This window comes from Lepidochelys kempii, chromosome 5 (assembly GCF_965140285.1).
Source record: "Lepidochelys kempii isolate rLepKem1 chromosome 5, rLepKem1.hap1, whole genome shotgun sequence".
Lineage (NCBI taxonomy): Eukaryota > Metazoa > Chordata > Testudines > Cheloniidae > Lepidochelys > Lepidochelys kempii.
The window spans coordinates 136429899-136500616 of NC_136384.1; the positions used below are offsets into that span (position 1 = coordinate 136429899).

The 70718-nt window shown below is 51.6% G+C and overlaps 1 protein-coding gene across 4 annotated transcripts; it reads left to right on the forward strand.

The window, feature by feature from the left end:
- Positions 1-6972: 6972 nt before the first annotated feature.
- On the forward strand, positions 6973-40025 carry LOC140911917 (class I histocompatibility antigen, F10 alpha chain). Of its 4 annotated transcripts, XM_078852986.1 has the most exons (9): positions 6973-7111; positions 16663-16758; positions 20561-20824; positions 31306-31581; positions 32787-33062; positions 34723-34824; positions 35239-35271; positions 38211-38252; positions 38797-40025. In XM_078852986.1, the coding sequence occupies exons 1-9, from the start codon at positions 7048-7050 to the stop codon at positions 38799-38801; spliced, it is 1158 nt and encodes a 385-aa protein (XP_078709112.1). In that variant the 5' UTR covers positions 6973-7047; the 3' UTR covers positions 38802-40025. The 4 variants fall into 4 exon arrangements, with proteins under 4 accessions (XP_078709112.1, XP_078709113.1, XP_078709114.1 ...); XM_078852987.1 differs by lacking the exon at positions 38211-38252; XM_078852989.1 differs by lacking the exon at positions 16663-16758 and having other exon boundaries at positions 6975-7111.
- Positions 40026-70718: the final 30693 nt, after the last annotated feature.

Sequence of the window (70718 nt, forward strand, 5' to 3'; positions counted from 1 at the left end):
CGGGAGGGATGCAGTGAGGGGGATGGGAGTGAGGCGATGCAATGACGGGGGTGAGGGGGAGGTGAGACGGGAGGGATGCAGAGAGGGGGAAGGAAGTGAGGCGATGCAATGACGGGGGTGCGGGGGAGGTGAGACGGGAGGGATGCAGTGAGGGGGATGGGGGTGAGGTGATGCAATGACGGGGGTGCGAGGGAAGTGAGACGGGAGGGATGCAGTGAGGGGGATGGGAGTGAGGCGATGCAATGACGGGGGTGCGAGGGAGGTGAGATGGGAGGGATGCAGTGAGGGGGATGGGAGTGAGGCGATGCAATGACGGGGGTGCGGGGGAGGTGAGACGGGAGGGATGCAGTGAGGGGGATGGGAGTGAGGAGATGCAAAGATGGGGGTGCGGGGGAGGTGAGATGGGAGGGATGCAGTGAGGGGGATGGGAGTGAGGCGATGCAATGATGGGGATGCCGGGGAGGTGAGACGGGAGGGATGCAGAGAGGGGGATGGGAGTGAGGCGATGCAATGACGGGGATGCGGGGGAGGTGAGACAGGAGGGATGCAGTGAGGGGGATGGGGGTGCGGGGGAGGTGAGACGGGAGGGATGCAGTGAGGGGGATGGGGGTGCGGGGGAGGTGAGACGGGAGGGATGCAGTGAGGGGGATGGGAGTGAGGCGATGCAATGATGGGGGTGCGAGGGAGGTGAGACGGGAGGGATGCAGTGAGGGGGATGGGAGTGAGGCGATGCAATGACGGGGGTGTGAGGGAGGTGAGACAGGACGGATGCAGTGAGGGGGATGGGAGTGAGGCGATGCAATGACGGGGGTGCGGGGGAGGTGAGACGGGAGGGATGCAGTGAGGGGGATGGGAGTGAGGAGATGCAAAGATGCAGGTGCGGGGGAGGTGAGACGGGAGGGATGCAGTGAGGGGGATGGGAGTGAGGCGATGCAATGACGGGGGTGCGAGGGAGGTGAGATGGGAGGGATGCAGTGAGGGGGATGGGAGTGAGGCAATGCAATGACGGGGGTGCGAAGGAGGTGAGACGGGAGGCATGAAGTGAGGGGGACGGGAGTGAGGCGATGCAATGACGGGAGTGCGGGGGAGGTGAGACGGGAGGGATGCAGAGGGGGTGCGAGGGAGGTGAGACGGGAGGGATGCAGTGAGGGGGATGGGAGTGAGGCGATGCAATGACGGGGGCGCGGGGGAGGTGAGATGGGAGGGATGCAGTGGGGGATGGGAGTGAGGCGATGCAATGACGGGGGTGCGGGGGAGGTGAGATGGGAGGGATGCAGTGAGGGGGATGGGAGTGAGGCGATGCAATGACGGGGGTGCGGGGGAGGTGAGACGGGAGGGATGCAGTGAGGGGGATGGGAGTGAGGAGATGCAAAGATGGGGGTGCGGGGGAGGTGAGACGGGAGGGATGCAGTGAGGGGGATGGGGGTGCGGGGGAGGTGAGACGGGAGGGATGCAGTGAGGGGGATGGGAGTGAGGCGATGCAATGACGGGGGTGCGAGGGAGGTGAGACGGGAGGGATGCAGTGAGGGGGATGGGAGTGAGGCGATGCAATGACGGGGGTGCGAGGGAGGTGAGACGGGAGGGATGCAGTGAGGGGGATGGGAGTGAGGCGATGCAATGATGGGGGTGCGAGGGAGGTGAGACGGGAGGGATGCAGTGAGGGGGATGGGAGTGAGGCGATGCAATGACGGGGGTGCGAGGGAGGTGAGACGGGAGGGATGCAGTGAGGGGGATGGGAGTGAGGCGATGCAATGACGGGGGTGCGAGGGAGGTGAGACGGGAGGGATGCAGTGAGCGGGATGGGAGTGAGGCGATGCAAAGATGCAGGTGCGGGGGAGGTGAGACGGGAGGGATGCAGAGAGGGGGATGGGAGTGAGGCGATGCAATGACGGGGGTTCGAGGGAGGTGAGACGGGAGGGATGCAGTGAGGGGGATGGGAGTGAGACGATGCAATGACGGGGGTTCGAGGGAGGTGAGACGGGAGGGATGCAGTGAGGGGGATGGGAGTGAGGAGATACAAAGATGGGGGTGCGGGGGAGGTGAGACGGGAGGGATGCAGTGAGGGGGATGGGAGTGAGGCGATGCAATGACGGGGGTGCGAGGGAGGTGAGACGGGAGGGATGCAGTGAGGGGGATGGGAGTGAGACGATGCAATGACGGGGGTGCGGGGGAGGTGAGACGGGAGGGATGCAGTGAGGGGGATGGGAGTGAGGCGAGGCGATGCAATGCCGGGGGTGCGGGGGAGGTGAGACGGGAGGGATGCAGTGAGGGGGATGGGAGTGAGGTGATGCAATGACGAGGGCGTGGGGGAGGTGAGACGGGAGGGATGCAGTGAGCGGGATGGGAGTGAGGCGATGCAATGACGGGGGTGCGGGGGAGGTGAGACGGGAGGGATGCAGTGAGCGGGATGGGAGTGAGGCGATGCAATGACGGGGGTGCGGGGGAGGTGAGACGGGAGGGATGCAGTGAGCGGGATGGGAGTGAGACGATGCAATGACGGGGGTGCGGGAGAGGTGAGACGGGAGGGATGCAGTGAGGGGGATGGGAGTGAGGCGATGCAATGATGGGGGTGCGAGGGAGGTGAGACGGGAGGGATGCAGTGAGCGGGATGGGAGTGAGACGATGCAATGACGGGGGTTCGAGGGAGGTGAGACGGGAGGGATGCAGTGAGGGGGATGGGAGTGAGGCGATGCAATGACGGGGGTGCGGGGGAGGTGAGACGGGAGGGATGCAGTGAGGGGGATGGGAGTGAGGCGATGCAATGACGGGGGTGCGAGGGAGGTGAGACGGGAGGGATGCAGTGAGGGGGATCGGAGTGAGGCGATGCAATGACAGGGGTGCGAGAGAGGTGAGACGGGAGGGATGCAGTGAGGGGGATGGGAGTGAGACGATGCAATGACGGGGGTGCGGGGGAGGTGAGACGGGAGGGATGCAGTGAGGGGGATGGGAGTGCAGGCGATGCAATGACGGGGGTGCGGGGGAGGTGAGACGGGAGGGATGCAGTGGGGGATGGGGGTGAGACGATGCAATGACGGGGGTGTGGGGGAGGTGAGACGGGAGGGATGCAGTGAGGGGGATGGGAGTGAGACGATGCAATGACGGGGGTGCGAGGGAGGTGAGATGGGAGGGATGCAGTGAGGGGGATGGGAGTGAGGCGACGCAATGACGGGGATGCGGGGGAGGTGAGACGGGAGGGATGCAGTGAGGGGGACGGGGGTGCGGGGGAGGTGAGACGGGAGGGATGCAGTGAGGGGGATGGGAGTGAGGCGATGCAATGACGGGGGTGCGGGGGAGGTGAGACGGGAGGGATGCAGTGAGGGGGATGGGGGTGAGACGATGCAATGACGGGGGTGCGGGGGAGGTGAGACGGGAGGGATGCAGTGAGCGGGATGGGAGTGAGGCGATGCAATGACGGGGGTGCGGGGGAGGTGAGACGGGAGGGATACAGTGAGGGGGATGGGGGTGCAGGTGATGCAATGACGGGGGTGCGGGGGAGGTGAGACGGGAGGGATGCAGTGAGGGGGATGGGGGTGAGACGATGCAATGACGGGGGTGCGGGGGAGGTGAGACGGGAGGGATGCAGTGAGCGGGATGGGAGTGAGGCGATGCAATGACGGGGGTGCCGGGGAGGTGAGACGGGAGGGATGCAGTGAGGGGGATGGGAGTGAGACGATGCAATGATGGGGGTTCGAGGGAGGTGAGACGGGAGGGATGCAGTGAGGGGGATGGGAGTGAGGCGATGTAATGACGGGGGTGCGGGAGAGGTGCGCACCACGGGACCCCTCAACAGCCACCTGCTGAGTGCTTGAGTGGCGCTAATTCCTCCCCTGCCCTGACCCAGCCAATGGGACCTGTGCCTGAGGGCGGGCGGAGGGAGGGAGGGAGGGCCGCATGCCTCCCACCCCCAGCAGCCTGAAGGCTAGGAGCCGGACGTGCTCCTTGGTGCGGTGGCTCGCGGGGAGCCTGCCAGCCCAGCTGTGGTGCTGTGCGAACCGGACATTTAACTGCCCAGTCAGCCGTGCTGACTGGAGCCACCAGGATCCCTTTTGGACTGGGTGTTCCAGTCCGACCAAAACCAGGCACCCTAACTAACACCCACAGTGACTGTACTCGCAAAAGGAAACGGAGGACTTGTGGCACCCTAGAGACTAACCAATTTATTTGAGCATGAGCTTTCATGAGCTACAGCTCACTTCAGAGGCTCGTTCACCTGCACATCCACCCATGTGATCTATGCCATCATGTGCCAGCGATGCCCCTCTGCCATGTACATTGGACAAACTGGACAGTCTCTACGTAAAAGAATAAATGGACACAAATCAGATGTCAAGAATTATAACATTCAAAAACCAGTCAGAGAACACTGCAATCTCTCTGGTCACTCGATTACAGTCCTAAAAGTTGTAATTCTTCAACAAAAAAACTTCAAAAACAGACTCCAACGAGAGACTGCTGAGCCTTGGTACCTCCTCTCTCTGCAAGAGGAGGAGACATACCAAAAATAGTTCCCAGAAATGATGTAAACAGCCGAGTGACTTGCAAAAGCAGAGAACATAAAGGGGTTAGGTCATCCTCTGCCTGTGCGTAGATCAGGGGGTGGAGCCAGGACTCCTGGGTTCTCTCCCTTGCTCTGGCAGAGAAGTAGGGCCTAGTGGGTTAGAGCTGGGGGCTGGAGCCAGGACTCCTGGGTTCTAGCCCTTACTCTGGGAGGGAAGTGGGGTCGAGTGAGGTAGAGCAGGGGTCTGGAGCCAGGACTCCTGGGTTCTCTCCCTTGCTCTGGGAGAGAAGTGGGGCCTAGTGGGTTAGAGCCGGGGGTTGGAGCCAGGACTCCTGGATTCTCTCCCTTACTCTGGGAGGGAAGTGGGGTCGAGTGGGGTAGAGCAGGGGGCTGGAGCCAGGACTCCTGGGTTCTCTCCCTTGCTCTGGGAGGGAAGTGGGGTTGAGTGGGGAGAGCAGGGGGTGGAGCCAGGACTCCTGGGTTCTCTCCCTTGCTCTGGGAGGGAAGTGGGGTTGAGTGGGGAGAGCAGGGGGCTGGAGCCAGGACTCCTGGGTTCTCTCCCTTGCTCCGGGAGAGAAGTGGGGTTGAGTGGGTTAGAGCTGGGGGCTGGAGCCAGGACTCCTGGGTTCTAGCCCTTGCTCTGGGAGAGAAGTGGGGTGTACTGGGTTAGAGCAGGAGGCTGGAGCCAGGACTCCTGGGTTCTCTCCCTTGCTCCGGGAGAGAAGTGGGGTCGAGTGGGGTAGAGCAGGGGGCTGGAGCCAGGACTCCTGGGTTCTCTCCCTTGCTCTGGGAGGGAAGTGGGGTTGAGTGGGGAGAGCAGGGGGCTGGAGCCAGGACTCCTGGGTTCTCTCCCTTGCTCTGGGAGGGAAGTGGGGTCTAGTGGGGTAGAGCAGGGGGTTGGAGCCAGGACTCCTGGGTTCTCTCCCTTGCTCTGGGAGGGAAGTGGGGTTGAGTGGGGAGAGCAGGGGGCTGGAGCCAGGACTCCTGGGTTCTCTCCCTTGCTCTGGGAGGGAAGTGGGGTCTAGTGGGGTAGAGCAGGGGGTTGGAGCCAGGACTCCTGGGTTCTCTCCCTTGCTCTGGGAGGGAAGTGGGGTTGAGTGGGGTAGAGCAGGGGGCTGGAGCCAGGACTCCTGGGTTCTCTCCCTTGCTCTGGGAGGGAAGTGGGGTTGAGTGTGGAGAGCAGGGGGCTGGAGCCAGGACTCCTGGGTTCTCTCCCTTGCTCCGGGAGAGAAGTGGGGTCGAGTGGGGTAGAGCAGGGGGCTGGAGCCAGGACTCCTGGGTTCTCTCTCTTGCTCCGGGAGAAAAGTGGGGCCTAGTGGGTTAGAGCAGGGGGCTGGAGCCAGGACTCCTGGGTTCTCTCCCTTGCTCTGGGAGAGAAGTGGGGTCTAGTGGGTAGATCGGGGGCTGGAGCCAGGACTCCTGGGTTCTCTCTCTTGCTCCGGGAGAGAAGTGGGGTCGAGTGGGTAGATCGGGGGCTGGAGCCAGGACTCCTGGGTTCTCTCCCTTGCTCTGGGAGGGAAGTGGGGTCGAGTGGGGTAGAGCAGGGGGCTGGAGCCAATACTCCTGGGTTCTCTCCCTTGCTCCGGGAGAGAAGTGGGGTCTAGTGGGTAGATCGGGGGCTGGAGCCTGGACTCCTGGGTTCTCTCCCTTGCTCTGGGAGGGAAGTGGGGTCGAGTGGGGTAGAGCAGGGGGCTGGAGCCAGGACTCCTGGGTTCTCTCCCTTGCTCTGGGAGAGAAGTGGGGCCTAGTGGGTTAGAGCCGGGGGTTGGAGCCTGGACTCCTGGGTTCTCTCCCTTGCTCTGGGAGGGAAGTGGGGTTGAGTGGGGTAGAGCAGGGGGCTGGAGCCAGGACTCCTGGGTTCTCTCCCTTGCTCTGGGAGGGAAGTGGGGTCGAGTGGGTTAGAGCAGGGGGCTGGAGCCCGGACTCCTGGGTTCTCTCCCTATACTTATGGCTTCCATGGCAAATCACCGGCCTCTCTTTGTGCCTCTCTCCCGGGCCCCAGGCTGGGGGCAGGACGCTGTGGCGGGGCCGGGGGCACTGGGGGGTCACCCAGCGCCAGGGAAGGGCTCAGTTCAGGCCGTGCCGAAGTCCCTCCTGCGAGAGACAAGGTCCCAGCAGTGGCGGGGAGGTCTCAGGCCGGGGGCTGCGGGGGTCAGAGTAGAGGGGCGCACGGGGCTGGGGTGCACAGGAGCAATGGGAGGGGGGCTGAGAGCCCCTGGGCCGCGCTGTGACCCCTGTGTGATGGGCCGGCTGGCCCCAGGACCCCTCCCAGAGAGGATCCTGCAGAGCAGGGCCCGGCCACGGGCCGAGCATCACTGGGCTGGGCCGTAATTGCCGCTCCGGTCGTTACAGCCCCGGGGCCCAGTTCTCCGCGGCGCCAACCCAGCGACCGGTGACGCAGGCGGGTCTCCGCCACGCTATTGGTGGGATGTTCCCCTCTCAGCCAATCCCTGCGGACTGGAGGCTCTCACGGCCAGGAGCTGGCTCAGCGCCCGGGGAGCTCCCGGGTCCCGGCGCCGCGTCCGGCCGCGCAGCTCGGGGGGTCCGGGATGGCCCTGGCGCTGCGCCTGCTGCTGCTGCTGGGGGCCGCCGCCCTGCCGGGGGGCCGCTCCCGTGAGTGTCGGGGGGGGGCAGCCGGGCCGGGAGGGGGGAGCTGGGTGTCGGGGGGGGGGGCAGCCGGGCCGGGGGGGCGGGGAGGGGGGAGCTGGGTGTCGGGGGGGGGCAGCCGGGCCGGGGGGGGTGCGGGGAGGGGGGAGCTGGGTGTCGGGGGGGGGCAGCCGGGCCGGGGGGGGTGTCGGGGGGGGGCAGCCGGGCCGGGGGGGCGGGGAGGGGGGAGCTGGGTGTCGGGGGGGGCAGCCGGGCCGGGGGGGCAGTTCTGGGCTCTGCGTTCAGAGGTGTTGGGAGACCCCCCCGCGTCCCCCCCCCCGGCACTGAGCGGTCGCTGACAGGGATCGGTGACGTTGCTATAGTGACCGGGGGGGGTCCTGGCCCCCTTGTGCCCGGCGCTGCCGGGGGCTGTGGGGACAATGTGCCGTGGGGGGCGGAGCGCCCCTGACCCGAGCGGTGACCCCGGCATCCAACACCGACCGCCCCCAGCCGGGGGTGCGGCCCCGCTCGGACCGGCACCCATGGGTGCTGCACCCGCTGACAAGCCCCTCGCGGCCCCGTGAGGCTCCCGGGCTGCGGGGAGTCCCCGGGGCCAGGCGCTGCCCAGGCCGGGTCTGTGCCACATCTCCGGGCCGGCGGGGCTCTCAGACCCGAGCCCTGTGGGCAGAGCCGGGCTGACAGAGGGGGGTAAATTGACCCCCCGTGGCCCAGGGTTCAGTGACGGGACTCTCGGGCCGTTCACGGCTCCCAGAAGGTGCTTCAGTTTGACCCCCGGGGCCTGGACTCCTGAGCCTGGCTTGTCCTCGGCTACGTGGGGCTGAGCTGTGTCCGCCCCCCTCTCCTCGCACCCCCAGTCAGCCATGGGCCTGGGCAGCGGGTGGGTGGGTGTGGGGCCCCCTCTCTAGGGGAGGCGAGCCCCCAGCCTGCCCCTTCTGCTTGTGTCCCTCTCCCAGCGGCCGGGGCCACGAGTCCCCCTCGGCCGGAGGAGTCCGGGGCCAGCCCACGCCCTGAGTGTCCGCCTTGTCCCCCACCCCACCTGCCTGGAGCTGCCCCGGGCCAGCCAAGCAGCAACTCCCCTCCCCAGACCCCAACCGCTGAAGCCCCTCGCTCTCCTCCGGCAGAAGCATTTGCTGTGCCCCATGCAGGTTCCCGGGCAGCCGAGGAGGCTGGGTTTGCTGCTCGGCTTCCGGGAGTCCAGGGAGGTCACTGATGAACCCAGGAAGCTGAAGAGCACATCCAGCCTCCTCAGCCCCCCGGCATTGCAGGGGGGATAATAAAGCAAAAACTTCCCTCCACAATCGTGCAACTGGGGGTCTGGTGGCAGCGGCAGGGGAAGACGGGGCCTCCACTGGCCTGATCTACCCGCCACGCCTGCCCATGGCAATGGGTCTCATCTGTCCTGGAAGCACATCTTTAGAGGTGTCATCCTAGGGAAGAGATGTTAACCCCCTTTCTGTCTCTGGCTGTGTGTTGGTGCCATGGGGGGGGACACGACTTTGGAGCCCCTGGAAACGTGCATTAATCAGGTCTTAGTTTGAGCGTGAGCTCCCGTTGCAGAGAACAGAACAGGTGCTGCATTTGTGCCGTTAGGATGTCCTGTAGCTGCCGGATAAAGAGCTTCCGGATCCCATTGAGGGTGGGATGAGGAGAGGGGAAGGCACATCCTGCTTTTCCAGGCATGGATTTGAATCTTCTTTGTTCTCCATGAGGCAGGGGCAACAACTCCAACCTCCACAGAGGCTGGGCAGGGGCAGGACATCAGCTTGGAGGGGAGGGGTGGGTGGGGCAGTGACATCACAAAGGCCTTTTGCAGGAACTCAGCCCATTGGGCAAAGGTGGTGGGGAGGGGGTGACCTCACAGAGAGACCCCGACATCAGCCGGGCAGGGCCGATTGAGCTGGGTGAGGCTGTGGGGTGGGGTTGGGGTATGTTCGAAGTGGTTTAAGTGCATTGGTGCCCTCGTGTCACCTCAGTAACAGGCTTGGTTTGACGTAAACTGGATTAGGCCCCAGTGCAGCCTGGCCCTACAGGGTCAAGTCATGTCAGGGACCAGGAGGGAAAGCAGAGAAGTGGGGGTGTATGTGTCGGGTTATCCCTGCAGCAATGAGGCAGGAGGCCGTCGTGTCAGGAGGTCACACCCAGAACTGGTGTAACTCCAGTGGTGCAGAGGTTTGGCCTGGGGCCTGCAGGGCTGGGTGTGTGTGCGTGGGCAGAGGAGGACGTTGATGAGGATCAGAGAGAGTCTGGGCCAAGCTGACATTCTCACTGGCTGGTTTGGCTTTTTTAATGCGTTACATCCAGCACCAACTGCCGTGGGTGCCTGGCTGGGCCTTCGCTGAAAGAAAAATCCTCTGTGCCCATTACATTAGAGGTGACCTGACAAGGGGGAAATAGGGTGTCCATTTCTGTTGCTGCCTAAGGGATAGCAAAGGCCCGAAAGGGTTTTTTCCCCTCCTTGTTTTCTTGTAAGCATCATCTGCCCTGTTTTGCTGGAGGTCTGCTTGGAGCAGCAGAGACCTGGGGTGGGAACTCTCAGCCCTCAAATGGAGGGCCACTGGGTGTAGAATCTTTACCAAGGACAGCTTTTCTTTCTTCTGCTTGACAGGTGTTTGGTTGGGTAGGGCCTTTTCTACACTTCAAACTTGCTCTGGTTTAATTAAACTGGTGCAGATAAATCAGTGCCAACCCCTTTGTGGGCCCTCTTATTTTGGTATCACCGTGGCCTTTTTTAGATTAGCTTAAACTGATTCCCAGCAACTTAACCTGAACTGAAAAAAGCTTCTGTTACATCAGAATACAAGTGTCCACGTGGGGCTTTGTGCCAGTTTAGCTGAATCAGTTGTGTTTAGTTACACTGGTGCAACTCTCCATGTGGACAAGGCCCAACCGACGTAAGGTAAACAGAAAAAAAGCCACTCTTAGGCTAAGTCTACAGTAGATGGCGCAAAGTGCTGCCATGGGAGCTCTCCTGCGGCCGCGCTTTGAACTGTCAGTGTGGTGATCCGCGAGCGCTGTGGAGAGAGCTCTCCCAGCGCTCCTGGTAAACCAGGTTGACGAGGGGAATAGCTCCGAGCGCTGGGAGCCTGTCTACATTGGCGCTTTACAGCGCTCTAACTTGCTGTGCTCTGTGGGGGGGGCGGTAATTTTTCACACACACACACACCGCCGAGCCAGCAAGTTAGAGCGCTGTGAATTGCCAGTGTAGACAAGCCCTTAAACTGGAAAAGGAGGGTCCACAGAGCCTCTTGCACTGGTTTAACTAAACCAGTTTAACTCACACCTTAACTTAAACTGGTGTGAATTTGTGGGTAGAGAAGTCCACGGTTTGAACAATGAAGTTTAAACAGTTGGAATAAACTTTTTAGGGCTGTTTTACATGCAGGGTTTGTACTCTTTTTACACCAATCACTTAGGCTGTGTCTATGGTGCACACCTTACAGCGGCCCAGCTGTGCCGCTACGGCCATGCCGCGGCAAGGCACGCAGTGTGGCTGCTCTTTGTTGGCAGGAAAGAGCTCTCCCGCTGACAAAATAAAACCACCCCCAATGAGGGGCAATAGCTTTGTTGTTGGGAGAGCGTCTCCCTCCCACAAAGCGCTGTCCCTACCGGTGCTTTTCATCGGTAAAACTTTTGTGGGTTGGGGTGTGTGTTTTTTCACACCCACCGATGAAAGTGCAGTTGGACATAGCCTTAGTGTGGACACAGTTGTACTCAAGGCTTAAATTGTCATAGGAGTATTTCCCGGAGCCCCCAGGCCTCCCCCATGTTCAACAGCATCAGGCTGGAGTCAAGGTTTGAAATTATTTACTGGCGCTCCGCTCCTGCTGAATGTAAACCCTGGTTATACAGATTATTCCCCTACATTTACTGGTGTAAAGCATGGCTGTACCGATAGCACTGCACTTGCCGTAGGGATTTTAATTATTTTGAGGAACTAAAACTCTTTTGGTATTGAACCGATTTAACTATTTGGGTGAAAAGAAACAAACAACCAAATTCAATAGTTAAAGCCAAAGAAAAACGGTGTGGAGCTGACCTTGGCATAGGGTTGCCAACCCTCCAGGAATGTCCTGGTGTCTCCAGGAATTAAAGGATAATCTGCAATTAAAGAGTGTGTCCTGTGATGAAACCTCCAGGAATGTGTCCAACCAGAACTGACCATTACGATGAGTGTAATGTGTTCGGGGCAGGGACTGTCCCTTGCTCTGTCTGCACAGCCCCAGCCCCAGCATGGTTAAAGCTGGGCTGTGCTACCATGACGTGAAATAATAATTCCTTCCCCTCTCATGTTCTCGGGTTACACACCCGCCCCTCAAGTTCTCCAGCTCACTGTCGAGTCTTTCACGAAAAACAGGGCCAACAAGACGGGCCTTTCTAGTGGGAAAAGCAAGCCAATTTAAAAAGTAAAGCTCCCTGCTATCCTCATCCTCAGCGTTATTTATTATTGTTTTATGGCGGCACCCAGGCACCCGAGTCCTGGACCCCACCGTGCCAGGCGCTGTACAGATACAAAACAAAATATGGTCCCATTGGAGTGTAAGGCAGATGGGGGATTATAAGGAGACTGCACTGACCAGAGTGACAGGCTGTGGTTTCAGAGCACCAGTGGTCTAATGGTTATCCGGGTTTTTAGGCATCCTGCCAGAGGAGAGTGTTGAGAAGGGCGTGGAGGATAATGAGATAGTTTTGCAGACATTTACCAGGAGCTCCTCCGAGGCATGAGGGGGTAGCATGGGACACGGCACAAAGGGGCTTGTGTGAAAATTTAACAAGTGGGTGATGGAGGCTGGGATCATGTGGCGTTGAGAGTTGACATTTCGGTAGCGAATGAGAGATGACAGGTCTGTTGGGGATAGGCTATGAAGGGCCTCACAGCTGAAAATAGGCAGCTTCTATTTGATGAGAAGGAGGAGCCAGTGGAGAGAGGCAAAGAGAGAAATGACATGGTCAGATCAAGGAGCTGGGAAACGATCTTTTCAGCATCTTCTGAAGGGATCTGAGTGGGTTAAGTCTGCGTTTGTCAAGGCCAGAGAAAAGGATGTTGTAGCAGTTGAGACACGAGATGCTGAGAGCCTGAACGAGAGGTTTAGCTGTGGGGGTGGATAGGAAAGGCAGTGTCTTAAAGATGCTCTGCTGAAAGAGTCAGCAAGATTTAGACATAACCTGGATGTGAGGACCTAGAGAGAGCTCCAAGTCAAAGATGACACCCAAGTTACAGTCTTGAGTGGCAGGCAGGATGATGGCGTCGTCCACAGTGACTGACAAAGGAGGTAGAAGTGAGGTCTTGGGAGGAAGATTGGGAACTCTGGTTTAACCACATTGAGCTTGAGCTGATGACGAGAAAGCCACAAGGAGATGTCAGAGAGACAGGCCAAGATTTTAGTTTGTGCTGAAAGAGACAGATCTGAAGTGGATAGGTAGATCTGTGAGTCATCAGCATTGAGATGGTAGTTGAATTTGTGTTTGCAGATGGCTTTGGTATAAGGTGTAGAGGGAGAAGAGAAGGGACCATGACAGAACCCCACAGAAAGCTGGAGGGGGATGAGGAAGATCCTCTGACGGACATGGTGAAGGAGTGATTAGAGAGGTCAGAGTAGACCCAGGAGGGGACAGAGATAAAAAAGCCAAGGGGGACAAGGTATCAAGAAGAGCCTGGTAAATGGTGTCAGAGGCGGCTGGCAAGCCAAAGAGGGTGAGGATGGAGCACTGATTTTGAGTGTTAGTTAGGAAGAGTCATTAGAGACTTTGGCAGGAGCGATTTCCCTGAAGTGCAAGGGGTGGAAGCCGGGGTGGGGAGGGTCTTGGAGGGAATGGAGGACAGGAACTCCAGACAGTGATTGCTGAGGCACATTCAATGAGTTGAGAGATGAAAGGGAGGTGGGGCTGTAGCTGGAGAGGCAAACCGAGTCAAGGGTCTTTACAATGGAAGGTGCTGAAGTGTGTTCATATTGTGAGGGGGAAAGAGCCAGAGGAGAGTGAGAGGTTAAAGAGAAGAGTAAGGGAGGGAGGAGAGCGGGTGTGAGGGAGATCAGGAGATGGGATGGGGTCTGTGGGGTGAGTGGAGGGGTTAGGAGGAGAGCAGATGGAAAAATGTCCACATCTGCAAGGGAGAGGGAGGTAGGAATTGAAGGAAGGGAAGGAGAGGGGAGGAGGACTGTCATGTTTTATTGTCATGGATCCACGTGACTGGTGTTGTCACACATAAGAACAGCCATACTGGGTCAGACCAAAGGTCCGTTTAGCTCAGTATCCTGTCTTCCGACAGTGGCCAATGCCAGGTGCCCCAGAGGGAATGAACAGAGCATGTAATCATCAAGTCATCCATCCCCTGTTGCCCATAGGGACACCATTCCTGCCCATCCTGGCTAATAGCCATCGATGGACCTGTCCTCCCTGAATTAATCTAGTTCTCTTCTGAACCCTGTTAAACCCTGTTTAAACCCTGGGCCTTCACGACATCCTCTGGGAAGGAGTTCCACAGGTTGACACTGTGTTGTTTGAAGAAATACTTTCTTTTGTTTCAGAGTAACAGCCGTGTTAGTCTGTATTCGCAAAAAGAAAAGGAGTACTTGTGGCACCTTAGAGACTAACCAATTTATTTGAGCATGAGCTTTCCTGAGCTACAGCTCACTTCATCGGATGCATACCGTGGATCCGATGAAGTGAGCTGTAGCTCACGAAAGCTCATGCTCAAATAAATTGGTTAGTCTCTAAGGTGCCGCAAGTACTCCTTTTCTTTCTTTTGTTTGTTTTAAACCTGCTGCCTATTACTTTCATTTGGTGACCGCTAGTTCCTATGTTATAAGAAGGAGTAAATAACACTTCCTTATTTACTTTCTCCACATCAGTCATGATTTTATAGACCTTTATTATATCCTCCCTTAGTTGTCTCTTTTCCAAGCTGAAAAGTTCCAGTCTCATTAATCTCTCCTCATACAGAAGCCATTCCATATCCCTAATTATTTTTGTTGCCCTTTTCCAATTCCGATATGTCTTTTTTGAGATGGGGCGGCCACATCTGCACGCAGTATGCAAAATTTACCATGGATTTATTACTCCTATTGGAATTCTGCAGTTGTTGCATTTGGAGCCGTAGTAAAATTGCAGAATTCCAACAGGAGTAAAAATTTATGTAGAGGCAATATGATATTTTCTGTCTTATTATCTATCCCTTTCTTAATGATTCCCAACCTTCCGTTCGCTTTTTTGACTGTCGCTGCACATTGAGTGGATGTTTTCAGAGAACTATCCACAATGGCTCCAAGATCTCTTTCTTGTGTGGTAACAGCTAATTTAGACCCCGTCGTTTGATATGTATAGTTGGGATTATGTTTTCCAATGTGCATTACTTTGCAATTCCCAGCACTGATCTTCATCTGCCATTTTGTTGCCCAGTCACCCAGTTTTGAGAGATCCTTTTGTAGTTCTTTGCAGTCTGCCTGGGACTTAACTTTCTTGAGTAGTTTTGTATCATCTGCAAATTTTGCCACCTCAGCGTTTACCCCTTTTCCCAGATCATTTATGAATATGTTGAATAGAACTCGTCCCAGTACAGGCTCCTGGTGGGGCACCACTATTTACCTCTCTCCATTCTGAAAACTGACCATTTATTCCTGCCCTTTGTTTCCTATCTTTTAAGCAGTTACTGGTCGGTGAGAGGACCTTCCCTCTTATCCCATGACAGCTTACTTTGCTTAAGAACCTTTGCTGAGGGACCTTGTCAAAGACTTTCTGAAAATCCAAGTACACTATATCCACTGGATCCCCCTTGTCCACATGCTTGTTGACCCGCTCAATGAATTATAGTAGATTGGTGAGGCATGATTTCCCTTTACAAAAACCGTGTTGACTCTTTCCCAACAAATTATGTTCATCTATGCGTTTTACAATTTTGCTCTTTACTGGAGTTTCAACCAGTTTGCCCTGTTCTGAAGTAAGGCGTACTGGCCTGGAATTGCCAGGATCACCTCAGGAGCCCTTTTTGAAAGTTGGCGTCCCGTTAGCTATCCTCTAGTCATTTGGTACAGAAGCTGATTTAAATGATAGGTTACAGACTACGGTTAGTAGTTCTGCAATTTCACATTTGAGTTCCTTCAGAACTCTTGGATGAATGTCAGCTGGTCCTGGTGACTTATTGCTGTTTAGTTTATCAATTTGTTCCAAATGACACCTCAATCTGGGACAGTTCCTCAGATTTGTCACCTAAAAAGAATGGCTCAAGTTTGGGAATCTCCCTCACATCCTCAGCTGTGAAGACTGATGGAAAGAATTCATTTTGTTTCTCCGCAATGGCCTTATCGTCCTTGAGTGCTCCTTTAGCATCTTGACCGTCCAGTGGCCCCACTGGTTGTTTAACCGGCTTCCTGCTTCCGATGTACTTAAAACAAGAAATGCTTTTAGTTTTGGAGTCTTTGGCCAGCTGTTCCTCGAATTCTGTTTTGGCCTTCCTCATTGTATTTTACTCTTCCTTTGCCAGAGTTTATGCTTCTTTCTATTTTCCACACTGGGATTTAACTTCCACTTTTTAAAGGATGCCTTTTTGCCTCTCACTGCTTCTTTTGCTGTGTTGTTTAGCCAGGTTGGCACTACTTGGTTCTCTTACTATGTTTTTTTAAATTAATTGGGGTATACATTTAAGTGGAGCTTCTATTATGGTGTCTTTAAAAAGTTTCCATGCAGCTTGCAGGGGTTTTACTTTTGGCGCTGTGTCTTTTAATTTCTGTTTAACTAACACAGCTCTGGAACAGTTCCTGGGGGTGGATTTGATTTAAATCCTGATTTAAATCACTAGTCAGGAGGACTCAATTTAATCATGGTTTTCCACATAAAAGTGCATTCTTGTTGTTTGTTATAACCTTAATACATATTCCACAAGACTCAGAGGTAGATGTAGGTTTCATCTTTAGAAGGTACACACTATACATTTTTAAACAGTGATTTATTTTGAAAACGTTTCAGATTAGTTTTACAGCAGTTAAGGTTTGACCCTGGTACTGAGTATTGAGACTATTTGGAAGAAAATGAGCGAGAGACAGTGCTTGTCCCATTCGTGTTTTTTAATGTTTGTAATTTAACTCTGTCACTGCATATTTCTCTGTTTAAGATCTCGCTCAGTTTAGCCCACTAAAGCTAATGCCAAAATAAATTTGTTAGTCTCTGAGGTGCCACAAGGACTCCTCGTTGTTTTTGCTGATACAGACTAACACGGCTACAACTCTGAAACAGGATCAGTGTGGACATTGCTCCACCCATCAAGACTCAGGTTAACAATTTTACCCTCTAGACTTTTTGCACACGGCTCAATTTCCCTTTCATACACTATCCAGGAATTTGCCTGCAACATCTGCTCTGTTGGGTGGACTGTATCCTGGTCTTAATGACTGAACCATGTTAATGAAGTGTGGGTTCTCAATCATGTGGAAAGGAGAGTTTGTTGCATAAACAAACTGGGTAATGTTTTCATCAATTACCTCTTTTTGTAATCTACTGGTTCTTCTCACAAATTTATGTATGGTGGTTTCTGGATGATGGAGATCTTTTTTTCCTTTTTGCTACAGGTGATACACTGTGGCTATATGACATACATGATGTGACTGAAACACTGTCGTTGGCAGATAACTCTGAAACTATAGAAAATGATGGTGATCTTGAAGGTGGATAGTGTTCAGAATCCTGTATGTTGAGGATGGAGGAACCATCTAGGGCGGGGGCGGGCAAACTTTTTGGCCTGAGGGCCGCATCGGGTTTCGGAAATTCTATGGAGGGCTGGTTAAGGGAGGCTGTGTGTCCCCAAACAGCCAGGTGTGGGCCGGCCCCTGTCCCCCGGTACCGCTGCCCCATCCAAACCCCCTGTTCCCTGCTGGCCACCCCGGGACCCCTCCCCATTCAATCACCCCTTCTCCCTGTTCCCTGACTGCCCTGGAACCCCTGCCCCCAACTGCCCCCCGCTGCCCCGTCCAACCCCCCGCTCCTTCCTGACTGCCCCCCCAGGACCTCTGCCTCCATTCAACTCCCCTCTTCCCCACCCTCTGACCGCCCCAGCCACAGCCCCGAACTTCCCTGCCCTCTATCCAGCGCCCACCCTGCCTGCCCCCTTGCCGCACTGCCTGGAGCACCAGTGGCTGGCGGTACTGCAGCTGAGCTGCCCGGCTGGAGCCAGCCACGCACTGCACAGCACGAGCCCCAGGTCCAGCCGGGCTCTGCAGCTGCACTGCCCCCGGAGCTCACAGCCCCGCCGCCCAGAGCATTGATCAGCGGCAGAGTGAGCTGCGGCTGCGGGGCAGGGGGAAGAGCAGGGGAGGGCCAGGGGCTAGTCTCTCGGGCCAGGAGCTCAGGGGCCGGGCAGGAGGGTCCCGCAGGCCGGATTTGGCCCGCGGGCCATAGTTTGCCCACCTCCGATCTAGGGGCTGTGCCCCTCTTACCTGCTGCTTACAAACAGGGAAGAATTGGCAGGGGAAGTAGAAGTGGGTGGCAACCTGGGCAGCAGTGACCATGAGATGGTCGAGTTCAGGACCCTCACAAAAGGAAGAAAGGAGAGCAGCAGAATACGGACCCTGGACTTCAGAAAAGCAGACTTTGACTCCCTCAGGGAACTGATAGGCAGGATCCCCTGGAAGGCTAAGATGAGGGGGAAAGGAGTCCAGGAGAGCTGGCTGTATTTTAAAGAAGCCTTATTGAGGGTGCAGGAACAAACCATCCCGATGTGCAGAAAGAATAGCAAATATGGCAGATGACCAGCTTGGCTTAACAGTGAAATTCAGTGAGCTTGAACTCAAAAAGGAAGCTTACAAGAAGTGGAAATTTGGACAGATGACTTGGGAGGAGTATTAAAAAAAAAAAAAAGCTCAAGCATTCAGGGGTGTAATCAGGAAGACCAAAACACAATTGGAGTTGCAGTTAGCAAGGGATGTGAAGAGTAACAAGAAGGGTTCCTACAGGTATGTTAGTAACAAGAAAAAGGTCAGGGCAAGCGTGGAACCCTTACTGAATGGGGAAGGCAACACAGTGGCAGGTGATATGGAAAAAGCTGAAGTACTCAATGCTTTTTTTGCCTCGGTCTTCACAGACAAGGTCAGCTCCCAGACTGCTGTACCGGGCAACACAGTATGGGGAGGAGGTGAGCAGCCCTCAGTGGTGAAAGAACAGGTTAAGGACAATTTAGAAAAGCTGGACATGCACGAGTGCATGGGTCCAGATCTAATGCATCCAAGGGTGCTTAGTGAGTTGGCTGATGTGATTACAGAGCCATTGGCCGTTATCTTTGAAAACTTGTGGCAATAAGCTGGATCTGAGTCAGCAGTGTGCCCTTGTTGCCAAGAAGGCCAACGGCATATTGGGCTATATTAGTAGGAGCATTGTCAGCAGATGGAGGGAAGTGATTATTCCCCTCTATTCGGCACTGGTGATCTTACAAAACTGGTTGATTGGGCAACAAAATGGTAGGTGAAATTCAGTGTGGATAAATGCAAAGTAATGCACATTGGAAAACATAATCCCAACTATACATATAAAGTGATGAGGTCTAAATTAGTTGTTACCACTCAAGAGAGATCTTGGAATCATTGTGGATAGTTCTCTGAAAACATGCACTCAATGTGCAGTTTCAGAGGGTTAGCTGTGTTAGTTTGTTTCAGCAAAAACAACGAGGAGTCCTGTGGCACCTTCAAGACTAACAAATTTATATGGGCATAAACTCTCGTGGGCTGGAACCCACTTCGTCAGATGCATACACAAAAGCTTATGCTCAAATAAACGCGTTGGTCTTTAAGGTGCCACAGGACTCCTTGTTTTTTCAATGTGCAGTGGCAATCAAAGAAGCTAACAGAATGTTGGGAACCATTAGGAAAGGGATTAATAAGACAGACAATATCATATTATCCTCTATATAAATCCATGGTACGCCCACATCTTGAATACTGCATGCAGATGTAGTCACTCCATCTGAAAAAAGATATATTTGAATTGGAAAAGGTACAGAAAAGGGCAACAAACATGATTGGGGTATGGGACGGCTGCTACATGAGGAGAGATGAATAAGATTGGAACTTTTCAACTTGGAAAAGAGACGACTAAGGGGGATATGATCAAAGTCTATAAAATCAAGACTAAGGCTATGTTTTTTTCACGAAGGTCACGGAATCTGTGACTTCCAGCTAACTCCATAACTTCAGCCCACGGCGGCCAGAAGCTGTGGGGTCCCCCTGCCACCTATAGCAGCTGGGAGTGGTGGGGTGGGCTCCGTGGGCTGTGGGGGGAACCAACCGCTCCCAGTTGCCGTGGCGGCAGAGGGGACCCCGGACCTCTGAGTGGCCCGCAGTTGCCTGGCCCCTGCAGGCAGTGTGTGTGTCACGCAGCTGAGCTCCCCATTTTGCCATGGATATTTTTAGTAAAAGTCACGGATAGGTCATGGGCTTCCATGAGCTTTTCTTTGTTGCCCGTGACCTGTCTGGGACTTTTACTAAAAATATCCATGACCAAATCAAAGTCTTCGTCATGGCTGGTATGGAGAAAGTGAAAACCGAAGTGTTATTTACCCCTTCACGTCACACAAGAACTAGGGGTCACCCAAGAAAATTAAAAGGCAGCAGGTCTAAAACAAACAAAAGGAAGTATTTCTTCACACATTACACAGTCGACCAGTGGAACTCCTTGCCAGAGGATGTTGTGAAGGTCAAGACTATAACATGATTCAAAAAAGAACTAGCTAAGTTCATGGAGGATAGGTCCGTCAGTGGCTATTAGCCAGGATGGGCAGGGATGGTGTCCCTAGCCTCTGTTTGCCAGAAGCTGGGAATGGGCGACGGGATGGATCACTTGATGATGACCTGTTCTGTTCATTTCCTCTGGGGCACCCGGCATTGGCCACTGTCGGCAGACAGGATACTGGGCTAAATGGACCTTTGGTCTGACCCAGTATGGTCGTTCTTATGTTCTGAATAAATGACAGTAAATTGTGTGCACAGCTGGTGTCCTGGCTCCCACCTTTCCCTTGGACACATCCTGCTGCCCAACTTGCCTTCCCCAGCATCAGCTCCTGCATCCCCCATCTCCTATCCCCCAGTCCTCCTGCTCCACCCTCTCCCATAACACCGCCTTCCTTTTCCCCACACCGCACTCCAGCCCTGCCCCTCCTCCTGGGCCTCCTTTCCTTTGTCACACTCCCCTGAATCCTAAATACACTCTCCCTATATGCTCTCCTACTCCTCACACACGCTTCAGCCCCCCTATATCTCCCGACCCCTTCCCCTTCTCACTCCCCCTCCAGCCCTGCCTCCCTTTCTCCTTCTACCCCACGATCTCTCTCCCCGGTCAGGCCGTTTTGTGAGCTCTTTCCCAGGTCTCCCTCCCATAGGAGCGCTCCTGAGGGCTGGCGCCGCCTCTTGTGTATTGCCAGGGGCTCCCTGGCAGGGTCTGGTTGGGTCTGACCTCCCTGCCCCCAATCTTCCCCCCTCCCAGGCCTGCACTCCAGGCGCATATTGGACACGGTGGTGTCGGAGCCCGGCCCGGGGCTGCCCTGGTACAGCCGTGTTGTGTACGTGGACGATCAGGTCATCTACGTCTACACCAGCGAGATGCAGGGGGCGAAGCCTGGCCCAGCGTGGATGGCGGAGAACGAGGGTCCGGAGTTCTGGGACGAGATGACCTGGTGGGCACAGCGCCACCAGAAATGGTTTGGAGCGAGTCTGAACACCCTGAGTCAGCTCTACAACCAGAGCGAGGGTGAGTGCGGGACACGACCCAACCTAGGGACGCAGGGACATGGGGTCGGGGGGCGCGGTTGATGTAAACAGGGTGAAGGGACACAGGGATGCATGTTGGGGATGGGGGGAAGGGACCACCCTCAGGGACATTTTCTCACTAGAGTCAGTGTAGGGGAGGTTTAGATTGGATATTAGGAAAAACTTTTTCACTAAGAGGGTGGTGAAACACTGGAATGCGTTACCTAGGGAGGTGGTAGAATCTCCTTCCTTAGAGGTTTTTAAGGTCAGGCTTGACAAAGCCCTGGCTGGGATGATTTAACTGGGAATTGGTCCTGCTTTGAGCAGGGGGTTGGACTAGATGACCTTCTGGGGTCCCTTCCAACCCTGATATTCTATGATTCTATGAATGTGGGGGACAAAGGGACATGGGGTGGGGAGGGGCTGCAGGATGGAGGGTTCATGCAAAAGATATTTTTTGACACCCTCCAACGTGGGACACTCATACTGTCCCCTCCCCAAACACCCCAGATTTCTGCTACCAGTCCCACTTGCAGCTGCCCCTGCTGCCCCTCGGGGGACCCCCCCACCCCTTGTGTTCAGAGCTCACAAGTCAGGCCCCAAAAATCCTGAGTTTGACTTAAATGTCATGAGTATTTTGGGATTAATATTGGAGTTTATTTTTCTTTGAGCTGTTAAGGAACAAATTTCCAGGGTTTTCCCTGCTGCTAGAAAGGCTAGAAGTTACTGCTGTAAAAAAACAAAACAAAACTCAGACTCTCCCCTAATCCCATGAGTCCAGGAACTGGGGATTTAACGCCCCCCCACCCCATCATGAGAGACACAGTAAAGTCACAAGATCAGGTACGCTGCATTCACCCCAGCCCTGGGGAAAAGCTGCTCACCAGTGAGTCTCCTTCATTGTTCGCTTTGTCTTATTTCCCAAGTGAGTTTATCGAAGGTCAGACTCCACAGAGCGAGGGTCTGACATTGACTTGGGCTGGAGAGTTAGTGAGAGAATCAGCCCCTGCAACGTGCAGAGACTCCCGGGCTTCCAAACCCCAGCACATGTCCCCGGGTTGGAGCCTCCAGGGTCAGCCAGGTTCCCCTGCACATTATCGATAGATGTGTAAAGAGCCGTTCTTCCTGCTCAGTCCCTAATGTGGGGGGGTGTAGCCATGTGGCCAGGCTCCCGATTGTTCTGTCTCACTTAAGACTGTGATGATCCATCCATAAGCATTCAGTGCCGGGCGCTGCTGAACTGTCCCTGGCAGGTGAGGGTCTCTCTGATAAAAAGAACAGGAGGGCTTGTGGCACCTTAGAGACTAACCAATTTATTTGAGCATGAGCTTTCGTGAGCTACAGCTCACTTCATCGGATGTAGCTCACAAAAGCTCATGCTCAAATAAATTGGTTAGTCTCTAAGGTGCCACAAGTCCTCCTGTTCTTTCTGCGAATACAGACTAACACGGCTGCTACTCTGAAATCAGTCTGTCTGATGTAATTGCTCTGCCCTTCCTGACGAGATTGGCGAGTGAAAATCCCTGATTCCCCCATCTCAGTAATACTGGCCTGTCGCATTGGTCCTCACCCAGGAGTGTCCCCAACCCCTTGTTGTAATCACCCCATCACCCCCCCGCCCCCCGCAATCCCTCCTGGCTCCCGGCACTGAGACAGCAGCAATGAGAACTAATTCCCATCCTGCCCTGGACACCTGAGTTTCTGGTGGCCCTGCCCCAGGACTAGGCAACAGGGAGGAGGGTTGCCAAGTGTCTACCCCCCTAGCCCGCCCCCTCTGTAGCTAGTTTAACCCTCTCCTGACTAGTCTCGACCATTGGTCTCCAGCTGCTGAGCCTGTCCAGCCTGACCTGCTCACACGGACACCGGCCTCCCCAGTGCTGAGAGAGGGGCTCCGCTCGCCTGCCCCTAACCCTGCCAGGGCTGGGCAAGCTGCTGTTGTGTCCCCTCTGTCCCTTCCCCAACCACTGTCCTGGCTGCCCCTTCCTTCCCCCATTTACCCCCTCCTCGCAGTCCTGGGGCTGCCAGCTCGCCAGAGACTGTCCTGAGTCCTGCATTTTGTCCACCAACAGTGTTCCCCTCTCTAGCTGCATCTGCCCCCAACACGCACATGGGGGAATTCGGGGTCTGGTCCCCCTGAGACCCCATCGGTGCCCCCACCCTGCTCATCCCTGTGGAGTGCAGCACAGAGGAGAAGAGGGATAGGTGGGGAGGTCTGACCCACCCCACTTCTCTCGGGTGCCTGGCTTGGGATCTCTGTGTGTCTGACCAGCCGCCCTGCACCTCTCAAGATTCTCAGTGGTTCTTTCCCTGTTACTCCATCCCTTTTCCCCTCCGTTGTTTTCTCACCTTTTGACTTTAGTTGGTGTAAATAGTTAGTTGGACTCTCGTAGCAGAGTTTCTTTGGCTCCTGAAACTGGGCAAGCCTCGGTCTCCGGGCTTCAAACCCAGGTCCTCCTGCAGCGAGCCCATGCCTTTGAGTGACCTGCACTCTAGCTGTCTAAAGTGCTTGGATGAGACTCCTCTTGCGGATCGCTGTGAGCTCTGCCACCAGTTCAGGCCACATGTGAAACAGGACAGGGAGGCCAGGCTGAAGTCCCTCCTGATGGAAGCGGCATTCAAACCTTCTTCGGAGCCGAGCCAGTCAAACTTGGCACCATGTACTTCTGTGTTGGTATGAAGAGCTGCTGCAGAGAGAGTCCATACAGGACTCTCGGCACCATTCCCCAAGCCCAGGGCCAAGAAAGAAACATAAGCAGCAGCTGTCTGAGAGGTTCCCCATTTGTAAGAATGGCCAAGCATGGGGAGTGCCGGGGGACCAGCATCTGGCCAGTCCTCTGCCCCTGCTCCGCAGGCGGTACCGTCGACTCCGCCCTGTCCACAGGCTCTGTGGCGTCCAGTGCCCGACCAGCCGCCGGCACCAGAGGGACCGCGAGGCAGCAGCAGGGTCGCGGTGCCGGCCACCCCGGAGGGGTTTGCGGTGGCCAGGGACTGGCTGGCAGTGCAGCAGTTGGTGCCAGCAGTGGGGCAGGCAGAAGGGAGCGTGTTGGCCCGAGCTCCCGTCTGGTACCAGGCCCTTGCTCTCTGCTTATGTCAAAGCAGCTTCCCCATCTCGGCCCGATCCCTGGATCCTGAGCACCGTCCCAGGGAGCCGACGGGTACCACACCCCCCTCGTCCCCACAAGATGACTCATCATCCAAGTTGGCGTTTGAATCTTGCACTCAGCTGAGGGACCTAGTACCAGTACCCCACCAGTCAGCCCTACGCAATGGTGGATCCCAGGGTGGGGGATCCTCTGAGCACCTGGCCCAGTGGGCAATGGCCCATGCAGATACAGTGGCCTTTTTGGAACCCCTGGGGTTTTCCTCTGCTTCCTGCCCCCCCCCCCCCATCTCCCATGTAGATGCTCCTACTCAGTGGTGTCTGAGAGAGGGATTCCTCTGTCACACTGAACAGCAGCTGATCCGACTAAGATATTGAGCCAGGTACTGACTCTCAGAACCTGGAGCTACAGGATCTGGTTGGTGCAGAAGGAGAGAAGGAAGGTCCCATGCTGATGCAGGCTGCCTCCTCCCCAGAAGAGGCAGGGATGGGTGTTTCCCCTTCCCAGGACACTTCAGGGCTCTCCAGGAGTTAGAATCATAGAATATCAGGGTTGGAAGGGACCCCAGGAGGCCATCCACTCCAACCCCCTGCTCAAAGCAGGACCAATCCCCAATTAAATCATCCCAGCCAGGGCTTTGTCAAGCCTGACCTTAAAAACTTCTAAGGAAGGAGATTCTACCACCTCCCTAGGTAACGCATTCCAGTGTTTCACCACCCTCCTAGTGAAAAAGTTTTTCCTAATATCCAACCTAAACCTCCCCCACCATTACTCCTTGTCCTGTCCTCTTCCACCACTGAAAATAGTCTAGAACCATCCTCTCTGGAACTACCTCTCAGGTAGTTGAAAGCAGCTATCAAATCTCCCCTCATTTTTCTCTTCTGCAGACTAAACAATCCCAGTTCCCTCAGCCTCTCCTCATAAGTCATGTGTTCCAGACCCCTAATCATTTTTGTTGCCCTTCGCTGGACTCTTTCCAATTTATCCACATCCTTCTTGTAGTGTGGGGCCCAAAACTGGACACAGTACTCCAGATGAGGCCTCACCAATGTCGAATAGAGGGGGACGATCACGTCCCTCGATCTGCTTGCTATGCCCCTACTTATACATCCCAAAATGCCATTGGCCTTCTTGGCAACAAGGGCACACTGCTGACTCGGATCCAGCTTCTCATCCACTGTCACCCCTAGGTCCTTTTCCGCAGAACTGCTGCCTAGCCATTCAGTCCCTAGTCTGTAGCGGTGCATTGGGTTCTTCCATCCTAAGTGCAGGACCCTGCACTTATCCTTATTGAACCTCATCAGATTTCTTTTGGCCCAATCCTCCAATTTGTCTAGGTCCCTCTGTATCCTATCCCTGCCCTCCAGCGTATCTACCACTACTCCCAGTTTAGTATCATCCACAAATTTGCTGAGAGTGCAATCCACACCATCCTCCAGATCATTTATGAAGATATTGAACAAAACCGGCCCCAGGACCGACCCCTGGGGCACTCCACTTGACACCGGCTGTCAACTAGACATGGAGCCATTGATCACTACCCGTTGAGCCCGACAATCTAGCCAACTTTCTACCCAACTTATAGTGCATTCATCCAGCCCATACTTCTTTAACTTGCTGACAAGAATACTGTGGGAGACCGTGTCAAAAGCTTTGCTAAAGTCAAGAATCAATACATCCACTGCTTTCCCTTCATCCACAGAACCAGTAATCTCATCATAGAAGGCGATTAGATTAGTCAGGCATGACTTGCCCTTGGTGAATCCATGCTGACTGTTCCTGATCACTTTCCTCTCATGCAAGTGCTTCAGGATTGATTCTTTGAGGACCTGCTCCATGATTTTTCCAGGGACTGAAGTGAGGCTGACTGGCCTGTAGTTCCCAGGATCCTCCTTCTTCCCTTTTTTTTTTTTTTTTGGCACCTTCCCACGGCCAAATGCTCCATCTGCCTGACAGCCCCATGGTTAAACCTGCAGAACGGGCCTGTTCAGAGCAGGTCGGCTAGGTCTTGCTAGGCAGTAGGAAACCTTCTAGCAGTGCTACTTACCTCACCGAGTGGAAGCGTTTCTCCATTTGGTCGACCCAGCAAGGCCTCTCACCGGGGTGCCAGAACCTCCCTATGAGTGGTGAGACCGGTGCTGAAACTGTGACTCCGCCTCTTCCCCGACGCTCCCCCCCCGCCCCCGCTCCACCTCTTCTCCTGAGTTTCTGCCCCCTCCCCCCTGCTCTCACCTGCTGCTGAAGTGGCAGGGCCATGGCCCCTTGGTCCCCCTGTTCCGGCACCCTTGCCTCTCGCCCACTGAGTCATCTCTCAGATGAAGCAGATACTCCAGAACAGTCTGGAAACAGCGGACACAATATGGACAAGAGTACACAGAAATTACAAGAGCAACTTGCTGGAAGCGCCAACAGTTGGACACACTTACAATACACACTGCAGGATGGCACTAACAAAATTTTAACCCTATCAAAGGAGGAGAAGCTGTGTTTTTGGTGGTGGCCAGGATGTTGGACCATACTGCAGTGGTCAGGACTCTCAGTATTGCTGTGGATTATCATAGCAGCTGGTGTATTGATAACTCTATCCGTGTTATGTTGCATATGGAAACAATCAAGGGGGGCACAACCCCCTAGAGAACAGCCACTAATTATAACCTATAAGTAATGTAGTAAGCCTTCCCCCTCAGTGTACTAGACAGCCTGGACCCAACGTTCTCAGGCCCACTATAATGGGAAGTCTGGAACACTAATTAGAATAGGTGTGGTATGCCTGTACGAGAGAAGTTGCAGGGTATTGTACTACACAAGGGGCAGTGGGACAGGTGGAATATCGACACCTTCCAACTTGATGGCTGGCCCTATCAGGAAGTGTGTCGCCATATGTCCTGGGGGGGAGGGATAGCTCAGTGGTTTGAGCATTGGCCTGCTAAACCCAGGGTTGTGAGCTCAATCCTTGAGGGGGCCATTTAGGGATCTGGGAGTTGGGGATTGGTCCTGCTTTGAGCAGGGGGTTGGACTAGATGACGTCCTGAGGTCTCTTCCAACCCTGATATTCTATGCTTTTCCAGGGATACCTGGGCAGGAGGATCCCAAAAGGGGGAGGGGTATGGAGTGCTAGGATATAGATATTCAGTCCAGTCTGTAAAGGCCTGTACTTTAAGAATTTAGGTATATGTTTATCATTTAGCTAGTTATAGAGGTACAAAAGAAAGAATCACTGTCTGCCAGTGTAAGGGCCTTCTCTCACTGTGACGGTCTGGGGCCCTGTTTTTAAGCTAAGGCCTCTGGCTAAGCAGTGAGAGCAGCCATAAGCTGGAAAGCATACAGTCATGTCGTCACACATTTCAAACCAGTCCTATTGAAATAAGGCAATCTGGGGCTGTTAAAAAGGTGATCACCTCCAGATAAAGGGAAGAGCCTAGAGGATGTACAAGAAAATTTAGTTTGATAGTTTTCTGTTTGATAAGAAAAGGAGTACTTGTGGCACCTTAGAGAGTAACCAATTTATTTGAGCATAAGCTTTCGTGAGCTACAGCTCACTTTATCGAAAGCGTATGCTCAAATAAATTGGTTAGTCTCTAAGGTGCCACAAGTCCTCCTTTTCTTTTTGCGAATCCAGAGTAACACGGCTGCTACTCTGAAACCTGTTTGATAAGAACTCACTTATCAATAGACACACCTGGGAAACCCTTATGTCTTTATAGATGTAGTTGTAAAATCCTCACTTCTGTATTGTTTTGTCATTATAGTTCCCACTTTGCTGTTGTTTATTTGCATGGTCTCTGTCTGGTTTTGTGATTAATTATACAGCAGGCAGAAACAATTTTGCTGGGTGTAAACTAATTAAGGTGGTGGCAGATAATTGCTTATCTAATCATGTTACAATATGTTAGGATTGGTTAGATAAATTTCAGTAAAATGATTGGTTAAGGTATAGCTTAAAATATTACTTTATAAATTAGGGGCAAACAGGAAGTAAGTTGGGATTCGAAAATGAGGAAAAAGGAACTTGGATTTAAGCTTGCTGGAAGTTCACCCCAATAAACATTGAATTGTTTGCACCTTTGGATTTTGGGTATTGTTGCTCTCTGTTCATGCGAGAAGGACCAGGGAAGTGGGAGGGTGAAGGAATAAGCCCTCTAATAAGCAAGATTTAGCAGTTTCATCTGTTAAGGTACACCTACCAGCAATCTCAGCATTCTAACCCCTGCTGGGTGGGTGGTCAGTTTTTTCACATGAAATGTCCATTCACTTCCTCAAGGGCTTTGAAAGGCTATATCCGCTGTCATAACCGTACAGCTAAGGATAGCCTAGAATTCCTCCTTACCTGTAAGGGTAAATAACCTGGTTGGCACCTGACCAAATGGACCAATGGGGAAAGAAGATACTTTGAAATCTTGGGTGGGGGAAGGCTTTTTTTGTGTATGTTCTCTTGGGAAGCAGAGAAGCATCAAGTCAGAAAACTCCTTCTCCTATAAACCATCCTAAAAGTCTCTCATATTACAAAAATTAAAGGAGACTTGTGGCACCTTAGAGACGAACCAATTTATTTGAGCATAAGCTTTCATGAGCTACAGCTCACTTCATCGGATGCATCAAAAATTGTAAGTAAAAGCCAGGCAAGGCGTGTTAGATTATATTTTGTGAATTTTTCCTTTGCTGGAGAGAGGTTTATTCCTGTTTTCTGTAACTTTGAAACTAAGCTTAGAGGAAGTTCTGCTGTGTTTTTGAATCTTTTGTTACCTTGTAAAGTTATTTTCCATCCTGATTTTACAGAGGTGATTTTTACCTTCTTTTTTAAATAAAATCCTTCTTTTAAGAACCTGACTGATTTCTCTATTGTCCTAAGACCTGGGGGTTTGGGTTTGTGATCACTTTGTAACCAACTGGTTAGAATATTATTCTCAAGCCTCCCCAGGGAAGCGGGTGTAAGGGCTTGGGGGGATATTTTGGGGGTATAGGAACTCCAAGTGGTCCTTTTCCTGATTCTTTGTTAAATCACTTGGTGGTGGCAGCATACCTTCCAAGGGCAAAGTATTTTTGCCTTGGGGAAGTTTTAACCTAAGCTGGTAGAAATAAGCTTAGGGGGTCTTTCATGGGGGTCCCCACATCTGTATCCTAGAGTTCAGCGTGGGGAGGGAACCCTGACACCCACAAATCTTGGAACCCATCCCCCTGGGGGACTTAAAACTGGTCCTGTCAGAGCTCACGGGGCCTCCCTTTGAGCCACTGGCATTGTGCCCTCTGTTGTTCCTTTCCTGGAAGGTCGCCTTTCTGGTAGCAATTACCTCAGTCAGGAGGGTCTCGGAGATTAGAGCTCTTCTGTCAAAACCTCTGTATACAGTGTTCTTTAACAACAAGGTACAACGTCGCTTCCACCCCATGTTCCTCTCAAAGGTAGTCTCGCAGTTCATGTAATCAGGCTATTGTCCTTCCTATTTTCTTCCCGAAGCCACACAAGAATAGGGAGGAATGACATCTCCATACTCTGGATGTTAGGCACGCCCTAGTGTTCTGTATAGAAAGGACTATATAGAAAGTCGATCCGTCAATCCACGCAGCTCTTTGTGGCAGTAGCTGATAGGATGAAAGGCTCAGAGAATTTCATCCTGGATCACATTGTGCAGTCACATGTGGTACGAGGAGGCAGGTGTCCCACCACCCGCCTTCCTGACGGCCCGTTCTGTGAGAGCACAAGCTTCCTCAGTGGTGTTTGTGGCCCAGGCCCGATCCAGGACATTTGCAGAGCAGCCACCTGAGCGTCAGTACGTACTTTTTCTTCCATCTACGTCATCGCTCAGCAAGCTAGAGATGACACTGGGCTTGGTTGGGCAGTGTTGTAATCCACGTGTCCATGAACTCCGAGCCCACCTCTTAAAGTACTGCTTGGTAGACACCGAACGTGGAATGGACGTTTTTGAAGCAGTTGAAGAAGAAAAAATGGTTACTAACCTTTCTGTAACTGTTCTTCTTTGGGACATGTTGCACACGTCCATTCCCCGAGCCACCCTCCTACCCCTCTGTTGGAGTTGCTGGCAAGAAGGAACTGAGAAGGTGCGGGGGGGTCAACCGGTCCCCTCGCCCTGCGACATGAGCGCATCGTACCAGGGGGCGCTAGAGCCGGCCTGAGGGGTATCACGGAGGGAAAATTCCCGGGGACTGTGGGTGGGGCCCACACACCTAGCGTGGAATGGACGTGTGCAGCACAGCTCTGAGAACAGCCGTCACAGGAAGGTTTTTGTCCAAACCTGGGGCATGGTTCAGGGATGCAGCTTAGTAGGCTTGGCTCTCACCTGTGGCTGTGACACCAAATTTTATTTGTATTTTAATCCCTTGGCCGACATTTTTCCAGAAGTGATTAGTGATTTTTGGGTGTCTGAGATTCAGAGGCCAAGTGCTTCCACATTCTGATAAGGTCCCTTTAAAAGGTCTCAGTTGGGCACCCAAAATCACTAGTCATTGCTGAAAATCCAGGCATTTACCTCGATGTATCTAATGCAGGGTGGGGGAGGGGTGAAAATATTTGGGACCCTGTTTGGGTTATTTTTGTGCCCCCACATTCTGTCCTGTTTGCCAAGCGAGGGCTCTGATCCGTTCCTCACACGTTTCAGTCTTCCTTGTGATCCCCACAGTGATCTCTGTTCACCACAGCCTCCCTCCCTCTCCCCTAAATTCTCCTTCCTGTCCCCATCCTCACCTCCCACCCCCCAGTCTCCCTCCCTGTCTCCTGTCAGCCCAGGGGTGGCTGTATTAACTGAGTCTGCTCTTGGTGGTGTGCGAGATGGGGGCCGTTGTGAAGATTCGTCTGGCTGTAGGAAAATGGTGGCCAGCTGTACTAAAGGCCGTCAATGGCCTGATCCTTACAGGGAATCACCTTGAGACAGTGGCCATGTGAAAAAGAGGCCAAGCGCATCCGAAGCTGGTGCTTTGCCATTCCTAGATTGAGTTGGGAGGACGGGGAAGAGGGGGCAGGGAAACAGAGGGACCCTGGGGATTCTGTGAGGTCATGAAACCAGAGCAGAGGTTAGTGTCGGGGACAGACCTCCTGTACCCCGTCCTCACGGGGACATGGGGGTACTGTGAATGGAGGAGGTGGGGGACCAAGTGACCCCGAGGACCTGCAAAATTAATACAACCAGAGCAGAAGAGAGTGGGGAACAGACCCTCTGCACGCTCTCTTTCCCTAAAATGACCCTGACGACAACAGGCTCCCTCCTGAAAGGAGCTGGGAGGGTTTAGGACCCCACAGCATAAGTGGGAACCCCATTTCTCAGGGGAGGGAGGGCCCAATAACAAGGGGAGGATCCACTGGGCTACCTGCAGTGGTGTCTTGGTGAGATTTTCAGAGAGAGGCTGCTGCTGACCCTCAGCTGTGTTTTAGGGTTTCACATTATTCAGGTGATAAGCGGCTGTGATCTCCAGGAAGACGACGTCATTCAGGGGTTCTACCAGGATTCATATGACGGACAAGACTTCCTTACCTTCGATAAGGAGACCATGACTTGGGTAGCAGCAGACATTGGGGCTCAGATCACCAAGAGGAGATGGGATACTGAAGTACTTGACAATCAGCAGTGGAAACGCTACCTGGAGGAGAAATGTATTCCCTGGCTAAGGAGTGCTCTAGAGTACGGGAAGGAGACTCTGCAGAGGAAAGGTAAAATGGGGGACAAGCCCCACCCAAGAGGTCACTACAGGTTACATCTCCATTCCCCAGCCCCAGTTCCAAAATGGAGCAGGGGGGTAGGGGGCCGTTCAACTAACCTCGCATCAGGGATGGGTGGGGAAACAACCCCCCCCCCCCCCGCCCACCCTCTGCCCGCTCTGGTGGAAAAAGATATAAGAAATTGATAAATGATAAAAGCAGCTCACTGTAGAGGAGCTGTATCTCCAGAGCCACTTGACCAAATGAGCCGAAATTCACAGCACAAATTCCTCCTCTTCCCCTGGTGTGATGCAGCAGTTATCAAGGCAATCTGCCTGTGCCTGTGCATTTTAGAGCACTCTGAAAAATAGACTCTGTAGAGAAAGCTCCACTGAACTTTAATTATGGAAGTGCCACCACTTCTCTGGACACCAGCTTCAAACACCATATAACTCTTCCTCATTCACTGTCGCACCATCATATTTGTTGTGTTACCCCCAGCCCCTCTGTTCCACCAATGACGGTAGTTTTGTCCTTGTTGCCTCTTTGTCCAACTTCTCCCACGGTCATCTATGTGCTTCCTTCCATGCCATCCCCTACATTGGAATTGCCCTCCCCATACTAATGTAGAAGAAGGCTCCCCTTGTCCTTGAAGTCTTCCTTCTCAAGACCTACCTTTGCTGCAACACTTCCTTACTTATTACTTGATTCTTTTATCAATAAGACCTCAGATAATCACACTCAGTCACATTTATTACCAAAGCTTTTTAGTTAAAGATTAATCAGCACAAACATAGAAGGGAAGAGGATAAATGCTTTACCACTCCGACTCAGGAGGACAGTTGCAGGATAGGATAGGAGATGACCACAAACGTAGCGTGTGATTAAGGATTGACATCTGTGACACCTGTATCTGGAGCTTAGTGAGGCCTTTTAAGGTACTTGTGTCACTCTGGCTGGGAGCAGAGGCTTCTGGTTTCCACACTCATAAAATCTGGTCAGGGACCTGGATTCGGGGTTCACCGTTGCTGATGCTGTGAATTGGGCACAGAAATCCTCTAACACGGTGGTTCTCTCTCATCAGAGGGATTCCGTCTCATGGACTTTCATCCTCTCCCCCTGCTCGGGTCTGAAAATTTCATGCTGCAAAGCTCCAGCAAAGGCTGCCTGGATTAGAGCTTGGAAACAACTAACTTCAATTTCTTCTTTTTTCCCAGTGCGCCCAACAGCTAGAGTGAGTGACAGGTCATCTCATGACGGCCTCATCACCCTCTCCTGTAAGGTCAGTGGGTTCTACCCCCGGGACATCACCGTGACCTGGCTGAAAAATGGGGAGAGCAGACAGCAAGAGACCTACTCTGAGGGCATCCTACCCAGTGGGGACGGGACCTACCAGACCTGGGTGACAATGGAGATTGATCCCAAGATCAAAGCCCATTATTCATGCCATGTAGAGCATGAAAGCCTGTTGGAGCCACTCTCTGTCTCCTGGGGTAAGGCATTTGTGTGTTTGTCTGTTTTTCTAGTGGGAGAGAGGGAATCCATTAAACTCAAACCCTGAAAATTCTCATTCGGATTTCTAGGCTGAAGCTGGAATTTCCTCAGGGTCTGTGAGGCCCTGTCCCCTTTGGCCCTGTCCCTCTGCAGTCAAGTTCTTGTGCTAGAGTTGGGACCCACAGTGCTTGGGGCTCATGTCTGCTCTCCAGTTTTCTGCCTCTGGGGCTGTTGGATACATCTCAGCAATACAGTGTCTCCGAAGGGAGAAGATTAGTCATGAGGCATTAATGCTGGAAGAGAGCAGTCTGAGCTCCTGCATAGGCCAGGGCAGGGAATCACACCAGGGACCAAGCTGGTAGCCTGTGGGCAAGCTAGAACTGATCCTTCAGAAAGAGATGCCCATTCCAGATGTAAAGTCTCTAAGGGATGGAGAATTTACCACATCCCAAGGGGAGCTCAAATCTGCCCCTTACTTGCAGTCAAAATTCGTCTTGCTTCAGCTTCCAGCCTGTTCTCAACTTCAGCAGGTTCTCAGAAACACGGCTCTGGGGGCCCTTCATCCTTGCCCATGTGGCCAGAGAGAGAGGTTTAATTTTGGGAGCAGCTTGTTTCTGTGTGCAGTGATGCTGGAAGGGGGGGTATGGCCTTGGAATGGAGCGAGGAGGCAGATAAGAGCCCTGCATCAGGAGGGAGAGTCTGCTAGTTCCCTAGCACAAGAAAGTCTTGGAAGAATTTTTTACCCATGGAGCTGCCTTCCAGCCATCTTTTTGCGTGTTAATTGGGATGTGGAAAAATGCAGCATTTGGAAGTGAAAACAATTTCTGAGAGGGCAGCCTGCACCGGGACTCTCATCAGCAGATGGTTTCGCATCATAATCTTGTTACCACACCCCCTGCCAATTTTTGTGTCATAAACCACATTTCCTTATTCTCTTAGAAATATTTTTCTTTTTGCTGTTTTATTACGTGCCTCTTTCTGACAACAGGAGAAGCTGATTAGTGAAACTGAATGTGTATGGAGAACTCGGGGTTTAACGGGCTTATATAAACCAAGAACAGTATTAAAATATCTCTGTCTTCTCCTGTTCAATTCCTGCCTCCTCTAAAAACACGCATTGTGTCTGTAACTCCATTCTTGGCAGGGAAATCCAGAACTTTGAGGTCAGTTTCCAGTTTGTCACCAGAATCACACAATGGGACTTTCCATTAGTCATTAAAGTCAGCGTGGTCAAGGGCGGGGGGGTGAGGGGCTGGGAGCCAGGACTCCTGGGTTCAGTTCTTGGCTCTTGCACTGACTCGCTGTGTGACCTTCAGCAAGTCTTTCCCCCCTCCAATTTAGGGACGATACTGACATCCATCCTCCCCCACACAGAGGTTTATGAGGATTGGTTAATGTTATAAAAGTCTTCTAGTTTAAGTGCTACATATGTATTATGATTTGAAGGGGTAGAGGCTGTGTCCAGGACTTTGTATGGTGGGGTGCAATGCATGGTAGGTGTATGGTGGCTGCGTGGAGCTCACTGGAAGGGGTGGAGGGTTGCAGGACTTAGCCCTAACCTGGGGAGCTGACTGACGGATCCCTGCAGTGGGATGGAAAGGGGGTTCAGTGGGGGGAGGGGATTTTTCCCCATTGATCATTCTCTCTATTCCATTTCAGAACGAAATAACAATCTGTTTCCCGTTTTGGCTGGCGTTATCACTGCAGTTTTCCTGATTGGTGTTATAATCGGAGTAGTCATCTGGAAAAAGAAACGCCCGGGTAAAGAATTGGAATGTGGGAACTCCCTGGACTTGCTGGGCCCTGCACACCCACCTAAGGACAACAGCAGTACAGGAACCAGTGTCAGTCTGGTGTAACTGCCCCACTGTGGTACTGAGCTAATGACCCCCAATGGGAGCTGCTGGAGAGAGAGACCCAGAAACTGGGTGCAGGTTACAGTTTATATGAGGCTAGATTTTTCCAAAGAGCACCCAGTGGGCTGAGTTCTTTGGAAACTCTGTCTCATTGTGTCTTTCCCTCCTGCCGATCATGAGTGCCTCGGACCTTGAGTCCATTACTGAGCGCCAGGGGTCTGTGCTGGGCCAGGGGCCCGGTTTCTAAGGTGCGGACACAGATCAGAGTCGGTTCCTGCCTTGGGAGCTGCATTCACTGAAATTTGCCTTTTCTCTGCAGGGAGGAAGGGAGACGGCTATGCTGTAGCTCAGGGTAAGTGACGAGAGACCCATCGCCTCTTTTCAAGTGGCCATCCCTGAACAGCGATCAGTGTTTGCTTGTGGATTTTAGCCTAGAGGCTCTGACAGGAGATCCTCGCTCCCACTCATAGGCCTTGTCTACACTGAGGATTTTAAGGAAATCTCCAACTATTGCTCTAGTACCATAGAATCATAGGACTGGAAAGAACCTCAAGAGGACATCTAGTCTGGTTCCCTGCACTCAGGGCACGACTGTTTCATCTCTAGACCATCCTTGACAGGTGTTTGTCTAACCTGCTCTTAAAAACCTCCAATGATGGAGATTCCACAACTTCCCTAGGCAATTTGTTCCAGGGCTCAACCACCCTGGCAGGAAGTTTTTCCTAATGTCCAACCTAAACCGCCCTTGCTGCAATTTAAGCCCATTCCTTCTTGTCCTGTTCTCAGATGTTGACGAAAACAATTTTTCTCCCTCCTCCTTGTCACAACCTTTTATGCACTTGAAAACTGTTATCACATCTCCCCCTCAGTCTTCTCTTCTACAGACTAAACAAACCCAATTCTTTCAATCTTCTCTCATAGCTCATGTTTTGTAGACTGTTAATTATTTTAGATGCTCTTCTCTGGACTTCCTCCAATTTGTCCACTATCCTTCCTGAAATATGGTGCCCAGAACTGGACACAATACTCCAGCTAAGGTCTTATCAGCGCAGAATAGAGTGAAAGAATTACTTCTCATGTCTTGCTTTCAACACTCCTGCTGATACATCCCAGAAGGATGTTTGCTTTTTTTGCAACAATGTTACACTGTTGACTCATATTTAGCTTGTGATCCACCATGACCTCTAGATCCCTTTCCTCAGTACTGCTTCCTAGGCAGTCATTTCCCATTTTGTATGTGTGCATGTGATTGTTCCTTCCTAAGTGGAGTACTTTGCATTTGTCCTTATTGAATTTCATCCTATTTACTTCAGACCTCTTCTCCAGTTTGTCCAGATCATTTTGAATTAGAATCCTGTCCTCCAAAGCACTTGCAACCCCTTCCTGCTTAATCACGTCAGCCACAATCACATCAGCCACAATATCAGAGGCTCGTTCACCTGCGCATCTACCCATGTGATATGTGCCAGCAGTGCCCCTCTGCCATGTACATTGGTCAAACTGGACAGTCTCTATGTAAAAGAATAAATGGACACGAATCCAGACGTCAAGAATTATAACATTCATAAACTAGTTGGAGAACACTTCAATCTCTCTGGTCACTCCATTACAGACCTAAAAGTGACAATTCTTCAAGAAAAAAACTTCACAAACAGACTCCAAGGAGAGACTGCTGAATTGGAATTAATTTGCAAAATGGATACAGTTAACTTAGGCTTGAATAGGGACTGGGAGTGGATGGGTCATTACACAAAGCAAAACTATTTCCCCCCACTCCCTCACCCCCCACTGTTCCTCAGATGTTCTTGTCAACTGCTGGAAACGGCCCACCTTGATTATCACTACAAAAGGTCCCCTCCCTCCCCGCTCTCCTGCTGGTAATAGCTCACCTTAAGTGATCACTCTGGTTACAGTGTGTATGGTAACACCCATTGTTTCATGTTCTCTAGGTATATAAATCTCTCCACTGTATTTTCCACTGAATGCATCCGATGAAGTGAGCTGTAGCTCACGAAAGCTTATGCTCAAATAAATTGGTTAGTCTCTAAGGTGCCACAAGTCCTCCTTTTCTTCCTGCTTAGTATCTCCACAAACTTTATCAGTGTGCTCTCTATGCCATCATCTAAATCATTGCTGAAGATATGGAATAGAAGTGGACCCAGAACTGATCTCTGTGGGACCCCACTTGTGATGCCCTTCCAGTCTGACTGTGAACCATTGATAACTACTCTCTGGGAGCGGTTTTCCAACCAGTTCTGCACCCACCTTACAGTAGCTCCACCTAGGCTGTATTTCCCTACTTTATGAGACGGCCATGTGAGACCGTAGCCGAAGTCTTAGGCTTCGTCTACATTAGCAACGTAAAAGCGCTGCCATGACACCAGCGTGTAATCGTGGCACCGTCGCTAGGAGACAGCTCTCCCAGCGCTCTAAAAAAGCCACCCCCCACGAGGGGCGTAGCTGAAAGCGCTGGGAGAGCGGCTCCCCGCGCCGGTGCTGTGACCTCACGGGCACTTTAGAGCACTGAAACTTGCATTGCTCAGGGGCGTGTTTTTTCCCACCCTGAGCAAGGAAATTTCAGCGCTCTAAAGTGCCAATGTAGACAAGGCCATACTAAAGTCTAGAGATACCGTATCTATCGCTTCTCCCCCATCCACAAGGCTTGTTACCCTGTCACAGAAAGCTATCAGGTTGGTGTGACACCATTTGATCTTGACAAATCCATGCCGACTGTTACTTATCACCTTGTTATCTTTTAGGTGTTTGCAAAGTGATTGCTTAATTATTTGCTCCATTTTCTTTCTGGGTACTGAAGTTAATCTGACTGGTCTGTAATTCCCCAGGTTGTCCTTATCCCCTTTTCAAGAGGCGGGAATTGCTGTTCATTGGCAGGGGGCGAGGGTGACGTCTGTGGTCTGCATGAGGGACCCCTCTGGGAACAGACCAAAGGGGGCAGAGTTGAGGTTGTTTGGCCTGAGTATCCTTAGCCCAGCATCTCCTACTTTGCCAGCCGTTGAATGTTGAGTGTTCCGGGCTCCCGTTCTGACGAGGCATGAAGAGCACAGAGCAGTGCTGACCCCCTGCAGTGGTGACATTTTTTGCGTGGGAATAATGGAAATCCTGGGCAGCTGCCCTGTAGACTGGTCTGTGCACCAACCAGCTCACTGCTAGGGAAGAGTGAGGTGATGACTGTTCCCTTCGGATAGGAGTCCCCGTATCTACTAACTCCGCTGAAACCCTGCCTTGTGAGAGACGCTAATATCCTCTCTCTTCTCCTCCTCCTCTGCACAGAAAATGACCAAGGCTCTAGTGGCTCTGACCTATCTGCCAAGGGTAAGTGATGGAGGCTGTAGCCTAGGGGTTCACTGCTCTCACTGAGGCCTCTGGAGAGAGACACCTAGTCCAAGTCATTGGACCCTCTAGCAAACCAGCCCCAAGGAGCAGGACAGGGGGGTTCTGGATCTCTTATTTCCCTTTTATTCACATGAGGGTGCAGGAACAGGTTTGTAGCCAAATCCCCCTTGTTTTATCTGTGATGAATTTAGGTGTGAAAGACTCTAGTGAGAGGGATTTCTCTGTGGCTGCTGACACAGCGTGGGCTGAGCTCAGCTTTTGCAAGGATAACTCCAGCTGCTTCAGAGAACAGTCTCCAGTGAAACTGCAGGGAGGAAGCAGGAGGGACAGAGCCCGGCACTTGGGGCTCCAGGAACCCGGGTCTGTGACCCTGGAGCTACAAGCTTTGTCAGTGGGGTTCGAGATTTTGTCCACTGAACCCTGCAGCCACTAGGGCGACCGTCCCACAGCAGCGTGCACTGTCATTGCAAAACATTCTGGCAGGTTCCCTTTAATAGACGTTGCCTGTGTTTAACTTCTGCAGCTTAACTGAGCCTGTTGGAGTCTGTGCCACGACGTGAGGGGAGCCCAGAGAGGAAGACGGATGAGCTCTGCTCTGTCTCCCTGCAAGAACCAGTCAACCCCTCCCTAGCTTTTCTCTGGCACTTGGAGTGTCCTGTGTGGGATTTCCGGCCTCATCTGTCTGCTCACTGAACCACTTTTTGCTTTTCAGATGTCATAGTTTTTTGTAATAATGTTTTATTTGCACAGAATAATTTCCAAAATGTGAATGGATAAAAACTCTGTTAGTCCGAGTTCAGTGTTTGCTAGCGTTCAGTGATGCACTCAGTGCTCTGGCTGCGCAGTGCTGTCTGCACACCCTGGGCGGTGCGCGAGATCTGTGAGCAGTAGCTGGTGTGTGTCTATGGTGGGGACGTCTGTCTTTTCTGTAGAATTTCATGATTATAACATGGTAAATGGCCGGGTCTACTCGCAGCTGGCAGCGCTATTGCTCTCATCGGCTGAGGCATTTTGCTGGACAGGAATAAGTGTCTGTGTTTAGTTTATAAGTGCCTCTAATGTCCTTTTCACCATTGATAGAGCCATAGAAATGCTGGGCTAAAAGGGCCCTCAAGGTCATCAAGTCCAGCCCCAATCTCAGGTAGCACCAAGTTAACCTAGACCATCCCTGACAGATGTTTGTCCAACCTGTTGTTAAAAACTTCCAATGACGGGGATTCCATATCCTCTCTAAGCAACCTGTGTGGTGAAGTGGAACATTTTCCTAATGTTGCGTGTGTATACTGTGTGTGCCTCAGTTTCCCCCATGTGCTGCATGTCTACCCAAGGTGGGGGGGGTGTCTGTTGTTGTAGAGGACCAGGTACCCAGTCTAGCAGCCTGGACCCCAGACCATGGCCTGGACACTTTGTAACTCAGCGACTGATGACCCGAAGGCCCATCCGAACTTGGAGCCAGCCAGTTATGGGCAGCGGAGAGAACAAAGAGCTGAAGAGAGAGTCACCTGGAAACCTGTTTGCCCGGGAAAGAAGACAAAGATGGAGGCGGGGCCTTAGAGGTGAGATGGGGTGGGCCACAGAAAGGAGGAGTCACTTCTGGGCTGGGAACAAAGAGTGGCCTGATTCCACCTAGGCGGGGACAGACCCAGATGGACGCCCCTGAGAACGTCTTGTAATCTGCTCCAGACGTACAATAAACCCGTCGGTGGGCCCACAAAAGCTTATGCGCAAATAAATCTGTTAGTCTTTAAGGTGCCACCGGACTCCTCGTTGTTTTTGGGGATACAGACTAACACGGCTACCCCCTGATACTTGTCTCCAAGAAAGATGTAATTTATCTGAAACGTTGAGAAAGTATTTAGAAAAACGTCAAGTAGATGCAAGTATTAGCATTAAAAATACTTTCAGGAAACAGGTTTAAGTTTGCGTGTGAGTTTTGTCAAATACGGTTATTGTAGGTGTATCTGCATAGAGAGAGAGAAACAGATTCAAAACTTTTTCAGCCTTTTGTGGTTTATTTACCATAAGTATCAGAGTTTGAAAGAAACACTTAGTACACCTGAACTCTTCATCTTTTATGATTCAAGCCTTTCCACTAACAAACACCCACCCACCACCACTCCCAGATCCTTCTCAGCAGCGCTGCTGCCGAGCCAGTTTGCCTCATTCTGTATTTGTGCATTTGGTTTTCTTTCCCTACGTGGTGCACCCACATTTCTTTGTCGAATTTCATTTTGTTGCCTATTGCCCAGTTCTCCAATTTATCCAAATCCCTCTGAATTTTAGCTCTGTCCTCTGAAGTGTTGGCAACCTCCTTCCCCACACCCCGCAGCTTTGTGTCATAGATTCATAGATTCATAGATATTTAGGTCAGAAGGGACCATTATGATCATCTAGTCTGACCTCCTGCACAATGCAGGCCACAGAATTTCACCCACCACTCCTAAAAAAGACCTCACACCTATATCTGTGCTATTGAAGTCCTCAAATTGTAGTTTGAAGACCTCAAGGAGCAGAGAATCCTCCAGCAAGTGACCCGTGCCCCATGCTACAGAGGAAGGCGAAAAACCTCCAGGGCCTTCCAATCTGCCCTGGAGGAAAATTCCTTCCCGACCCCAAATATGGCGATCAGCTAAACCCTGAGCATATGGGCAAGATTCATCAGCCAGATACTACAGAAAATTCTTTCCCGGGTAACTTGGATCTTACCCCATCTAAAAACCCATCACAGGCCATTGGGCCTATTTACCATGAATATTTAATTACCAAAACCATGTTATCCCATCATACCATCTCCTCCATAAACTTATCGAGTTTAATCTTAAAGCAAGATAGATCTTTTGCCCCCACTACTTCCCTCGGAAGGCTATTCCAAAACTTCACTCCTCTGATGGTTAGAAACCTTCGTCTAATTTCTAATCTAAATTTCCTAGTGGCCAGTTTATATCCATTTGTTCTTGTGTCCACATTGGTATTGAGTTTAAATAATTTTAATCATCTGCAGCATTGATCAGTCTGCTCTCCGTACATACATCCAGGTCATTAATAACGATGTTAAACACTGGACCCAGAACAGATCCCTGTGGAACCCCACTTAAGACCTCCTCTTTTGCCCTCACAATTTACAGCTCTCTCCTCCCCCTCGGGGTGCAATGACCCTCTACGGGTTAACAGGACCTTTTTCCAGTGAAAGAGCCTTTATCACACGGTGAATATTCTTAAGCATGTACATGTATTTATTAGCAATCAACAACTGATCAGCAGACTACTAATGCTCACCACTCCCAATAAAGCAGACAGACGTCTCCTTATGGCCAGTCAGCGTTGTGTCATCTGGGGCTCTGGCTTCTCCACAGTCTGGTCATGCAAGAGTTAAAAATCCTAGCAGTTCTGGTCTTGAGCCGTATCCCCGAGTTACGTTCCAATGAGCTTGTTTTCTCACCCTCATATAGTTAAAATGAGAATTCTTCTTATAATGCCTTCGCCACTTATTTTACTCAAATCATGACTATACCCTGCATCAGACCAATCATAACCCCTAATGGGCTATAACAATTTCTCTAGCAACAGCAAAACCTTCTAATTTCCGCTTATCAGCAAAAGCAGCTTTTAACTAAAACTCTCACGGGCGCCCAGTAAGAACCTTGCAGATACTCCAGGTTAGCGTGTCCATACTCCCTTCTGTTCCAGTGAATCTGTGACGTTCCTGGATCTGTCCCTGTGAGTGATGCTGCAGCTGCACCTGGCACTAGTTGTCCAGTGTGCTCAGGAGCACAGCAGGGGAGCTGCCTCATTCCTTCCCCCGTGGTGGGCTGCATGGACCCACCACAGGCTGGTGAGAGCTGCAGGTGAGAGACAGAGATGGTCTGGAGACCCCTCCCTGACCAGCTTCCGCAGACTGGGCCAAGCCCCTCTGCCTGTCCCATGGAGCCTGCAGGGCTTGCTGGGTTAACGCTAACCTCCTGGGTGAGTCTGTATCACACCACAGTGTAACCGGGACGTGTTGGTGGCTCCTCCCTGGGGAATTTGGGTGCTTGGTGCCCAGGGTTCGTCTCTGCTAGTGGCAGAGAGTACAGGAGCAGCCAGTGCAAACTTTTTGCCTTCCCCTCTGCTCATGGGTGGCCGGTCTTAAAGATGCCTCTGAACCAGGCACCTTCACCCAAAAGGCAGCTGATTCCTGGCCCATCGCAGGGCGTGAGCTGGCATCAAAAAGCTCACTCTGGGCAGGGCCTTGTACCCTTACTACCCCTATTTCTCCAGAGTTGAAAGGTCAAAATCCTCCTCAACTCTTCCTTTGAGATGAATAGCGTCTGAGCTGCGTGAACAGTGATTTGCACTAGTTGGTGTGGGGATGGGGGAGCTTGGTGTTGGTTGGGGTTGGGAAGCTCCCTGTGCATATCCCCCATCCCAGAGCTGGGGCTGCCTCCTCTCTGTGTGATGAGTTCCCTTCTTGATGGAAGGCTCTTGCAGCTGCTGTGATCTGGTGTAGTTTCACTCTGTTGTGGCTGTGATGATGACTGTGCTGGTTTCAGGCAGCCCAGTGGCTGTGTGTGAGGGAGCAGTTAATGGGCTGTTTTGATCTAGAACAGGGGTTCTCCAAATTCATTGCACCATGGCCCCTTTCTGACAACAAAACTTACTACATGTCCACAGGAAGGGGACTGAAGTCCAAGCTTGCCTGAGCCCCACTGCTCTGGGTTGGGGGGTTGAAGCCCAAGGGCTTCAGCCCCAGGAAGAGGGCCTGTAACCTGAGCCTCATTGCCTACCAGGCAAGTCTAAGCCAGCCTGGTGACCCCATTAAAGTGGGTTCACAGCCCACTCTGGGGGCCCGACCCACAGTTTGAGAACAGCTGATCTAGAAAGTTAAAAAGTTTCAACTGGTACCTAAGTAGCAGCTGCCCTTAATGACTTTATAAAAGAGAATGTTTTACATAGTCTATTCTGATATGCCAGTAGTAGCCGTGAAATACAAGAAATCATGTAAAAATAATCTTCTAAAATAACTAAATGAAATTTCAAAATTGTTATATTTTCTAAAATGATTTTTTTTCTTTTTTTAAAAATTCTCTCTCATTGGCAGTTTAAAAAAAATTATTTTCATTCTGAATTGGATCAAAAGCAAATATAAATATGTTTAAAATTCCCCATAAAATAGAAATTCCAGGTTCTGACTAGCTCTCCCCATAATTCCTGCCTCCCAACCCTCATTATAACAGCCAATGCTGGTCAAACTATAATGCAATTAAGACACTTTAATAGAGCTTGATGAAGAAACCAGGGATAGTCTGTTCTCTGTTTGTACAGCGCCTAGCGCAATGGGACCCTGGTTCATGCCCATGGCCACGATGGTAAACATAGGATAAAGGACAGTTCTGTGGGCAGAGGGATCTGGAATGTGGGGAGTGGGGTGTGACGCATCCTGGAGCCAGCAGAGGGCAGCAACGACCTCCTAGCAGACCTGTACTCCGGCTCCTGTCTCCGGGGTCCTTAGTCCTGGTTCTGTCCCCAGCCTGTGTTGGGAAATGCACAAAGAGCAGGACTGACCTGCCTCTCCCGCCGTGTGATCCTCACACAGAGACTCCAGCTCCGGCACAACACTTCACAGGGCAGCTGAATTTTCTGGGGGAAAATTAGCTAAATATAGGGTTAAAAACCAATCATTTCTTAAAACGTCCCCTTGTGTCTGACTTTCCTAATCTAGCCTTTCTGAAAGGCCAGATGAGATGATCAGAATGGGGCCTTCTGTCCTTAACATCTTTGAATTGGGGGAAAGGTGCAAAGCTGAAATGTTAGTAGCCACTTAAAAGCGTCAAAGAGTCCCGTGGCACCTCGTAGTCTAACAGACGTCTTGGAGCATGAGCTTTCGTGGGCGAATCCCCCCGTCGTCGGAGGCACGGAGTGCAAATTTCCAGAGGGGGGTGTAAATGTGCAAGCAAGAATCAGGCTAGGGATAACGAGGCTGCACTTGTGCAAGTCTGTTCATGAGGTTGATGGAGTTCCGCTCCATACAGCTAAATGCAGTGCCTTGCATGGTGTCAAGTATCGTACTTTAGCTGTATGGAGCAGAACTCCTCAACCTCATGAAGAGACTTGCGCAAGTGCAGCCTCGTTATCCCTAGCCTGATTCTTGCTTGCACATTTACACCCCCCTCTGGAAATTTCCACTCCGTGCCTCCGACGACGGGGGGATTCGCCCACGAAAGCTCATGCTCCAAGACGTCTGTTAGACTACGAGGTGCCACGGGACTCTTTGACGCTTTTACAGATCCAGACTAAAACGGCTATCCCTCTGAGAGTGACCATTTTTTGTTCATTCTAACCGTAATTTGCCCACATTGATTTGTATTTATTTATTTAAATATGCTGCTAAATCGTGTGAAGGGGGCAACCTGCATTCATCACCTGCTCCATACTAAGTGGCCATCAAGGTCAGCAGTGAGAATATTTGGAGCTGGCCCCAGCAATCACTTCCGTCAGCACTGGTTTGGTTTTGGCCGTTTTCTAGTAGGGATCTATGAGGAGAGAGGACCAATGACTCCCAAAGCGTGTTTACAAAGGACCCCTGGCACTACACAGAGCGGCCAAAGGCTTCAGGGGTCTGATAAGATCGCCAGCAAAGAACATAGACTGAACTTCCTGTGGAACCATCTGCAGGACTGAGCTGGAGATCGATACGGCTGGTGCTCAGTCTGCAAGGAGGCTACAGCCCTGTGGGATTTGTCTTGGGGAAGATTAGGATGATTTAGTGGGAAATTGATCCAAGACAGTAATTCATTATTCTACACAGAGGGAAGCCAATAGCTATTGCATGGCTGGCTACTTCCATTTTCTGGTGCGCTCAGCCTGGCTCAGCACAGCCAGTCTGCTGGTGTAGGGTGTGTCCACACTAGACAACAGGTGTTTCTCACAGTGTGTCAGGGAACATGGGCTAAAATCCTAGTGAAGACAAGGCCATGTGTAATCTCCACTCACGTTAACAGGTCAAGGGACAGCCTAGCGGGGAGCCTTGTCTTTAACTTGACCTGCTAACTCGTGTTAAACTGACACCTACCTCATCTTCACTCAGATGTTAGCTCCTGTTAGTCACTGTGTTTGGTGTAAGACATGGCAGGAAAACAGCTCTTCTCCTGGTACAGACAAGGCCCTAGGGAGGCAGGCTCAGCACCATGGGAGGGGGAACTGGGACACAGGGGTCCATGGGCTGTGAGATGGGGAGAAGGGGGAGCTGTCTGAGGCCAGTGAGAGGAACCCGTGAGCTGGGTGGTTTCCTGGCGGGGAAGCTGTGGGAACCTCTCAGCCGGCAATTACTCTCCCCATGTAGGTTTCCGTACGCTCCCCCTCCCCCACACATCGGGGGAGGGGAAGTCATGCAGCTGACGCTGTGTGGGTGCAGCAGTGAACAGCTCTGCACCCCCCTTTGGCTCCCCCAGACAGGGAACTAGCTACAGCTCTCCAGGGGCTCCCCCAGCGCAGGGCACTGGAGGCTGTGATGGCGGGTGGGGGGAAGGGGGACATGAATGGGGGCATGGATGGATGAGGGGGCTGACCGGCTTGTCCGTCACAGATTGACAGGCTCTGTGCTCTGCTCAGCCTTTAAACAGGCTCCTGGGAGTGACCAGGCCCCAAGGTTCACACTGACCCACAAGGACAGGCCTTGTAGCCTGAATGACTCTGGGACTGGGCCTTTGTCCTCCAGCACCTCCTGCTTCCCACCGTTCACACCTACAGAGAATCCACTTATGTTTAGATTCCTGCACAGACTTTACCACCCAGATCCTCAGTGATGTTTCAGCTCCCAGCTCCTGCTCATTTCAATGGGAACGAGGCACCTAAATCCCTTTGAGGTTCTGGCCCCACTGTCTTAGGAACCCAGTCAGTATTCTGCAAAACAGCCTTTGAGAACAAAGGAGCATTTATTAATCCCCTGGAATCCAGCAGGAGAAGGTATGTAGGTTAGTGTGGCAAAGGGACGCTCAAGGCAGAGTCCATATGGGTAGGAGCAAGGCCCCAAGAGACCAGGCAGTTCTCAGCTCCATCTTCACTCTCTTTGTGTGTCTGCAACAGCCGCATTAAGACTTGTCTCCTCACACCTGCCCTTCCTTTAGCTCCAGGTGCAGCCTTTTCACTTTGCTTCTCTGCAGAGTTGGGGGAAGTCACCTGCTCTGAGACCGCGTCTACACCTAAAATTTAGATCAACCTAAGCTTCTGAAGCATTCATGGCCTGTGTGACAGACAGGCTGACCTAACCCCCACTGAAGGCACCTAGGTGGATGAAAGAAAAAACCCTGTAAACCTGTAGCTGCTAATGGTGTAGACATGCCCTTAGTTCCAGTAGCTCTTAAATACAATCATACCCTGGGCTGCTCCCCTTGCCCAGGCATTGCCCAGCTCTGTCCCAGCAGTGACCCGAGTTTCTTTGAAAAGGCAGAGACCTGTCTCCTTCTCTTCAGATGAAAATCTTGGCCTGTGTCTCTGTCTCCTTGTAGATGTCTCACCATCAGTTCAAGTTAAATGTGGCTAAAACAGAGCTCCTAATTTACGCCATCCCGCCCCCAGTTCTCCCTGCTACCGCCTTTCTCAATCACTGTGGACACCACCAGCCTCTTGCCTGTCACTCAGGCCCATAACTTGGGTGTCATTTTGGTCTCGGACCTCTCTGTAGGTTCTCACATCGACGCTCTGTCGAAATCTTGCTGAGTCAGAATTCTCAGCTCACCCGCCCAGCTGTAACTCCCACCCCCCATGCTGCCCCCCACACTTGGCAGAAGCCCCCATCAGCACCTGCACGGCTACCTTATTAGCCTCCTTCAAATCCCTCCAAGGTGTTTGCAAAAAACCTGACTATGGTGAGTTGCTGGTGTCCTGTTATCACAGCTGATCGTGCTGACCAGTGTTGTCCCATTGCTTCCTTGTGCTCCTCTGTCTGTCTCCATCTATTGTTTCTTGAATTAGTGTCGTGCCCCCTCCCCACCCGGTTACCTTCTTTCATGCTAATCTGCGAACAGGTTTTGATGGACAGGTCTGGGCTCTCCTGGATCCCGCCACCCACCCAGCAGGGTGCATCTTCTTTATGTTTCCCTGTGAATGTATTTGTTGGTGCCTCCAGCACCCTCACTCCTTCCTGGCAGGGTCCCCAGGGCGGCTTGGGAGGAAAATGCCAACCACAGGGTAACCCCCACTTACCTGCCAGAAAGTCGGAGACTTCCAAGAAATCACACAATATACTCAACACAGTAATTATATTAAACGGGAGACGAATATAACATAACCGGGTAAAACACTATTCTTCGTGCCCACGCTGACACTATCCGTGACTTTCCCCAGTCACATGACCTGATGTAGCAAATGTAAGATCAGTGTCCCGTTGGTACGTGTACTTTGTTGGGGCCCTTGATGACCTATGACCGCGATATCTTCTCTGCAGTGGTTTAGCAGGATGGGTGACTGGGCTCAGTACACCACAAAGGACTCACAAGTGGGAGGAGGTGGTCAGTCCCTGCACAGGTTTAATATGCAGTTGGTGATAAAATCCCCAAACCCGTACTCCCTGGCTTGAGGCCACAGTTCAAGGAGTAGGGGGTCCCCAAAACAAATTCCCGGACTGACTAACTAAAAGATGGTGCATTCACAAACTCCATGAATGATCCTCGGATTCAGAGATGACTCTGGACCCCTCGGTCACGGCAGAGGGGCTGATCTCTGCTGGCAGGGCCTCTTCAGGCCCGAATCAGGCGGCTTTGTCCCAGGATTTCCCCTCACCACCCAGGGGTGCAGGGCTCAAGGTGCAGATTACAGAACTGGACTAAACTCCAAACTGTCGTCTCCTAGCCCAGCGTCCAGACACACTCCCAGCCGGCCAGCCCTGGACTAGCAGCCGGAGCAGAGCTGGCCATGTGGTGACTGGTCTCCCCTAGGGAGCTGGGGGTGAACTCAGCCTGGCTGGGGAAGTTTCCCAGCAAAACTCTACGAACTGGGAGTAATCAGTGGGGAAGGAAAAGCCCAGCGGAGGGATCTGCTGTCAGGTCCCTAGAGGCCAGTTGTCAGGGGAACCTTGCATGCTGGCCTGGGACTCCCCAGCTCCCCACACAGCCAGGCCTGCCCTTGCCCTGCCTGGCTCCAGACTGACTCAAAAATGGATTCTCCCCTTTCCTGAGCTCCCTGGCAGGGCATCTCACTCCCTAGTGGTTGTCAGGCAGACTCTGAATCTGCCTTGGCTTTGCCTCCCTGCCAGGGACAGTGCCCCTCCCTCAGCTGCCTGCAGACAGAGCCCCAGGTCAGCTCCTTGGGGGTTACACTGGTAAAAAAAACAAAACAAACAACAACAAAGCAGAAAGCAAACCCGTGACCGAGAGGGGAAGTGAAAGCAGCTGTATAAAATCACTTTGTCACTGGGAGTCCTGAGGAAGTGGAACCACACAGGACAGTTTGGGAAGAGCCAAAGGGGATGTTTGCTGGAGACGAGGGATGGGAAGAACTTGGAAGACTCAGCCCACAACACGGGGCAACAGGGAAACAGCCAGGGCAGAGACAGGGTGAATCCACTCACCGGAGCAGAGGGGTTGGAAAAATCAAAGAAACTGCTCAGCAGAGAATCCCCACTGGAGACAGATCCGGTATGCTTGGTGTCTGTGGGAAAAGCTTTGCTGGGACTTCAGCCCACATTACTCCGCACAGCAAACAATCCACATGGGAGAAAAACGCTATCGATGTGCCGAGTGCAGGGAAAGCTTCAGTCGGAGCTCCCAGCTTATTTCACATCAGAGACAGCACACCGGAGGGAGACCCTGTGGATGCCCTGCCTGTAGGAAATGCTTCTCTCGCAGCACTGCCCTCATTAACCATCAGAGAATCCATATAGGATTGAAGCCCTACAAATGCCCCCGGTATGGGACGAGCTTTGCTCGGCACTCACACCTTGTTGTACGTCAGAGAATCCACACGGTGAACAACGCTGTGGAGAAAGCTTCCAGTACAGTTCAAAGCTTCTCACACATAAGAGAAAACACATGGGAGAGAACCCTTATAAGTGCCCTGAGTGTGGGGAAAGCTACAGTGACAGCTTTAATAGGCATTGGAGGGTGACACTGGAGAGAAGCCCTTCAAATGCTGTGATATTTGGAAAAGCTTCAGTAAGAGCTCAGACTTTATTGCACATCAGAGAATACACACAGGTGAGAAACGCTATAAATACCTCCCTGATCTGGGGTGGGATAGGGTGGGATCTGAGTTACTACAGAGAATTCTTTCCTGGGTATCTGGCTGGTGAATCTTGCCCAGACGCTCAGGGTTCAGCTGATCGCCATATTTGGAGCCGGGAAGGAATTTTCCTCCAGGGCAGATTGGAAGAGGCCCTGGGGTTTTTTCGCCTTTCTCTGTAGCATGGGGCACGGGTCACTTGCTGGAGGATTCTCTGCACCTTGAAGTCTTTAAACCAGGATTGGAGGACTTCAATAGCTCAGACATAGGTGAGAAGTTTATTGCAGGAGTGGGTGGGTGAGATTCTGTGGCCTGCATTGTGCAGGAGGTCAGACTAGATGATCATAATGATCCCTTCTGACCTTAATATCTATGAATCTATGAAACTATGGTAAGAAATTCCATTATAGCTCAGACGCGACTGAACATCAGAATAATAGACTCATAGAATATCCGGGTTGGAAGAGACCTCAGGAGGTCATCTAGTCCGACCCCCTGCTCAATGCAGGACCAACACCAACTAAATCATCCCAACCAGGGCTTTGTCAAGACAGGCCTTAAAAACCTCTAAGGATGGAGATTCCACCATCTCCCTAGGTAACGCGTTCCAGTGCTTCACCACCCTCCTAGTGAAATAGGGTTTCCTAATATCCAACCTAGACCTCCCCCACTACAACTTGAGACCATTGCTCCCTGTTCTGTCATCTGGTACCACTGAGAACAGCCGAGCTCCATCCTCTTTGGAACCCCCCTTCAGGTAGTTGAAGGCTGCTATCAAATTCCCCCTTACTCTTCTCTTCTGAAGACTAAATTAAACCCAGTTCCCTCAGCCTCTCTTCCTAAGTCATGTGCCCCAGCCCCTAGGCATTTTCGTTGGTGTCTGCTGGATTCTCTCCAATTTATCCACATCCTTTCTGCAGTGGGGTCCCAAAAAACGGGGCACAACAGACGTGGCCTCACCAGTGCTGAATAGAGGAGCATAATCATTTCCCTCCATCTGCTGGCAATGCTCCTACTAATGCAGCCCAATATGCTGTTGTCCTTCTTGGCAACAAGGGCACACTGCTGACGCATATCCAGCTTCTCATCCACTGTAATCCCCAGCTGCTTTTCTGCAGAACTGCTGCTTAGCCAGTCGGCCCCCAGCCTGTAGCAGTGCATGGGATTCTTCTGTCCTAAGTGCAGAACTCTGCACTTGTCCTTATTGAATCTCATCAGATTTCTTTCGGCCCAATCCTCCAATGTGCCTAGGTCACTCTGGACCCTACTCCTACCCTCCAGTGTATCTACCTCTCCCCCCAGTTCAGTGTCATCCACAAACTTGCTGAGGGTGCAGTGCAACCCAGCATCCAGATCATTAATAAAAATGCTGAACAAAACCAGCCCCAGGACCAACGCCTGGAGAACTCTGCTTGATACCGGCTGCCAACTAGACATGGAGCCCTTGATCACTACCCGTTGAGCCCGACAATCTAGCCAGCTTTCTATCCACCTTATAGTCCATTCATCCAGCCCATACTTCTTTAATTTGTTGGCAGGAATACTGTGGGAGACCGTATCAAAAGCTTTGCGAAATTCAAGGTATATCACGTTCACCGCTTTCCCCATATCCACAGAGCCAGTTATCTCATCATAGAAGACAATCAGGTTGGTCAGGATGATTTGCTCTTGGTGAATCCATGTTCACTATTCCTGATCACCTTCCTCTCCTCCAAGTGCTTCAAAATGGAGTCCTTGAGGACCTGCTCCATGATTTTTCCAGGGACTGAGGTGAGGCTGACCAGTCTGTAGTTCCCCAGATTCACCTTCTTCCCTTTTAAAAAGATGGGCACTATATTTGCCTTTTTCCAATCATCCACGACCTCCCCTGATCAACATGAGTTTTCAGAGATAATGGCCAATGGCTCTGCAATCACATCAACCAACTCCTTTAGCACTCTCGGATGCATTGCATCTGGCCCCATGGACTTGTGAATGTCCAGCGTTTCTAAGTAGTCCTTAACCTGTTCTTTCTGTAACCCTTCTGCCTGTCAGAGTTGGCAGCAACAAGGGCTGGGTTCAGTGTCTAGGGGTTCCATTCCAATAACACAATGCAAACCGGCTCGAGCCCCCACCCAGTGACCCGGGACAAATATATACCACCCCCGCTGGGCGCCTCCAAGAGGCAATACGTCCCCTCTCGCAAGCACATAGTCTGAGTGTAGCAAAAAGCCTTTTAATAATAGAGAGAAACAATGTGACATTATGTTGGGGAAACACCACCAACCGGATTCCTAACACAACCCATGAGCAAAAAACCCACCCCAAGCAAATTGGGGCGTGTCCTTTCCCTTGGGTTCTTGAGTCCAGCAACCCAAAATCACCCGAAGTCCCAAAAGTCCAACGACCCAAAAGTCTCTGTCCCTGGTCAGGGCAGCCCCAGAGTTCGAAAGTTTATCTGCAGAGTTTTACCTCCCAAGCTGGGTGGAGATGGGGGGGTGTGTGTGTTAAGGGGCACCTTACATGGTCCAACGCTGATGGCCCCACCTCTCCATGGGGCTCCGCTCTGCCAGCCGCCCCATGAGCTGCTCTAGGCATCCGACAAACTGCTCTGCTCTGCTCCACCAGCCGCTCTGCTTACCCCTCCGCAAACTGCTCCACCATAGATCTTCAGGATCCGCAAGTAATGGTAATCCGCAAGTAATTACAGCATCCGCAAGTAATGGTCTATATAATCTCCCCTTAGCTAGGAGATGCTGTTCCTTCCTGGCAGACAAACATCTGGCCTCAGTTACTTACAGCTTTGTCACCCCTCAGCGGGGCTGCAGGAATGTGATCTGCGTGGCCATGAAACCATCAGTGCCGGGGGACCTTCAGCTAGTGCAGAATGCTGCAGTGCATCTTCTCTGCAACACAAGCTCCTGTGAACATATCACGCCTGTCCTCCACTCCCTGCATGGCCTGCCCACCGAATATCAAATTGTGTTCAAGATCTTGGGCCTTGTCTTCTGGGTGCTCCATGGCCTCAGCCGAGGTTATATAAAAACTTCCTAAAGCTCTGTGATGAAGACCACACACAGCAACTTTCATTGCTACTCAAGCACAATGAAACAGGCCACAATAAGTGTAATGTTTATTTGTGCGGGAGAGAGAACTGTCTTTGTGGCTGGTCTCAGGTGGTGGAATGAATTCCCCCAGGAACTAAGGATCGTCACCAACCTGACCATCATTTACTCCTAGTGCTTGGACTTTGCTTTCTCTAGTATAAATACTTATCAACACGCTCACTTATCACAACAAACATAGCAGAACTGTTCCACTGCACACGCTTCTCCCCCAGAAAGGATGAAAGAACAAAAAACATGGGACAGAAGGTTGCTTATCACACTACTGAAAGGTGCTCAGACACTGTAGGGAGGAACATGGTATGAGCACCAATAGAGAACAGAAGAGACTTTTGCTGCCACTCAGCTACAACCTTATTATCTTATTCTCTGTGACTTTTCATTTATACTTGACAGTAAATTATTTAATGAAATGGATATATTCAGAAGCAATAATGGTCTCCACTAGGTTTGAAATGCAATGCCCTGACCAAGGCTTAGTGGGGATGATGGTTTATTTGTGATTTTCTTGCTTTGCACGAGGAGGAATAATATGGGTCTGAGTTTCTCAGAATCATTCATCTGCAGAGGAGAAGAATGCAAAAATAGGCCTTCATGGGGTGAGACGGGACCTTCAGAAAAGTCTCTTGACATGTTTCTTTTAAATTACAGAGTCTAGGAGGGCTCTGCTGTTTATTCCCTACAGGTACCATGCATTCCTAGATCTAGACGGGTTATCTAGATGACTGAGGTTCTGATTGTTCTCTTTAGAGTTACACACTGCCACTGTCATGGGTCTGTAGTTCTCCTTCATGATACATGTCTCCTCTACAAAGCCCTGGACTAAGAATGTGAAATCCATGACCACATTTCTTGTACCTACTCCACAGGGTTGGGGGATTAATCCGCAGACATTTAGAATCCAGATGCATTAACTACAGTATGTTTCGTTTCTGATTAGCTTTCTACTTCATTTTTTTATACAGGCACTTATCAGAAAAAATATCAAAATGTTCACTTCAGAGTCATGACAGAGAAAAGATATTGAATCTAATTCCCTGGTATCTCAAAATACCTGATCAACCTAGAATGGAACAAAAATGATCATTAGAGATTCTGTTAGACAGTTAACTGGCTGCTTTTATGAACTCGTGGTAATGTCGAGTGAAAGGAACTTCACAGTGTACTTACAGCCCCTGGGCTACAAAGGGAATCCAGGTGGTTTCATCTAAAGGGGAATAGGAAAGAAACTCTGATCTTAGGCCTTGTCTGCACAGGACAGGTTTTCCTGTCTATGTTTTTCTACCACACCTGTGTGAGTCCAGAGGCAGGGCACAAGCAAACAACTTCCCTTCTGAACCAGTGCGTCTGGTGTTGTGATGTTGTTAAATTACTTTGCCGCATTCTGAGCAGGTATCCCATGATGCAATGTTCTACCCACCCCCCTGCACCTGGACCACCCCGCCAAGCTCCCCCAGGGCCCGGATCCCTCCACTGAGTCCCCCGTACCCAGACATGCCTGCCAAGCCCCAACCATCTTCCCCGGACCTCCCTGAAGAGTCCCCTTCCCCCTGCACCCAGATGCCCCCCACACCCACATTGAGGCAACTGCACTCACAGTGCCCCACACAGAACCTTTTCCCTGCACATCTGCATCACCCCGTCTGAAGCCCCTCCCCACTTGGATCCTGCCAGACTGAGCCTGCCTGCCCACACCTGGATTGGGGGGCAGGGCTGGGCATGTGTGCGAGACTCTGTCCCTCTCATTTGCTATCTCGGTGCACCCAGCACGGAGGGGAAGGCAGGGTCCAAAGGTGTTTCTGGGGCAGGCCTGGCCCTTGTGCTGTTTCACTGCTGTGCAGATTGCTGGATTGGGGCTGGAGCCCGGGCTCTAGGACCTTACAGGGTGCGAGTTTCTCCGAGCTCTGGCTCTAGTCTGAGCCCAGGAGTCTGCACAGCAATGAAACAGCCCCATAGCCAAGCCCCAGAAGCCTAACTCAACTCAGCTGGCATGGGCCAGCCTGTTGTATCAACCAGGCAAGGTACGAACAAGCTTCAACAGGACTTTATTTTCAAAGTGGAAACCTCTTTACCAAGCTGCTGCTGCACCCTCTGTAGCTCTCTCCCAGCCTCTCAACTCCTCCCCTCTCCTTCCTGTTTCCTGTCCTTTCAGACTCCCAACAGCCAGAGCTCCAAATTCTAATAATTACAAGCAACATCTAAACACCACACAGCCACAGGGTTTTCTTTGCTTGGTAAACATATCCTTCTGTGCTTGACATACATGGAAATATATTAATATTGCCATCTGCCCTGTGGAGCCCTAGAGATGTGCCTGGTAAGCAATCTATTTATCAAAACCCATTTCCTGAATCTGCTTTGTTGTCTGTATTGTTGACAGCTATTTTGAAATAAATTACCAAAACAACTGAAAATGGTATGATTATATTGTGCTGCTTTGACAAATGAAAGATGCAGAATTTTACAATATCGTGCACTGAATTTTTATTTTGGGGGGCACAGAATCCCCTCAGGGGTAGCATATGAATGTTAACACTATGCTATATGCTACAAATGGTAATGCTATGTTAATAAGTTTTGGTTTTGTTATGTAGCACATGCTTTACTCTTCTATTACTTCATTCTAGTGTTCTTCATTCTGACAATGTTAGTTGTGCTTGTTCTGCAAAACCAATAAACTTTTTTAAAAATTAAAGATTTCATGACTCCTTTGCATTGATCTCAGAAAATATAATTATTTTGCTATCTCACAGGTTTTTCAAACGTGTGTCTACAATCAATCTGTGATGGGTTGGATCCCCCCATGTACTGGGGGGTTCTCCTGCTCCACCAGCCTACATTCCCTCTCCCTGTTTTGCTGAATTCGGCTCTCCGGTCTCTTGCAGCACACACACACAGGTAGGGCCACACCCCACTGCAGCCACAGACTGAAGTCAGCTCTGTGTGAGAGGATTCACCCAGCACTCACCTGCACACCTCTGCTGGGGGATAAACCCAAAATAATATTTTCTTGCACTTGTCATAAATATAAAGGGAAGGGTAAACCCCTTTAAAATTCCTCCTGGCCAGAGGGAAAATCCTCTCACCTGTAAAGGGTTAAGAAGCTAAAGGTAACCTCGCTGGCACCTGACCAAAATGACCAATGAGGAGACAAGATACTTTCAAAAGCTGGGAGGAGGGAGAGAAACAAAGGGTCTGTGTCTGTCGGTATGCTGCTTTTGTTGGGGATAGAACAGGAATGGAGTCTTAGAACTTTTGGTAAGTAATCTAGCTAGGTATGTGTTAGATTTTGATTTCTTTAAATGGCTGAGAAAAGAGCTGTGCTGAATAGAATGACTATTCCTGTCTGTGTGTCTTTTTTGTAACTTAAGGTTTTGCCTAGAGGGATTCTCTATGTTTTGAATCTAATTACCCTGTAAGGTATCTACCATCCTGATTTTACAGAGGTGATTCCTTTACTTCTATTTACTTCTATTTCTACTAAAAGTCTTCTTGTAAGAAAACTGAATGCTTTTTCATTGTTCTCAGATCCAAGGGTTTGGGTCTGTGATCACCTATGCAAATTGGTGAGGATTTTTACCAAACCTTTCCCAGGAAGTGGGGTGCAAGGGTTGGGAGGATTTTGGGGGGAAAGATGTGTCCAAACTATGTTTTCCAGTAAACCCAGTTAGAGTTTGGTGGTGGCAGTGGATATTCCAAGGGTAAAGGATAAAATTAATGTGTACCTTGGGGAAGTTTTAACCTAAGCTGGTAGAAGTAAGCTTAGGAGGCTTTCATGCAGGTCCCCACATCTGTACCCTAGAGTTCAAAGGGAGGAACCTGACAGCACTGTATAGAAATATCTGTACAGCACAAGCTCATAAAATGTCGCCCTCCTCCTCAATGTGAAGAGAGATGTGGACCCCCCTGACCCCGTTAGAAATTACATAAACTGGGTTTAATAATAAACAAAATAAATTGTATTAACTATAAAAGGCAGATTTTTGGTGGCTAAAGAGATAGCAAACAGAACAAAGCAGACTACTAAGCAAATAAGACAAAACACACTAACTAAGCTTAGAGACTAACACATTTATTTGAGCATAAGCTTTCGTGAGCTACAGTTCACTTCATCGGATGCATGTAGTGGAAAATACGGAGGGGAGATTTTATATACACAAAAAGAAAAGGAGTAGTTGTGGCACCTTAGAGATTAACCAGTCCTCCTTTTCTTTTTGCGAATACAGACTAACACGGCTGTTACTCTGAAACCTGTCTTTATATACACAGAAAACATGAAACAATGGGTGTTACCATACAGACTGTAACAGGAATGACCAGGTAAGGTGAGCTATGACCAGCAGGAGAGCGGGGGCAGGGGGGGAACCTTTTGTAGTGATAATCAAGGTGGGCCATTTCCAGCAGCATTTCCAGGGCTGAGGGTTCCCCAGATGGCCCAGGGATGGCTCAGGTCACCGGTGAGGATCACTCTCAGAGCACGCTTCCTGTCCCATCTCTTTGGGAGGCCTTCCACCATGAGGGCTAGAGAGCAGCCCCCTCCTCGCCAGTGGAGGGAGGGAAGCAGGAAAAGGGAAACCAAAAAAGACAAACCCCAATGACTCTAAGGGACAAAGACCGAGCTGGAGGAAAATTGTCCCACCTTAACCTAGTGTTTTCCGTGCCTAAAATTTGGCCAGCACCGGGTGGATCAGGCTGCCTAGGTACCAAACCTCTCTGGGGCTCTTACCTTCTCCACAGGGACGTCTGTCTTCTCGCTCAATGAGCAGTGGAAAAGGAGAAAACTCCAGAGAGGCTCCACCTCGCGCTCACATACGAGACCCTGAATTCTCTCTCAGTCCTCAAGGAGACACCTCAAGAAGGAGACTCCCTGCAGCAAAGCCCCAGGGGTCTCTGAGATCCCCCTGCCCTGCAGCCTGTCCTCCCTGGCCATTGTCGTGGACTCTCTGTGAGGTCACCGCCTCCCACCTCCTTTGACCAATCAGCTGAGTGCTGCAAAAGGCCCTTGTGATGTCACTGCCACACCCACCCCTGCCCTGCGCGAAGTATGTACACGTGACCTTAACTCTCATGTTTCCTAACGTTTAAAGGCCTGGTCTCCATGGTGTTCTTTGTGCTTATAGATCTATTTTGGGGAGAGATGCAATCCTTTATTTCAGAGCAGTAGCCGTGTTAGTCTATATCAGCAAAAAAACCAAGGAGTACTTGTGGCACCTTAGAGACTAGCAAGTGTATTTGGGCATAATCTTTCCTGGGCTAAAACCCACTTCATCGGATGCATCCAGTGGAAAATACAGTAGGAAGATACATATTCACAGAGAACATGATAAGATGGGTGTTGCCATACCAACTCGAACAGACTAATCAATTAAGGTGGGCTGTTATCAGCAGGAGGAAAAAAACTTTTGTAGTGATAATCAGGATGGCCCATTTCAAAAAGTTGACAGGAAGATGTGAGTAACAGTAGCGGGGAACTTAGCATGGGGAAATAGCTTTTACTTAGTGTAATAACCCATCCACTCCCAGTCTTTACTCAAGCCTAATTTAATAGTGTCCAGTTTGCAAATTAATTCCAATTCTGCAGTTTCTCATTGGAGTCTGGTTTTGTAGATTTTTTTTGTTGGAGAATTGCAACTTTTAGCTCTGAAATTGAGTGACCAGGGAGGTTGAAGTGTTCTCCGACTGGTTTTTGAATGTTATAATTCTTGACGTCTGATTTATGTCCATTTATTCTTTTGCATAGAGACGGTCCAGTTTGGCCAATGCACATGGCAGAGGGGCATTGCTGGCACATGATGGCATATATCACATTGGTAGATGTTCAGGAGAACGAGCCTGATGTGATTAGGTCATATAATGGTGTCCCTAGAATAGATATGTGGACAGAGCTGGCAACAGGCTTTGTTGCAAGGATATGTTCCTGGGTTAGTGTTTTTGTTGTGTGGTTGTTGGTGAGTATTCGCTTCACGTTGGGGGGCTGTCTGTAAGAGAGGACTGGCCTGTCTCCCAAGGTCTGTGAGAGTGAGGGATCATCCTTCAGAATATGTTGTAGAACCTTGATGATGCGCTGGAGAGGTTTTAGTTGGGGACTGAGGGTGACGGCTGGTGGCATGCTGTTCCTTTCTTTATTGGGCTTCTCCTGGAGAAGGTGACTTCTGGGTATTCTTCCCTTCAGCAGGTGGGTATTGTAGTTTTAAGAACGCTTGATAAAGACCCTGTAGGTGTTTGTCTCTGTCTGAGGGATTGGAGCAAATGTGGTTGTATCGTAGAGCTTGGCTGTAGACAATGGATCATGTGGTGTGGTCTGGATGAAAGCTGGAGGCATGTAGGTAAGTATAACGGTCCGGTATAGGGTGGTGTTTAAGTGACCATTGCTTATTAGCACTGTAGTGTCCAGGAAGTGGGTCTCTTGTGTGGCCTCTCCTTCTGCCCCTCCACCCCCACGAACATGATACAGTTCTGCGGTGACCTGGAATCCTACTTTCGACATCTCCAAGGGAAGGAATATTTCCAACACACCTCTGAACAACACACTAATCCACAGAGACCTTCCTACCAACACTACAAAAAGAAGGATTCTGCGTGGACTCCTCCTGAAGGTCGAAACAGCAGACTGGACTTCTACATAGAGTGCTTCCGCCGACGAGCACGGGCTGAAGTGGTAGAAAAGCAGCATCACTTGGCCCATAACCTCAGCCGTGCAGAACACAACACCATCCACAGCCTCAGGAACAAGTCTGACATCAGAATCAAAAAGGGTGACAAAAGAGGTGCTGTCGTCATCATGAATAGGTTGGAATATGAACAAGAGGTGGCTAGGCAGCTCTCCAACACCACATCCTACAGCTCATTCTCCTCTGATCCCACTCAGGGTTACCAAGAGAAACGACTCCATGTGCTGAAGAAACTCCCTGAAAAAGCACAAGAACAAATCTGCACAGACATGCCCCTGGAACCCCGAGCAAGCGTCTTCTATCTGCTACCCAAGATCCATAAACCAGGAAATCCTGGACGCCCCATCATCTCAGGCATTGGCTAGGGGTGCTGGTCGTGTAGGGCCTGAGGAGAGAGTCGACACAGCCAGTTAATCCTGCTGTCTGGATGCCAATGCCTGAGAGGATTTCATCGCAGTCTCTGACTAGGGGGTTCAGGCTCCAGTGCTCTGCTCTGTTTTCCCAGCCCTGTCCAGGGGGTTGTTTCCAGTTTCAGAAATGGGGCAATGTTCACACACTCCCAATGGGACTTTGCATAAACCAGGCCCTAAGCCAGGGGCAGGCAAACTTTTGGCTTGAGGGCCGGATCCGGTTTCAGAAATTGTATGGAGGGCCAGTTAGGGGAGGCTGTGCCTCCCCAAACAGCAAGGCATGGCCCGGCCCCTGCCCCCATCTGCCTCCCACCCCGCTTCTTGCCCCCTGACGGCCGCCCCGGGCCTCCTGCCCCATCCAACCCCTCTGTTCCCTGAGCAGCCCCCCAGCACCCTTTCCCCATCCACCACCCCTGCTCTCTGTCCCCTGACCGCACCTGGATCCCCTCAGCCCCTAACTGCCCCTGCTGCCCCATCCAACCCCTCCATCTCCTTACTGACTGCCCCCCTGGGAACCCTGCCTCATGCAACCACCCCTTCTCCCTGTCCTCTGACCGGAACTCCCTGGGACTCCTACCCTGACTGCCCCCACCGCCCCATCCACCCCCTCCTCTGCTTCCTGACTGACCCCCGGACCCATCCAACCACCCTTTCTCCCTGACCGCCCTGGGAACTCCTGCCCCCATTCAACCCCCTGTTCCCCGCCCTCTGACCGCCCCGACCCCATCCGCCCCCCGCCCTCTGACCACCCCCGAACTCCCCTCCCCCACTCCCTGCCCCCTGACCGCGCTGCCTGGAGCCCCGGGGGCTGGGGGCGGCTGCCCCAGGACCGGCTGCCGGGCCGCGCCGACAGAGCCCCGGGGCCGGCCCGGCTGCGCTGCCCGGAGCATGGCTGCGCTGCCGGGAGCGGAGGCTGGGGGGCGGGGAGACAGCAGGGGTGGGGCCGGGGGCTCTCCGGAGCTCGGGGCCGGGCGGAGCGGATCAGAGCCCCCGGCCCCCCTTCTGCTCCCCATGTGTTGCTGCCCCCCAACCCTGGGGAACTGCAGCAGCTTCCCTCTGCCCATGGCAGGGACTCGCAGCCCCCGCTGGGAGCAGCCTAGGGCCACCCGCCCCGCAGAGGCTGCCCTGGGAGCTGCTCCCTGGGGGGCAGGTCTCCCCTTCTCTCCGCGGGGGCACTGCCAGACCCCAGGCCCCACTGTGGCCGAGCCTCTCCCCAGTCCCCCCCGACTGCCCTCCTCGCCCCAAGCCAGGGTGCAGCCGCCCCACCCAGCTGTGCCACCCCCCCACACCCCCCCTCCACAGCCCCCCACAGCCATGCTGTGTCCCCCTGGGGCCATGGTGCTGCCCCTCACTACCTCCCAACCCAACCGCCACAGCCATGCCATTGACCCAAGTCCCCTATAGCCTCTCCCTCCCCCAGATCCCTCCCAGACCCAGTCCCCATCCCTACAACCCAATCGCCCCCTGCCAACAACCCCCCTCTCGTCCTCCCACAGCACCAATCCATCCCCTACCCTCCCACAGCTCCCACCACACAGACCCCTCCACCTCCCAGCTCTGCCACCTCCCCCCACCCGCCACCCCACCCACCCTGTCAGACACCCTCCCCCGCTGGTGCACCAGGGTTTCCCCAAGAACCACCAACAGCTATGGATTAAAAACCCCATAGTGTTGGTTGGGGCCTCCTGGAGCCATGGTCCCTATCTGGAGACGCTGAAATCTCACTCTTGTCTCTCTCCTCCTGCCTCCAGCTCCGAGTCAGGCTCTGGACAGTTATGTGGTGAAGTGATGAATTGATGATATCAGAAGAAAAAAATCAAAACCCAAAAGTGAAGCCAAAAGCGCAAGCCGGGCAGGCAAGGCAAATCGCAGGCTGCTGCCATAGACTAGTCCTCCCCCTCCTCCAATAACCCACCCAAACCGGGACACCACAGACCCCATGGACCTCAAACCAACCACCTGGAAGCAGCAGCAAAAAGGCAGCAAGGACACAGGCCGGCAGAGCGTGGAAGGAAAATCAAAACGGAAAGAGCCCAGTCTTTGAAAGCTTTTTTAGTTCTCTGCACATGCTCCCAGAAGAGGATGGGGCAACCGACAGCCAATCATGCTTTCTAAGCAGGGGAAAAAAGCTACTTCTGGACCAACAACAAAGAAAAAGGAGAAGGAACGGGACAGTGAGCGGGACAGAGAGATTTATTCAAGTGAGATGGTAATTCATTAATTCCCTGTGTTACTTCCTGGCCATTTGTGTTACTTTAGTGCCATTATGGAAACTGTTCTCAAAATCTCTGGGTCTCCTTGCCCTACGCTGTGGTTATGAAAGCTCCTTCTCAGCTCCTTTTACTTTCCTGCTTTCCAGTTACTGTAAATATACCATTAACAAAATTCTTCCTATTTCTTCCACATTCATGTCCTAGTTCCAGTTGTTGGGGGCAGAGTCATGGGATGTGTTTGTGACACTCTATGCCTTGGGGGAGCGTTATGCTTATAAAAAGCACACGGGATCTTTTCAGGGGAAAAGGCAATATGCCACATTTCTTGAAAATACAACTCTTAGCGTGTGCATTTATTCACACACACACACACACCCTGCAGATGGTCTTACGGTTACCAGTTTGCTGCAGCTCTTGTCAATCTCATGGCCAGTTAGATGGAACACAAGCGAGGAGCTGGGCTCCATAGGTTGCGATCTGATGCTCAGAGGCGTTCCAGGACTGAACCCTGAATCTTATGGCAAAACACCCCAGCTTTATACTTGTCAATTCCCACTTTATGGATTTTGCAATGTCATTCTGTAATCGTTAGTCCTTAAATGGGGTTAATCTCCGGGTTTTCTGCTGTTATCATTTGGTGGTTTTGTTGGCTTCCCATCGTAAGCTCTTGTTTGTTGTCTTGCATTCAGGGGTGCCTGCCTCGCCTGTGAGGTCATCAATGCTGCCATCATGTTTAGCGTTGGATACAATGGATGTTTTCTAATTGTCTCCTGGTGTTTTCAAGTCTCTCACTTCTTCTTGACCATCTGGACATTTGTGATGGCTTTTCACACTTATTCTGAACTATGCACACATTTCTCACTCACACCAAACAATTTGACGGAGACTTTCAGACAGGATAACATTTTAGAAAGGATGATACGGTTACTAAAGGGATTACAAAAGAACCTTACGCAACTTAGTTTGCAATGCAGACAAGAAACACAACTTAATTTGTAATGCAGATAAGAACAAGACCTTCTAGCAAATCCTGTAATGAAACCTTGTCCTAAAACAAAAGGTGACCAGGACAGTTCTGGTCTATTGCTGCCTGAAATCAGCTTCAGACATCAGAACCTGGCTGATGCCTCTTTACCAATGGCACATGAGGCCGTTTCTTCCTGCTCTCAGAAAGGGTGACTGGCAGAATATGGTCAAATCCTATCATACATCAATCCATTTAATACATGATTATCCCTTATCTTTCATTATGCCAAATGCAAACATAAAATCCTACTCCTCTAGGTGTCCTGTAACCCCCATATTCCTCATCTTGGATTGAATTATGATATTACACGTAAACCATGCCATACAAGGGATCAGGGGAAAGGTTAGGAGCTGCCAAAAGTCACTCTTCTCTCTGTCTAGATATGTGTCTCCTCAATGCCTATGAAATGACAAGAATTGTATGGTTTTCACTGAAACATGCTGTAAGTTGTGAAATCAGCCAAAAATTAGCTTCCCCAGAGGTACCAGCAAGGAAGGTCAGCAACCCCCGGGTGGGGTGTGAAACAACCCATCAATAGCCATTGTCCAGCAAGGAAGCTCCCATTCAATGATTCACCTGCATGAGACCACAGAAAGGGAATTGCTCTGAGGAAGTGAGCTGTAGCTCACGAAAGCTTATGCTCTAATAAATTGGTTAGTCTCTAAGGTGCCACAAGTACTCCTTTTCTTTCCACCTTGCTGGGAGATTGAGCAATGCCCCCCCCCCCCCCCCAACATGCCTGGATTGGTGCTTCCCAAGCACATGGACTGAGGGTATAAAAACCAAACCCAAACACAGGGGCCCATGCTTGGCCTTTCTCCTTCACCCACCTACACTGCAAGCAAGAAGGACACTGAAGAATTGAGACTCCAACTGAGGGGTCTGGCCCAGATTTCAAGGGAGAAATCTGGATGCTATGGACTGCAAAATCCAGGAGAGGGATAAAAACTGCTTAGTCTTGTTGTTGCCCAGTCTATGAGGGTTGAGAGTTCAGACTGTGAGCTTAGGTGTTTACTTCTTTTGGTAACTAACTCGGATGTTTTGCCTATCAGTTAATACCACTGAAAATCTCCATTTTGTAGCCAATAACTTTGTTGACCTGTTTAACTTTACCAAAAAGAACAGGAGGACTTGTGGCACCTTAGAGACTAACAAATTTATTTGAGCGTAAGCTTTCGTGAGCTACAGCTCACTTCATTGGATGCATCTGAAAGCTTATGCTCAAATAAATTTGTTAGTTTCTAAGGTGACACAAGTACTCCTTTTCTTTTTGCGATTACAGACTAAGACGGCTGCTACTCTGAAAGCTGCCCAGCGTAGCTCAGGGTGTGAGTACTAACCTCAGGGCAGAGTGTTACACACCAGGGCACACACCCCATGGGGATTGGGAGCTCGATATTTTGATTTCACCCACCAAGAGCCAACTCCCCAGGCACGGGTAACAGCCTGAAGAGGGAGTCCCAGACACTCCCCTTGGGTACTCTGCTCTGTTGCTACCTAGGCAAGCCTGCCTTTGTGCTCGATCTGTGGTTCAGTGAGGCCTGAGCATGAGCTGGTGCTGCCAGCATCACCCCCCACTGTCTGCAAGGGAGGAAGGATTGAACCAGGGTCCCCGTGTTCCAGGTCAGCGTGTGAAGCACGGTGCTGTGGTGGGGCTCTCTCCAGCGCTCCTTTTGAAGTTGTTTCCCTGAGGCTAAATAATGAAAGAGCTTGGGTGTAAACTATTTCCCTGAATGAAGTTTCCTGTGGCAGCTCAGTCCACCATTTCAGCTAGCGAAGAGTTGCGGTCCCTGGGCATTGGGCCACCCGGGGCCTTTAACACCACAGCCCTGGGAAGGGGGTGCTGAGATGGACCATCCAGTGAGGAACACAAGTCCTTCAACCATCCACCACACCCTGTTTTGGAACTGCTGCTGATGGCTCACCCCATCTGTGGTAACTGTTATCCCCTCTGCCACCCTCAATCTGGGGGTTTCCCCTTCTGCATCTACCTGGCAGGGCAGCCCCCCCCATCTGAACCCCTGATCCTGTCCCTGTTTTGTCCCTTTGCCCATCCCTCCCCTCCAATTTCCCCCTTCAGGGGGAGTTTCCCTGCCTTTGGTTGCAGGGAGCAGATGCTTGTGGTGAGTGACGGCAGCAACTTGCAGATGTTACTGAGCATGTGATAAGAACATTAGAACATAAGAAAGGCCAGACAGGGTCAGACCAAAGGTCCATCTAGCCCAGTGTCCGTCTGCCGACAGTGGCCAGTGCCAGGTGCCCCAGAGGGAATGAACAGACAGGAATCATCCCGTGATCTATCCCTTGTCACCCTATTCACAGCTTCTGACAAACAGAGGTTAGGGACACCATCTCTGCCCATCCTGGCTAATCGCCATTAATGGACCAAGCCGCCATGAATCTATCTCATTCCCTGTTGAACCGTTTGGTCCCAGGACCCTGTTCAGGAACAGTGAAGTAGCAAGTTCTAATAAAGAAGCAGCTTCTGATACCAGGGGAGCTGCTGTTCCCCCTCCCCTCCCGTGGGGATGAGAAGCCCCCCAGCTGTCTCTCTGCCTCTGGCCCCCTTCACCTCATCACCCCTTCAGCCTCCCTCCAAATGTCCCCTTCCCCCCCATCACCTCTTCAGCCCCCCATCACTCCCTTCAGTCTCTCCCAACTGCCCCGGTCCCCCTCCCATCATCGCCCCCCTCAACCTTCCCCCTGCCTCCCAGGCTCTTCCCCAGCTGCCTTTCAGTCTTCCCCCCCTACAACCAACTGCCCTCCTTCAGCCTTCCCCCCAATCCTCTCACCCAGCTGCCCCATCTGACCCCCTTTAGCCTCCCTCCCACGCAACTGCCCCTTCACCCCCTCACCCACTCCCCTCCCTCTGCCTCTCCCCAAATTCCCAGCTCCACCACGTTGAGGTTCCCTTCCCCTCAACCATCTGCTTCCTTCCCCTGGGGAACAGGGGCAGGAAATGCTTTTGAAAAAAACTTTTGTAAAGTAAAAAGTAAAAGAAACCAAGCAAGCCCCTCCCTTGCTTTGTGCTGGGCGCCCAGCTGTGGGCTTGTGTGTGTTCGGGTGAGGAGGGGTTGTTCTGAGCACTCTCCCTTCAGAGAACGGGTGGAGTTGACCAAAGGGGCATGCTGAAACTTTAGCAGAGAATTCCTTTCTCCATTATGTTAGCTAAGCGTTGCTGTTAAATGTCAGCCGACGAATGCAGCATTTGAAACAATCTGACTGTACATCCCTTGCCCTCTCAGTTGCTGTAGTTCTCACACCCTCTGCTCTTGTGAGCTCACCACATGACACGGTGTCTTATTACCATAGCATCTTGGAGATTACACGGGACCTAAGTTTATGAGGTAAAAAATGAAGCATAACTCCTTCCCTTCCCCTTTTTGACTTAGGAAAAATAAATCCTGTCCCCTCCCCCAGTCCCAACCCAGCCCCACCAGAGCTGCTGCGGCCAGGAGAGAGGTGCCTCTAACCTGGCCCTGAGCTGCTGTGGTGAGAGAGGGCTGGGGGGAGCCCTCTCTCCCTGGGGCAACCTGCACCCTAAACCCCTCATCCCCAGCCCCACCCCAGAGCCCGCACCCCCAGCCGGACCCCTCACACTCTTGCACCCCAACCCTCTGCCCTAGCCCTCAGCCCCTTGTCCCTGTCCCCGCCCCACAGCCCACACCCCAACCCTCTGCCCCACCTGAGCCCCCTCCCACACTCCGAACCCTTCAGCTTCACCCCTACCACACACTGTCCATGTGCAGAATGAATTTTGGAATCTGCACCAAGAGACAGGTGAGGGGTCACACCTCACTTCCCTATTGGTGCACATAACAAAATTCATTCCCTACACGGACGTAACAAATTAGAGGAAACACTGCTCCTGACTTTCAACCTGTCTGTCACATCTTGAATCTCATACATTGACCGATGGGAATAAAGTGCTCTCAGGTGACCTACAGACCAACAGTTGTTCATAGGAATTATTCAGCAAGTATTTTAGAAGACCTAGAACAAGAGAGGAGATCACGAACTGCTCAGAGACAATTAATGGAGAGAAGCAGCAAGATTAATCCCATACATTGGATTGGTTGTGACGCATTTGCCTGATTTGAAAAGAGACTAAAAGGACCTGAGTCTCCTCGCTGTCGATAGCCCCCTGCTCGGCCAGTCAGCATTGAGACGCTGAGCGGTGGGAGGCTGAGAGGTCTCACCAGATGTCTCAAAGGATGGCCCAGGTCACCATCAGAGGGGATCACTCTCAGATCCGGACCCACCTCTTTGTGAGGACCTCCCGCAAGGAGAGCAACTCCCCCTCCCTTGCCCACACGCCACACACACCCCTCCTTGGTAGAGGGAGGGAAACTGGGAAAAGGGAAAAAAGAAGCAAGAGAAGAGGAGAAAGGAGGAAGGAAAGAGGAAAAGGGAAACCAAAAAGGATAAACTCTAAGGTCCCCAGTGATGCCAAGTGTCAAAGTCCTAGGTAGGAAATCAAATTCTGCCCCCTTAAGCCAGTGTTTTCTGTGCCGAGAAATTCTGCCTGCAGCAGGTGGATCAGACCCAACAGGTTCCAAACCTCTCGGAGCCTCTGCCCTTGTCCAAGGGAAGTTCGTTTTCTGGCACAACCAGTGGTGGGAAAGGAGAAAACTCCACAGAGGCTCCTCCTCATGCTCACAGACGTGAATCCTAATTCTCTCCCCGTCCTCGAGGGGAGACCTGGAGAAGGAGACGTGCGGCTGCAAAGCCGGGGGGGTCTCAGAGACTGCCCTGGCCCTGCACCTCGGCCCTGCCCGGCTGATGTCGGGGTCTCTCTGTGAGGTCACCCCCTCCCCACCACCTTTGCCCAATGGGCTGAGTTCCTGCAAAAGGCCTTTGTGATGTCACTGCCCCACCCACCCCTCCCCTCCAAGCTGATGTCCTGCCCCTGCCCAGCCTCTGTGGAGGTTGGAGTTGTTGCCCCTGGATCTAGGGTTGCCAACTTTCGCACCCCACAAAACTGAACACCCTTGTGCCGCCCTTCACCGAGGTCCCAGCCCGCTCACGCCATCTCCCTCCCCTCCGTCGCTCCCTCTCCCCCACGCTCACTCACTCGCTCATTGTCACCGCGCTGAGGAGGGCTGGGGAGGGTCCCTTTTCAACTGGGTGTTGTCGGGACGGACCTGGGAAGGAGGGCTGCCTGCCAAGCACCTTTAGGAGGAGGCATCCCTCCCTCAGCTCAGTGATGGCCTGAATTGCTCCTTCTCCCGGCAGAGCCAGAGGATTGAAAGCAGCAACATCAAACCCCTGTGTAGCTCGCAGGAATGAACACAGAGACACCCTTGTATCTCAACAGATGGTTACTTTTACCCTTGGGAAACTACAAGCCTAAAGGAAACAAGCAAAGAGAACTGGAGGTCCTGGTGATGTCAAGGAACTATGACGTGATCGGAATAACAGAGACTTGGTGGGATAACTCACATGACTGGAGTACTGTCATGGATGGTTATAAACTGTTCAGGAAGGACAGGCAGGGCAGAAAAGGCGGGGGAGTAGCACTGTATGTAAGGGAGCAGTATGACTGCTCAGAGCTCCGGTACGAAACTGCAGAAAAACCTGAGTGTCTCTGGATTAAGTTTAGAAGTGTGTGCAACAAGAGTGATGTAGTGGTGGGAGTCTGCTATAGACCACCGGACCAGGGGGATGAGGTGGATGAGGCTTTCTTCCGGCAGCTCACGGAAGCTACTAGATCGCATGCCCTGATTCTCATGGGTGACTTTAATTTTCCTGATATCTGCTGGGAGAGCAATACAGCGGTGCATAGACAATCCAGGAAGTTTTTGGAAAGCGTAGGGGACAATTTCCTGGCGCAAGTGCTAGAGGAGCCAACTAGGGGGGGCACTTTTCTTGACCTGCTGCTCACAAATCGGGTAGAATTAGTGCGGGAAGCAAAAGTGGATGGGAATCTGGGAGGCAGTGACCATGAGTTGGTTGAGTTCAGGATCCTGACGCAGGGAAGAAAGGTAAGCAGCAGGATACGGACCCTGGACTTCAGGAAAGCAGACTTCGACTCCCTCAGGGAACGGATGGCCAGGATCCCCTGGGGGACTAACTTGAAGGGGAAAGGAGTCCAGGAGAGCTGGCTGTATTTCAAGGAATCCCTGTTGAGGTTACAGGGACAAACCATCCCGATGAGTCGAAAGAATAGTAAATATGGCAGGCGACCAGCTTGGCTTAATGGTGAAATCCTAGCGGATCTTAAACATGAAAAAGAAGCTTACAAGAAGTGGAAGGTTGGACATATGACCAGGGAAGAGTATAAAAATATTGCTCGGGCATGTAGGAATGTTATCAGGAGGGCCAAATCGCACCTGGAGCTGCAGCTAGCCAGAGATGTCAAGAGTAACAAGAAGGGTTTCTTCAGGTATGTTGGCAACAAGAAGAAAGCCAAGGACTGTGTGGGCCCCTTACTGAATGAGGGAGGCAACCTAGTGACAGAGGATGTGGAAAAAGCTAATGTACTCAATGCTTTTTTTGCCTCTGTTTTCACTAACAAGGTCAGCTCCCAGACTGCTGCGCTGGGCATCACAAAATGGGGAGTAGATGGCCAGCCCTCTGTGGAGATAGAGGTGGTTAGGGACTATTTAGAAAAGCTGGACATGCACAAGTCCATGGGGCCGGACGAGTTGCATCCGAGAGTGCTGAAGGAATTGGCGGCTGTGATTGCAGAGCCACTGGCCATTATCTTTGAAAACTCGTGGCGAACCGGGGAAGTCCCGGATGACTGGAAAAAGGCTAATGTAGTGCCAATCTTTAAAAAAGGGAAGAAGGAAGATCCTGGGAACTACAGGCCAGTCAGCCTCACTTCAGTCCCCGGAAAAATCATGGAGCAGGTCCTCAAAGAATCAATCCTGAAGCACTTGCATGAGAGGAAAGTGATCAGGAACAGTCAGCATGGATTCACCAAGGGCAAGTCATGCCTGACTAATCTAATCGCCTTCTATGATGAGATTACTGGTTCTGTGGATGAAGGGAAAGCAGTGGATGTATTGATTCTTGACTTTAGCAAAGCTTTTGACACGGTCTCCCACAGTATTCTTGTCAGCAAGTTAAAGAAGTATGGGCTGGATGAATGCACTATAAGTTGGGTAGAAAGTTGGCTAGATTGTCGGGCTCAACGGGTAGTGATCAATGGTTTCATGTCTAGTTGACAGCCGGTGTCAAGTGGAGTGCCCCAGGGGTCGGTCCTGGGGCCGGTTTTGTTCAATATCTTCATAAATGATCTGGAGGATGGTGTGGATTGCACTCTCAGCAAATTTGTGGATGATACTAAACTGGGAGTAGTGGTAGATACGCTGGAGGGCAGGGATAGGATACAGAGGGACCTAGACAAATTGGAGGATTGGGCCAAAAGAAATCTGATGAGGGTCAATAAGGATAAGTGCAGGGTCCTGCACTTAGGATGGAAGAACCCAATGCACCGCTACAGACTAGGGACCGAATGGCTAGGCAGCAGTTCTGCGGAAAAGGACCTAGGGGTGACAGTGGATGAGAAGCTGGATCCGAGTCAGCAGTGTGCCCTTGTTGCCAAGAAGGCCGATGGCATTTTGGGATGTATAAGTAGGGGCATAGCGAGCAGATCGAGGGACGTGATCGTTCCCCTCTATTCGACATTGGTGAGGCCTCATCTGGAGTACTGTGTCCAGTTTTGGGCCCCACACTTCAAGAAGGATGTGGATAAATTGGAGAGAGTCCAGCGAAGGGCAACAAAAATGATTAGGGGACTGGAACACATGACTTATGAGGAGAGGCTGAGGGAGCTGGGATTGTTTAGCCTGCAGAAGAGAAGAATGAGGGGGGATTTGA

Bases quoted from the DNA above. Each gene is read 5' to 3' on its own strand.
- LOC140911917 (XM_078852986.1), top strand. From the start codon at position 7,048: ATGGCCCTGGCGCTGCGCCTGCTGCTGCTGCTGGGGGCCGCCGCCCTG. The intron at 7,112-16,662 runs GTGAGTGTCGGG...TTTTTGCTACAG, and splicing joins CCTGCCGGGGGGCCGCTCCC to GTGATACACTGTGGCTATAT. The intron at 33,063-34,722 runs GTAAGGCATTTG...ATTCCATTTCAG, and splicing joins GCCACTCTCTGTCTCCTGGG to AACGAAATAACAATCTGTTT.